General features: G+C 43.6%; 2 protein-coding genes and 8 non-coding genes across 11 annotated transcripts; 2 read left to right on the top strand and 8 right to left on the bottom strand.

Annotated features, from left to right (window-relative positions):
* Positions 1-1,563: 1,563 nt before the first annotated feature.
* Positions 1,564-23,179, bottom strand: zgc:65895 (uncharacterized protein LOC393546 homolog). Of its 2 annotated transcripts, none has more exons than XM_041966392.1 (3): positions 20,390-23,179; positions 4,994-5,045; positions 1,564-3,519 (listed from the first exon to the last, which is right to left on the bottom strand). In XM_041966392.1, exons 1-3 carry the CDS (start codon positions 22,444-22,446, stop codon positions 3,244-3,246), a joined length of 2,385 nt encoding a protein of 794 aa, XP_041822326.1. In that variant the 5' UTR covers positions 22,447-23,179; the 3' UTR covers positions 1,564-3,243. The 2 variants fall into 2 exon arrangements, with proteins under 2 accessions (XP_041822326.1, XP_041822328.1); XM_041966394.1 differs by lacking the exon at positions 20,390-23,179 and adding an exon at positions 5,435-5,751.
* Positions 23,180-26,348: 3,169 nt separating this feature from the next.
* On the bottom strand, positions 26,349-26,421 carry trnam-cau. Its single transcript has one exon. It is a non-coding gene; the product is annotated as a tRNA-Met (tRNA).
* Positions 26,422-28,160: 1,739 nt separating this feature from the next.
* On the bottom strand, positions 28,161-28,233 carry trnam-cau. Its single transcript has one exon. It is a non-coding gene; the product is annotated as a tRNA-Met (tRNA).
* A 906-nt stretch (positions 28,234-29,139) lies between these two features.
* On the bottom strand, positions 29,140-29,210 carry trnag-gcc. Its single transcript has one exon. It is a non-coding gene; the product is annotated as a tRNA-Gly (tRNA).
* A 157-nt stretch (positions 29,211-29,367) lies between these two features.
* Positions 29,368-29,439, top strand: trnad-guc. Its single transcript has one exon. It is a non-coding gene; the product is annotated as a tRNA-Asp (tRNA).
* Positions 29,440-31,683: 2,244 nt separating this feature from the next.
* trnag-gcc lies at positions 31,684-31,754 on the bottom strand. Its single transcript has one exon. It is a non-coding gene; the product is annotated as a tRNA-Gly (tRNA).
* Positions 31,755-35,323: 3,569 nt separating this feature from the next.
* Positions 35,324-35,396, bottom strand: trnak-cuu. Its single transcript has one exon. It is a non-coding gene; the product is annotated as a tRNA-Lys (tRNA).
* Positions 35,397-35,869: 473 nt separating this feature from the next.
* Positions 35,870-35,942, bottom strand: trnam-cau. The gene has a single exon. It is a non-coding gene; the product is annotated as a tRNA-Met (tRNA).
* A 4,202-nt stretch (positions 35,943-40,144) lies between these two features.
* On the bottom strand, positions 40,145-57,369 carry LOC121627229 (N-chimaerin). The gene is made up of 15 exons (XM_041966014.1): positions 57,301-57,369; positions 56,869-56,969; positions 54,036-54,074; positions 53,835-53,890; positions 50,871-50,902; positions 50,564-50,677; positions 48,840-48,966; positions 48,264-48,425; positions 44,399-44,476; positions 43,556-43,640; positions 42,857-43,030; positions 41,844-41,921; positions 41,526-41,663; positions 41,138-41,243; positions 40,145-41,000 (listed from the first exon to the last, which is right to left on the bottom strand). The coding sequence occupies exons 2-15, from the start codon at positions 56,885-56,887 to the stop codon at positions 40,829-40,831; spliced, it is 1,380 nt and encodes a 459-aa protein (XP_041821948.1). The 5' UTR covers positions 56,888-56,969; positions 57,301-57,369; the 3' UTR covers positions 40,145-40,828.
* Positions 57,370-57,698: 329 nt separating this feature from the next.
* trnai-aau lies at positions 57,699-57,772 on the top strand. Its single transcript has one exon. It is a non-coding gene; the product is annotated as a tRNA-Ile (tRNA).
* The last annotated feature ends 1,318 nt before the right edge of the window (positions 57,773-59,090 follow it).

Here is a 59,090-nt window from a genome sequence, read left to right as displayed (position 1 = left end):
CTCCTGTTGTCTTTCTTCACGGTTGACTGGGTCTCTCTCTTCTTATTTTTATTAATTTTTTTTCATTTCCTACATCATGTTTTGTAACATACAAATGCACTGATGCAAAGACCTGCTTGCTGCCATGCACCAACCTCCTCTCAAAAATCAATAAAAACACTCCCCAAAAAACGTGTTTAAACATTCCTGCATGTACGCTGGAATAAATAATAGTGAAACCGTACTAAATGTTATTCCTGCACGCTGTTGTATGAGAACATCTTTACACACTAAGTGGAATATGACGGTTAGAATATTCAGTTTTTGCTGAAACTGTTTTAGAAACGTATTGATTCAACTTTATGATCTTTTTGGGGGCTTTTGATTTATTTAATATTTAGTCCACTAACTGATACAAACTTTAATGTAAGTAGGTTTTATTTGTATTAAACTGTATTGGTTTTAGCATACTGAATATCCTGGCATGCTGTTTTTGTTTAATATTATATTATAGCATGAGTTATGCAAGATGGCCTTGCTGATATGAATAAAATTATGGGTTTGTATAAATATAGTGTACAGACTGTCAGTTTTGTACATGTTGGGAGGAGATTATGAAAATAATTTCAAGTAATCCTATCATGTTTTTTTTTACATTAATACTATGGAGACATCAAAGCAGAACTATACATCCATAAGGGATTAACATGCAGAGACACTGTGTGTGTGTGTGTGTTTGCATGCATGAGCTAAAACATACTTTACTTTCCTCACATCCAAACATGATGTGTATTTTCTTGTTTTCCCTTATAAAGCACTTTTTAAGAGGGAGCTACATTACATACCCTTTACTGTCCTCACAGGAATATAATGAGGATTTTCTTTACACCTGCATCTGTAATATAAACAAACAACACAGAGGCATTAGAAAGCTGTGGAAATGTGTAAATAAATTGAAGGCGGTTTAAACCCACCAAACACACGTCTAACTGACACGTTCAGACGCTGAACGCACATACTTGCGCAGCCTGAACACATTTCCAGCTCCCACAATCCTCACGTATCGTCGTATGAAATCAATGCGCGCGTCCGCCTGCGCGCCCTCGCTGGAGGCGTGCGGGTCCACGTGAGGCAGCGGTGGGCGGAGCGACCACGGCATGGCTTCAAGGGGGCTCGGTCGTATGGAACCAATGACAAGTCACATATAGATAAATATTTACATGGCGGTCCGCCACTGCGCATGCGTAATGAGATGCCGAGTGCGGATCCTGCTTGTAACTGGGAGAAGGCTATTAGCTGGAACATGTTGAGTGAAGACCACCTGTAACTGTAGAACTGATTCACTTTTTGTCAACCTGCACTTTCACATTGATTTTATGATTTAAATCCAGTTTAAAGGGTTTTAGAGCCAGAAAATGTATGAATATTTTTGACTAAAATGTAACTTTGAGCTGCATATTTCTTCAGAATGCACCCGTCGTATTTGAAGAGCCCTGTCAAGATCAAGTGGGTCAGATTCAACCAGTCACACTCAAACCTCAACACTGTTTAAAAAGAAAACTGAGCAGTCCACATTTTGCTTTTTTGTTTTCATGTTTATTTGAGGTGCAACTGTCTAGTGCAATTGTAACGTCACATTTGTGATGGGCTGAGGAACATGCACAGAACATCGACATACTTGTGCTAGGCACTGTCCTTTTTTTTTTTTTTTGCCAAGTGTCTCATTATCGTGTTCAGCGCTCCAGTTGCACTATGAGCAACTCAAACACTTGGCTGTACAAAAAGACAAAGAAATGAAAAGACAAAAAAACAAAAACACCATCGCCATCCATTACAAAACTACACACGTCTCCAAACGGTAAGAGTCCAGATAATTTGAGCGAGTGAGTTAAGCGACGGCAGAGGAAAGTTCACGTACAGTACAAGGCCGTGTGTCACTGCAGGAGAGACAGCATCTTAGTGTGGAGGTAAATAATCCTCTTCTGTTCCCACCCTGAGTAATGACATCACAGGTAGTTCAAAACCTGGCAAAACCATAGATATATATATGCATGTATATGTATATATATAAATATATATACACACGTATTGAATAAAACAACTAAAAAAGCTCTTATATATGTATCTATGGTTAGAAACCAGGCACTTGGCAGAGTTTAATTGGAAATATTTAATCTGTACAAAGTTCACTACCTAGAAACAGTCATGTCCTACTTATTTGCCTCTCCATTAATTATTTTTACAGATCACTAGGACATTAATTACACCAACAAGAGCAAAAACATAAACAGACAAAAACAAATCCTAACCCCTCCCTAAAAAAGCCTTGATTCCCTGCATAAATGTTTAATGCTCCATCCGAGACGGGGGAGAGTGCGTTCAGGGTGGGATCCCGGTGGCGTGAACCTCAGGGAAGAACACACAGTCCTCAAAGTGAACAATGAGGCGCAGCTGATATATATTTCATAATTCTTACTAACCCAGGCCCTCAACCCAGAACAGCAAGGCTCTCGACGTCTTCACAAACTGTGAGGATGAGAAAAAAAGTGAGCTGGACTCTTTGACTCCCATTCCAGATGGGTCATACGAATCTGTACAGTTCGTCCATTGTCAGCATCGTCTGGAAAAAGTGCACGGACCACAGCACTAAAAAAAACAAACATAAAACAAGACGCTGAGTAAGAAATCTGCGTGATGCAGGTGGACAGTGCCAGGTTGAGGCGGGGGTGGGGCGAGACGATGGCACGCTTTCCACAGGTCACACTGTGAGGGACTCGACGGCACTGACAAGAGCATGCGACGTGTTCCCCTGATTGGGCGGGCCCGGAGTTAGCTCCTCCCCCCCCGGGTGGCCCTGAACAATGGTGGCGGAGGTGGCTGTAAGGATCGACAGTCACTTCCTGTAAGCCCTGTCCTTCCCCTCATCATCATCATCATGATGATTACCACGACAACGACGATTGTCTGAAGCAGGTCATAAAAGTAGGAGACAAAGCGGGGACGGACACACACACACACAAACACATTCACTCACTCTCACACTCACACACACACAGTGGTGCAACTCCAAAGTCTTTCAGTTAAATTAAATGTGCAACAAAAGAAAGTTGTTTTTCGTCCTCCGGTTAGCTTGAAGTGTGCGCTCTTTGAGACGGTGGCATAGAGTCAGTTCACAGTATGGCAAGACTCCATCCTCATCCTCATCCTCCTCCTTCCATCCCCCCACCCCTCATCCTCAGGGTCCTCCAGCGTGCATCTTCTGTGTTACGCAGACGTGCCGGAGCTCTGTGTGGAGGGGAGGACTTGTGTCGTCCCGGCCGGGACTGGGACCGGGACCGGAGGCTGAGCGGTGGTGGTCGGGGAGCCGCCGGTCTGGACCTGCGCCTGGAACTGAGCCATCTGCTCGGGGCTGGCCAGGTTCTTGAGCAGGTTGTTCTCCTGCTCCAGCTGAGTGTTGCGCTCGATCAGCTCTTTGATCTGCTCCTTCAGCACCTCCACCTCCTCACGCACAGCGTACATCAGGTGACTCTTCACCAGGTCCTGAGGACGGAGGGGGAGAGAGAGGGAGAGACGGTTAGCTGAGAGTTCAGATTCCTTCTTGCATGTTTCTCCTGTGAGGACGACGTCTTGTTTAAACCACATTTACTCTGTTCCAGACTCCTCATTACACAAAAAAAATGACCACACACGTCCATTTGGTTATTTTTAAAGTTGAATCACGCTGGAACTGAAACAATTTAGGAACAAAACAATTAGTCCAACAATTATTTTGCAAATGTTTTGATAATCAATTGATTTGTTTGTCATTTTTCAAATATTTGCTGGTTGCAGCTTCTCGAATGTGACGACAAATTACTTTTTTCTCATTGAAATCATTATAAATGAAGTATTTTTGCACTGCTACTCTGACAAATCAAGTAATTTGTGGCTCTGAGAAAAGGAGACGGGCATTTGACATTCTGAAGGCTAAAACAAATTATTATTTAAGAGCTGCATTAGTCTGATTCACATGAACTTCACGACTTCCCAAACCTCCCTTGTTTAACTTCGTTCTTATTCTCATATAATGCATTTTGGTTCATCCATGTTTATATTTACTCTATAATAAACCCAGGTATTGAGTCAGGAAATACTGACTCAAACATGTGAGTGACTCAAAAGCATGCAGTTCAGGGGGAAAAGGAGACACAGCAGAGCAAAGGCTGATTCTGCATGGTAAATCATTTGCAGGGCACAGGGATTCCTCAGAGGAAGGTCAAACAGCTTCATAGTGCATCCCCATGCTGATGCCTGAGCGGTGCGCTGTGGCAGCAGACTGAAGAGGGATTTGCGCCTAATAATCTGAGCATCCCTTCCTCTATGGACCCGCCCCTCCTTCTTCTCCTCCTCCTCCTCCCTGCCCCGGTAAGCAGAGAGGGAACAAAATGTTCCTGCACCGGGGTGGGAGGAGCCTATCACCAGCCGAGTTATTTATACCGAGCCGTGGGGAGGCTGCTGCTTGCCTAGCAACACGGGACAGAGAGGGGGAGAAGGCGAGGGACTATGTATATGCATGAGAAAGAGAGAGAGAGAGGGGGGGGGGGGGGATAGCGTGTGAACCTTAGCCTGGCCCACATCAAGTTGCCAACAAGCCGGAGGTCATCTGTCCAAATCGTGACAGAGCAGGAAGCTCCTGCTGCCTCTCATTCAGACAGCAGCAGGCGCAAATATGCGGGACATGATGATTCAATCCTGCTGAAAGGCACGTCCAGAAGCGCCATCATGCTTTTTATTCATGCATTGCGCTGTCTGTGTGTGCGAGAGTCCCTCTGAATACACACATTATGTTACTAACAGCATTGAACACACGGCCAAATGAGCGCATCGCGGGCTGATGGAACCACAGGAGCCCCTCACGGTGCTTGGGTTACATAACACTGGAGGCAGCGCATGCATGTAAGGCATGAGACGGGCCTATTTACAAACACTGTGCGTGTGGTGTGACTGCGTTATAGAGCATAAAAGGCACGCTTACCATAGCTTGTTCAATCTTGTTGTCAATGGCCACAACACTTGCACCCGAGGAGCTGAAAGACAAAGAAAGAAAGGTGATTAGTTGGTTGGTGGTAACAGCCTACATGATGCAACATTGGCTGGGTGCTGCAGGGTGGATTTGAGGCGGCATCGGGGCTGTTTTTCGTGGCAGAAACGTGACTGACATTTCAGGTTTTATGCAGCCGAAGCAAACACAAAGAAGCCTGAGGTAGAAAACGCTGCAGCTGTCATCAAAGATAACAGCCTGAATCCACATTAGCGATGTCTGCAACAAAGCAAATGGAGGTCGAGAGAGGAGGCTCTGACTTTGATGGCGGAGAATCAATGAGGCAGCATTTCCAGCTTTCTAGCCTCGTTATAATCAGCCGCACATCGCGTTCAACAAGCGGCCGATAACACGCAGAAAGCCTGCGGACATTACCTATTGTCAACCCGGACCGATGCGCTCTCCTTCCCGAGCACAGAGGACAGAAACGATATCGAGAAATTCCTCAGTTGACAAACGCCAAGATCCATCGCCACTGTGTAACATTGGGAATTCATGCTATCCCGTCCATTAAACCCCCAAAAGGCGATTCCCTGGCTGTACAAACTGGAAATCCAGCGGTATAAAAGTAGAAAAACAGCGCATTATTGAGGGCAGGACGTTGGGTCTGCTCTCCGGGCGCCCGCAGCGCTCGCAGCCGGGACAGAGCACACAAAGACTGAAGCGGCGGGCTGCAGCTCCGCAAACCGCGGCTCGCTCTCTGGATAATGCATGCAGGCAAACAGCGCCAGCACCGGCGTGATTGGCTGAGGAGGGAGCTCATTAGCATAATGTATGCGAGGGGGAAGGCGCGGCGGCGTGCCTGATTGGCGGAGAGATCGCTCGTGTTCATAATTCATTCAGCAGCTCTCTACCTGCTGCACCGTCCTCTATAAAAAGGCCGTATCCAACCAAAACTACACATCACGGAACGAAAGAGCTTTTTCTTATCGAGCTAGACAGCAGTTTGTGCTTTTAACCGGCTGTCGCGCCTTGTCCGCTCATAATGCGCTGCCTTGCCGAGTTTCAGACTCAAATGTGAGCTGCAGTTAATGGGAAAACTTTGGTTGGCTCTCATGTAAAACAATGTCTCCACCTGTCGGTTACACACCGTGTATTAAGGAGGTCACACACGTACACGGACGCTCGCACACACAGGCTCCATGTAATCTGAGTAAACATAATGGATCACAAGCTGACCCAGCGCTAAAAGCTGACCCGAGCACTGTCCAGATGTCACTTTAGAGTAAATAAACACAGATACTGGGATACTGGGAGTGTTGGGAATAGAAGAAAGGGGTCAGATGGCAGAAACAGTGGAAGATGAGCTCATTTGTTCTCTTTTCTTATCAGTTCAACAGACTGACCTGAGGACCACCCTCTGTTCTGCATGAGGCTACAACACTGACTATCTGGGAGCTGCCTCTGCAGTGTGACTCCTCAGAAGAGCTGAGACGATGAGTTGATTGACAGCAATTTAATACCCAAAATATCAAACAATAAATGCAAACACTTGCTCAGCCAGTTCAAATCATTATAAACAGACAATCTTTGGAAGCTGGGACATTTAAAGGCACGTTATTTTAATTATCTAGTCACAGTATAGCCTAGCAAGCAATCAACTAATCTACAATTCCTCAGTTATTTGACTACTTTCTCTACAAATCAGCTATGAATGATTATCTGTGAGTTGCTAAAATATTATTTTAAGCACTGGCTGAAATCATGAATTTGAGCGATATAAGATATTCAAGCGTGAGATACAAAGGATTAAACTGTGTCCCCCAGCATGAGCTAACTGACCTCGACCTGCTGCTCATTCACACTTTTCTCTAAGTTGGACTGGACGAGGTCTCTCACACACACACGCACACGCGCGCGTGCACACACACACACACACACACACACACACACACACACACACACACACACACACACACACACACACACACACACACACACACACACACACAAGGGCACCTACAATAAGGATGTCAGAGCTCCTTTCAGACACCTGTCCTGCTTTAAGCACCTCAGCTGTTTCTGGCTCCACGTTGGGAGATCAGAAACCTGTCGAAAACCCTCGACATGCTCGTAGTTTTTGTATCTGACTTCCTCCTGCTTTGTCGTTAACTATGGCTTTGTGTTCATGGGAACTTTGGATTTTTAGAGAACTGGAAAATAACGTTTGTTGCGAGTTCTCCTTTTGTTTCTTCCATAGGAGCAGCGTCATGTACACACTGTTATAGAGACCATGCTTGTAAAAATAAAATAAAAAAAAAGGTTGGAGACATAACAAACACTTTAGAAAATGGCTCAAAATGTAATGTAGTTTGTCAACTGCAGGGAAATGTGTTTGTCTATGTTGCAGACATCATGTTGGAGAGGCTTTGTTCGGTTGAACTGAAGTCTATTAGTGGCCTGATAACTGAGCAAAGGGAAGCAAATATGGGCTAAGTGGATCACTTCAGGAATTGGAACATGATGCTTATCTTTGGCTGTTGAAATTGGAGGGGGGGGGGGTTCAGCTGAAAGCTGGCGAGAGATAAAGTCACTCATCCTGGTCTGGATCTGGCCAGGAGCATGTTACAGTGAACATGAGCTAAACACGCTTTCATACACGCAGTCCAGCGGCGTAACATGCATGTGCAGGAACGAGAACACTGTGTCCACAAACACAGTTATATCCCGTGAGGGTGGCTGAGCGGGAGTTTGAACATGCTGAGGTCATGTGCCCTGATGCAGGTAGAGGCCGGCGCTAAATTCATAACCTGACATGAGGTTAGATTTGAAAACTGCAGGTGTTTAGATTCCTGGATAAATGCTTCGATAACTGCAGGAAGTACTCGCATTTTTCAACAACGTTCGATCAACTGAGCGCCACAACAACAAAAATAACAATCAGACAGATGCATCGACACAAAGCCCCCGCGGTGTCCGCCCTTGTTTAACCCCCAGCGGTCACGACCCCGCCGCGCCACCGCCGACCCCCTGACAACGTGACAACACCACAGCCATCGTTACCTCTTCAGATGCTTCTCCAGCTCCCAGAAGAGCAGCTTTAGAGCCATGGCGCTCCTGCCCTGCGCTCCTCCTGCCCCGGCCAGCCCCTTCTCTCTCATTGATGCTCTCAGGCTAAAACACACACTCCGATCAAAGCAGAGGGCCCCCCCACACCAGCCCTGACCAAAAACACCCCCAAAACAAACACAGCCACTGCACCCTCCTCCTGACCTGCAGCCTTTGGCCCCCGACTCCCTGCTCCCCTCTGCAGTGGGAGCTTCACATAGGGGAGCCTGACCAACAATGGGGACCAGGATGGAGCTGTGTAGGACAGGGCTGGGAGTGGGAGTGGGAGTGTGTGTGAGTACAATGGGAGTGTGCGATAGTGTGTTAAGTCCTCCTTGCTAAGCCTGAATCACATACAGACTCTCAGACGATTGGGTGCAAGGTGAAGCGAGATAGGAGAATGGGCTGTGATGTCACTGCATAAGGAGTCATGTCACCTCCTCCTTCTGTTGTTATATAAACTGTCAGCAGAGATTAGGGTGATCCGTCCAATAGGATGAGCTACTTTTGACCACACACCCCGTTAGCACGCTCACTGGCATCACCTCTCGCTCCTTCTTTCCTGCAACATCCACCCTGTTACGGTGATGGCACAGGAGTGGTACCTCACTCTAACCTCCTCGCATCAGTTTCTACTGAAGAATGGATGCATTGCCCTTTAATTCCCTGAAGATAATAAACATCCACCTTGTGCATCCCTCACATTTCCTCAGACTGCCCCCCACTGCAGTTAACTCAAGGAGCATGTGTATGTTGTACCATGCATGCCTTTAGTCGTCTTGTCACTCCACATCAGTGGATGCACACTGGACACACACACTCTCACAGCATGGGTCTCTACTGGAGCATGGCTCACGTGTACCTCCATGCTAGCGCAAAAAGGCTCCCACGCAGACGCGCACACAGTTCACATTACAGTCAGAACAAAGGCGAGCAAGACAAGATGGCTAGCTGGACAGTAGAGCAGACGGACAGCTGATGCAGGGCGCAAAAACTCAAAGCATCAAGACTGTATCTTGCAGTTAAAAAAAAAAAACATTGTTGGTTGTTGAGTCGAGCAACTGTAGAGAACAAAGGGAGGAGGCAACCCTGGTCAAAGGGAGTGTGCAGTTGCTGGGACCACAAAATGGCGGCGAGGGGCGCGCCGAGCGAGTTTGTTGGGGGGGGATTCAGCTCAATGCATGCAGCGACATTATTAACCTCATTAGGTGAAGGTCATTTCTTCCCTTCACTGTATGTGTCACTAATCCAAGAAACAGTCGAGGGCCCGATACAAGTGCACGGAGAGCGCAGAAGTTAGAGCGAGCAGGTAAAAATAATAAAATGCCTCTTAAAATGTAATTTTCTCCACTTGTAGTATTTATTAAAAAGCACTGTACTTGATTAGAGGCAATTATTTGATTTGCCATTTGAAAATTCAACTCTTTATAGTGTACTCTCTGTCAGTACACTGTGTTCTTGCAGGTTTAAGGTCAGTGTACGCATGCCCACTCGGAACAAAAGGCTCAAAACTCGTCCGAGGGAAGCGTTCACTCATGTGGAGACGGGTCACTTTCAGCCAATCGCTGATGGCGCAGCAGACTCGGCTGAGCCAATGGCAAGATCTTGATGTCATGACATCACAGATGGGGATGCTTTCATTCATTATCTATCTATCTAAAGCTTGTGTATGTGGCATGTGCAAAGGGCTGACCCATATATTACCTAAGCACTATGGTAAAGCTTAATGTATGTTCAGACTATACTTAGGAGGCTTAGAAACTGCCGAATGACAAATATGTGATATAGAAAAGTAGACAGAATAAGAGTGATAACTTTAATGCTAAAATAAAATCTTAATGGCCAGGCTACGGTGTTGATGTTCCACCAAGCTACCAGACATTAGTGTTTAGATAATGAGCTCTCGACCTTGCCAAACTGTGGATAAAACAATTAACAGGCAGAGCTCATTTTAATTTTCCCTTCAGCCTTTAACGACACACCAGTTCACACTGTGAACCTTCCTATAAACAGCCACTGGATACAAGCAGATCTGAACAGAAAAGGGTGATGGTGCACATCTTCGCCACACCCTGCGCAGCTCACATGAGGGCGGATGTGTAGCCTCAGAGTGGCAGCAGCTGATGTGGAGGAATACAAAGAAAAACAGATGGTGTTTGCGTTGCCCACATAGTTTGAAAAAAAAAAAAGAGAAAAACATGGAGTGAACTATATTTGAGAAAAGTGACACCTATCTTTAAATACAAGGCATAGATTCAAGCTTGAGAACTGGGTTGAAGAAATGCTAAATCCTGTTTTGTCTGAACAGTAAAACCTCAGGCAATATCTTTTAATCTGAGATAGGAGTCATTAAAAAAAAGAAAGAAAAAAACTAGGGCAGCTTAACTGAGGAGGCTTACATGTAAATACAGACAAGAAGCCTGCTTCCACACCGTAAGAGTGTATAACATTACATCTTTGTAATATATAAACACTTTCTAAATCCACACAACCAAGGAGAGTGAGAGAAAAAGAAGAGGCATGTCACAACAAGCAGAAGAGATATCTTTAAGCTCCAGTGGCCAGGCGTTCTGGAAGAGTGAAAAATCAATAAATGCGAACAGCAACCTAAATGCCTTCTTGTGTATTTGCTGTACATACACCAGGAGGCATACCCCCTCTAAAGCCACCCTCCCTTTATGCACCTTCTCTTTCACAAAAACATCCAGCTGGGTGGAAGTAATGCTTCCGCCTCACTTTATTGTGCGGCTCAAGTGAAAGCAGAGCTGGGCTCAATTGGGGATCCGTCGTTCAGGCTGCAGCGTGTGGTCCTGAAAAGGCTGCAAGTCCGCCACAACTGTAAGTTACATGAACATAGCAGAGGGCTTGACAGCAGAGAGGACGTCACAAAGCAAATACTGGAAGTGAACACAACAGCACAACGTGAAAAGTAACCTCCACAAAAACCACAACACAACTGGAAGCTGTCAGCTCATTTCAAGACAAAACAGTGCGTCAAAACGAAAATGGTTTATGTCAAACAGTGAAACATGGGGTTCACTTTTTACATCCCTCAAACAGTGTTCGCATCTAATCATTTCCATCTTTCTCTTTTTTTCACCGGTTTGTGTGCTGCTCTCAGCTTCACCCGCCTTCTTCCACATCACTTGTCCTGAAGCAGTTGGGAGAAATCAGCTTGCGTGCCTCCCATTTGCAGCCACTGTGTGTGTGTGTGTGTGTGTGTGTGTGTGTGTGTGTGTGTGTGTGTGTGTGCGCGTCGCTATGTTTGCAAACTGGCAGAATCCGGTTTCAGAGGCTTTGAGCACTGGCATTTACATGAAGGAGAACCGAGGCCGACAGCAAGATCACGCACGCATACGCACAGGAAAAAAAAAAACAAGACAAGAAAAAAAGATATTTCTGGAGATTTGTTGAAAAGCAATCAAATTTTGACCTGCAGCATGCAACCATTTTTCCATTTTAAGGTATAATTCCTGAGTAGGGGAAGCATAGCAAAGGTAGCAATAAAACTTGTTTGCAAACAGTGGCTAATCTCCCTGATCGTTGCCCAAATGCAGACAAAACAAAGAGCAGGAACGCCCCAAAACTCAAACAGCTCTCATAGCATCACAGAGCTTCAGGGCAGCGGCTCTCTGGAGCGTAAGTAAATCGGTCTCTGCCATGCACGCAATGCCTTACATAACCCGCCTCTGTGCCATATGGGCCATGAGAGACAGTAGAGGGACGGGACAGGAAGGAGCCCGAGCCCCAACATCTCTACTAGCTCAGTGACACTGCAGACGTGCCTTGTTCCTGTGATGGATGAGGTATTAACTTTCAAAGCCTGAGCACAGTCCACATATACTATGAAGGCCGGACACATTTCTGACAGAGATAAAAATAATGTACAGCCCTCTACATTTAGCAAGGAGGGTGTGATATATTAAGAATGTCAAACATACGATGTGAAGAGGAGAAGCTATGAAGCAGGCATCAACAGTTGTCTTTATCTGTAAATCTACTGATCATTTTCTGAATGAAATGTCTGAAAATAATGAAAATGCCAATCATTATTTCCGAAAAAAAGTAAAGAAACGCAGCTTATCCTCACAATTTAGCAGCTAGACTTGGGAAATGTCGAGCAATACTGCTTGAAAAGTGTCTAAAACAATGAATCGATTATTGAAAGAGATGCCAAAAAGGAAAGAAACTGGCAAGATGTGTGATCAGGTTTGAAATGGCACCAAAACCAGAGATTAAAGGATTACACAAAATTTGGCTAGTTCAGAAAAATAATTTCATGTTCTGTCATGAAATTCACACGAAACTGGGACTAAACAGCACCCGAGTCTCACTCTAAACCATGTGTTAAAATGAATATTATACAACCAAACATTACACAATCTTACACACTGACAACATTATATACATCACAGGAAGTTGTTACCAAACGCCAGTCACATGGGTCTGTTAATGTAAACGGAGTTGGGGGAGCTCACTGTCAGCACATTAACAGTGAGGATCTTCTCAGTTGAGAAACTTTGCTCGAGGCTCTCCGCGGTGTGCAGCCCTCATGCAGGGATGTGAAGGTTAAAGTTCTGAGACAAAACTAACAGAACTGGCTTCGTGCAGAACGATTATTTTCTCTCTTTACCACGAAGTCTGTTCTTTACCAGGAAACGCTGCTTTGAGCATGAGGAAATGTTTTCCATTGACAGGTAGCAGGAATGGTCAGGTTACTGCAGATGAGTTTGAAATGTTCCCTCAAAAACTTCCCTGCTGAAGTGTCCTTGAGAAGGACACAACCCCTGCTTCCTTTAAGGGCCCCTTTACTGAACTGACCAAAAGACATTCACCAAAGCATCACAAAACATTAAATTCCTTTCTTCTCTCCCAGGGCCAAGTGTGACACAGGTGTGGAGACACCGGACCACCAGCATTCACCTGTCTCAACTTTAACTTGTCAATTTCAAAAAAACAAATTAATAATTAATTTGAAAGCTTAAAAGCACAGCACAATGAAAACCAAGCTACCATTCTCTGGTCTCTCATGTCATTTCATTTATGAGAAATATTCAAAAAACAGCTATTTCTGTATCAAACAAAGAACAATTTACTACAATTTCTGCATCTCAACCATTAGTGGACCCAGGTTACACCGTTACAGTAGTCCTTCCATGAGGGCCTGCAGTGAAGCTCAGCAGGATACTTCAATTATAGGATCTGAAATATCACATTTCAGCTTTCCTCTGCGAGAACAGCCAGAGGGTGAAGTTATCTAAAAGGAAAACGACTGAGAGAAGGAACATAACAGCACAGGTGTCATAAGAGCGATCGTGGCACAACCAGTTAAAACCAGAAATGCTGCATCTCCTCCACTTTGCCATTAAAGCATCTCCTGTTAACGCCTTCCACTTCACACACATGTACACGCCATCCTGACGGGCGAGCTCATAAACATGCTTCAGCTGAGCGAAGCAGACGTGCACGGACACATATTAAGTCTCTCTGGCCTGTGACTTCCTTCAGGAATCTGCAGTTCTGCATGAAGGCACAAGGCGAGCAAACGTGACACCCGTCTACTTGGCTCTGCACCCCCCCCAAAACCCCCACCCATGCTGCCTAAAACTGAATCTGTCAGAGCCGATGATGTTCTTATCTGGCTGCATTAAGATCATCACACACATCAAGACACACGTCCAGAAATGACAGCGAAGCCTGAAAACATCGCCCCTCCGATGTTATCTCAACATATAAAACAGAGACTCCAAAACAACTTGAGGGCTGCAACTAATCATTTTCACGTTTGATTCATCTTCGGATGGTTTTCTCAAAGAATAGATTAGTAATTTGTTCTCCAAAATCTCTGAAATTATGAATGCTTGTCACAATTTCCTAAAGATGACATTTTCAAATAGCTTTTTTTTTTTTTTTTTTTTTTAAATTGCACATGACAACAAAAAGCAGGAAATCCTCACAATTGAGAAACTGGAAGAAGGAAGAAATGACTTAGATGATGAATCAGTGGCCATAGAAGACAATTCTCCACATAATAGCTGGATGTGCATCCAGAATGAAACAATTCTGTTGTATAAAAAAGCAAAAACACAATGTGGTATGATCACAAATCAATGTCACGATTGGCTCAAAAGTATGTTATCTACTGACATCTGAAAGGAAAGCTCAATTCAAATGTTTTGCCATGGGACAAATAAAAAGGGTCTCCAGAATAAACTTTTTTTGCCTAATAGTGTGACTCATTCAGACAGGCTGATTTAAACTTGACCATGGGAAAAGTGAATCAGTCCACTCCTAAAAATAAGCTCAACTACTGTGTGACAAACCCTGCCAAATATATTACACTAATAACTGTACCACTGGGACCTTGTGCAGCCAGAAACCACACTCAGTGTACATTACACACCAATTTCTGACAGTGAGAACACGAGGTCGGAGTGCTTTTACACAGAAAAGATCTAAAACAACTCATTTGCTTGTGATTCATACATCGCGTGCAGGAAGGACATTTCAACTTAGCTGCAAGGCACATTTTGTCTCAATGCTTCTCAAAGGACGTTAAGTTATATAAACAACTGTTAAACAGGCTGGGAAGATGTATTAGCCAACACTGCCACCTTGTGGGGTAACAGCAGTACGACAACGTGAGGAGGGGGAGGACTGACAGTAAAGTTAACGTCTCTGCTGAAGCATGATTCAATGTCTCATCTCGTTAACAGACAAATGACTGAACTGCCTTCAGGTGTGATTTATTGGTCTTGACATGCAGGAGATGCCGCCCAGGAAATCAGAAGCACCGCTAAACTGACTGTTTCGCAAAGCTGCTGTCCGACCAGAAGATCCACGCGGAACACGAGGAACAAGGCACTGAAACAGACACCAGCTGTATGTGCTTCAACCAGCTGCAACTGCAGATGGTATGCACAGGCAGGCAAAACCTTGACACTGGACTATCATATACTGCATGCATGGAGTGCTGAATGGAAGCTCTGTGCAAAGACAGTACATTAGAGGTACAAAGTTCATATAGGCACATCTGTTTCTTGCCTATTACAACTGCCTGCAGTGTCTGCTGCAGTCAGATTAAAAAAAAAAAAAACAAATCAGGCCAAACCCTGCAGAGAAGTCTTTAGGCTGGGAAATCGCAGAGGTTCACTTTAAATAGGTTAGAAAAACTATTAATTAAACAATGGGAAGACTAGCAGGGTTTCAGATATCAGTGGCATGAAAAGGTGCAATAGCACATTTTTAATTTTGTGGTCCTAAATAGGCTGCACATAGGCTGTTCAGTCTCTCCTGTGTTGCTTTGTGATATTATTACGCTCTATTTCTGCATTACATCAACTTGCAGCGTCATGCTTTTTGCCTAAGTGGTGAAGCAACTCTATCTTATACAGTATATTGCTATTTGTAAGGCTACAAACAGTGGTAAACATTACCATATTCATTCTGTAAAGTCCAGAATGAATTCCATACATTTACACCTTTCAAGACCTGGGTTTCCCCTGAGGTTTCCTCTTAATTTGGCTTTCATTTCACTTCATTCCTATTTCACATTGAGATCGCCACCAAAAATGTCTATACACGTTTTGTATGTTTGGTCAAAGCAACATGAGTTTGTTCAGATTGAAGCAGAAGTGGTGAGTGTAGCATGAAGTAGTAAATGTACAGATTCAGAGTCAGCATGGAAGGAGGCCTGAAGATGGCTTTTGGATTTGTATCTGATACCGAAGAAACTGTTCAGAATTAAGACTGAAATTAAGACCACATAATTTCATGCTGTGAAATTACTTCTAATACATGATATTTGTAAAGACGTACACATAAATCTACAAAATTGATTTACAAGGACTAAAAGCTCGATTGATTCATAAAAATGAAGTAAATTCTGTACAGCTTAGTTTTTTTTTTCCAAAAAAGGCCATTGATGATTCAGTTTTACATTTTAAGATAATGTGTCTTCATTCTTCTTTGTTATGTTAATCCTGTGTAAACAATGCACTCGTACACCTCACATTTGTATCTTGGGGTGTGTTCACAAACATGTTTGCTGTTAGGTATGACTCAGTGTTTCGGTTTATAAGACTCAAAGCACTGTTTTAATTTTGTTAATGCTTGAAACATTTTAAACTAATGCCAAGTTTGAAAATATAATAAAAATCTTTCTGTGGACCCTACAAGTTCCCCATTAACTATTTTTACAGCAGCTTCAAGCATTTGTCCATGACAGGTCTTAGCAGTCAGGGACTCCATCGACCTCATAAAAGCTCAATTTTGGATGACGTGTCAATCAAAAGCAGGTGTGCTAATATTAACAAAACATAAATCACAAGTCAAAGCCGGTATAACCACAACACTCAACAGGCAGCTTATTATCACTGAAACATGTGAAAGATTAACAGACTGAAGCACCTCATAAAAGCAGAGAAGCGCTCAGTCACGTACTGACATTAAACACGTAGCCAGGAAGGGTTTAAAAGGAGTCATATCTTTGAATAAGCACTAATATGTGAACCCAAATTAGAGCTGTGCCTGATCATCTACTGGTGATAGAGACCGAGGCTAGGAAGTCACAAAACGATTGTTAAAGATTTTACAAGCAGATAAGCGTTATCTAAGTATTGGAAGTACTTTTGAACCAGCTCACAATCAGAAATAAGCCAACATTCTCATAAAATTACACAGTTCATTGTCACTATAACAGTATATCGGCCTCTATGAGAACAAGGCCCTTTTAACCACCTAATGTGCTTTGCCCGGCACAACAAAGGGACTCTCTTGCATCCACCTTCGGCACACCTGTTGACTGTTACACAGGCAGTCTTTGAGTGATTAATGATTATTGTATTCGAGCTGTAAAGTCATGACTGCTTACTGATGTTTAAACTGTGCCTCAACTGCTGCCGAGCACACGTGCACTTCAATAAAACAGCCGGAAAATACTGAAAAACACCAAATGTAACAAGAGGGCTGCTGGTACAACACAGATGTGAAATGGCATGTATACGTTTTATATGACTGCACCTCCAACTTCTATGGCTCCAAAGAATGAGATCATATAAATCAATGGTGCCAGTATGGAATGCAGTTACAATGCAGACATAGTGTGACGTGCAGTCAGCTGTGAAATGCAAACTACCACTATGTTTTTAGAACGTAATTCACATATATTTGTAAAACCTGTGCAAAAGAAAGATTTTTAAGATTCTTGTGGTAAAATGTATTGACTGATGAACAGAAAATTATTATTTCTAAATTGTGCCTTCAACCAGTGCTCAATATACTGATGCATAGGTAAGTGTGGATAAGGTATACTTTTTGTTGAGGCTCATCACTAAAGCAAGCAATACTATGTGCTGCACATAGGCTGTTCAGTCTCTCCTGTGTTGCTTTGTGATATTATTACGCTCTATTTCTGCATTACATCAACTTGCAGCGTCATGCTCTTTGCCTAAGTGGTGAAGCAGCTCTATCTCATACAGTATATTGCTATTTCTAAGGCAACAAACAGTGGTAAACATTACCATATTCATTCTGTAAAGTCAGTTTTCTCTGCAGAGAGAAAGGTGTGTGACAGCAGGTGTGAAGTATATTGGAAGTGTGTGCGTTTTCCTTCTACTGTGAACTGATGCTGGCAGCAATCCAAAAGTCAAATTATACTAGCATCAACCTGCAGGCTGAAATTCCACCCGAGGAGGCACGAGGACCCGATGAAAGCCCTGATTAATATCACCGTGCTTCTGTCCAGCCCTCTCACTGACATCAGCCTCACTGACAGATATACAAATAGACAGCAAGCAGGTGAATAGAAACGAGCAGAAGCCTGCAAAACACACACACCCTCACATCCATGTTTTACCACGACAGCAGCCACGCACACAGCTGAGCCAGGTCAGGTGTTTTTAGAGCCGTGACGGCTGGGTCATGAGGTGGACTCTGACAACAGTTAGTCTGTGCTGGAATTTAGACTGAATACAGATGATTTTTGCTACAGCAATAATCCTGCACAACCTGTTGCAACTTTAAGTAACTTACAGACTGGAAAAAAATGTGCACTCACTCATTTGAACAAAGCACTTTCCTTGGGGTTAAGTTTCTCTGATGTATACATTTATGAATCTGGTACTTTAAATGTTAGAAAAAACCATCACGCTTCTGTAGTGGCCTTCTTTATTATATGTTGTCACTGTCACTACTGTCCCAGGGTTGTTCTTGGTCATTGTGAGATCTTAACAAAGGGTACTGACTCACAACCTTTTCATACACTCACGCTCACTCTCAACAGTAAATAGGGGTGCAGGTTCCTGACAGTTAGAGGAAAAACCTGTAGACTTTATCATGGCACAGGGCTAAAGAACAGACTTGTGTGCTCAGGGAAACACCTGACATGATGCACAGAGAGAAAGAGAGAGAGGGTGACAAAGGGAGATAAACAGAGAACAGGAGACAGTCAGAAAGCAGAGACAGTAAAACAGAGCCAGAGTCAGATCACAGCATGACACGACTATGATGATAAACAAAGCAGACACACATGCACAAACACACACACCAAGACTGTCTGCAGGAGAGTGGCTAATTCACGACAAGAAAACAGGCTTACAAACGGACGATAGATGGAAACACAGAAGCCACGCAGAGACCATGCACACGCAGTCATGATGGGGTGCCATGAATTGCTGACAAAAGCCTCCACACACAGTAAAAAGGCCTGCTCTGTCTGCAGCTGAACTTGACGAAGACTGTGTCAACACTGAAGGAGCAGTTCTGGCACCCTCCGTCTCTCTGTTCCTCGAGTTCAGAAACGACCTCAACAGCTGAAAATACATGAACGCTTAGCTTCAGGTCACCAATAGCCTGCCGTGCTGATAATTGAGTGAGAGAAGTACATATTCACCGGTTTGCTCAGCAACTGTTGTTTTAATCATGGAACTACTCAGAAGTCTTAGCATGTATCTGTACGTCACTGGGGGAGAAAACTCCTCAGACTCTTTGCATTTGTTGCCAACAGCTAAATAAAAGCCACAACATTCAAGAATAGATTTTGCATTTTAGTTACGGGTGCTTGGGTGAGGCTGACAGTCCTGTGTCGAACTTCCACCATACCCTGCAGGCATTATTGTTGCACTCACAACATGAATCTCCTGCTCAACGAGAACACAGGACAGTACAGTGGTAACACTAGACTGCTGCCACAACAGTGCTCTTTTCTCTGCAGCGAAAGTTATTAGATGCATGCAACACAACTCCTGATCAGGCCCTCTACAGTCTCTACAACACAGACTCTGGAAGACCACACTTACACTGCATTTCAAATACGGCATGGGAGGTTTTATCCAGGGCACTCATTCAGTTTGGACTGACCTTGTATTTTTAGAGACTACCTGCAGCTGAAATAACCACTTTTGAGCAGCAAAACGAAAAGGAACATGGGGTTGAGAAATTGTACACGTAAATAAAACACTGCAAGGTTCCCTCAGGGCAGTGCAAATCAACAGATCCAGTGTCGAATAAAAGACTCAACCTAAGGGGAGATGGGGGAAAGGGAAATGCAAATACTGAGCGAGAAAGGAAGGATGGTGTCAGGCAGTACAACAGGGAGATTGTAGCCTTGCTGATAGAAAGAGTCTTGGGCTAATAGAGGTGGATGCGTGATGGTAGGGGGGGGTCAACCAGTCCAGAGCATCTGCTGAGTCACCAGCATCCACAGTGACTCAGCAACTCCACTGCTTCTGTTCCAGCCACTGATGTTTCTACAATAACGTCGTTTTTCGCCCACTGCCTTCTGTAGGCTAACATATTGACCTCTGGGGACAGGGGGTCAGATGAATGTGACATTGGTCTGAATCAAACTCCTCATCTACAGCAAAACCAGACAGAAAACCAGTTGCAGGAGGCCGTTACAAGCACACAAGCAGAGATACAGTTACGGTTGTGGGAGGACAAAAAAAAAAAATCTTTAGCCAGACACTATAATCAGGCTGACCGTCATGTAAATCATCACTGCCAATCATGTGTGCTTGCTTCCATGATGTGACAACAGATAGATGTTTCACTGTATTTTTTGCCTTTAAAATAAACATCTGTTTCAATGTTACTGCAAAAGGAAGTAATTGTGATGAAATCTTACAATTAAAAATAACAAAATTAACCACTTGCGCTGCAGCCTCAACCACAATGTATCAAGCATAATAACTTCCACTTTTTGTTTACTGAAAATTCCCCATCAGCAAAACAAAGTTTACTTTAGAATATGCAGCTCTGACAGCACAGGCCGCCCTTCCTCACCTGTCCTCCTCTCCTTCAGCGTGCTGAGTCCTGAGGCCTGCAGCAGCAGCAGCCATGAAGGCGCTGGCCTCAGCTGACATCCCCATGTGGGCCAGTGTTCCAGCAGAACTGCTTGCCTCCGCAGCCCCCTCTCCACCTGCTGCTGCCCCCCCGAACCTGGGGAGGCCCAGCAGGCCTTGGTGCTGGAGCAGAAGCTTCTGGGCATCCTCTAGCTGGGAGGTTTTGATGGCGCTCCCTCCTCCAGGAACCTGGGTGAAGGTCGCACCCGGGGTAAGGAGGGGTTGGAGGACAGCAGTCAGAGGCATGTAAGAGGTCCCGTGGGTGTGCGCTCCTGGGACTATGGCAGTGGACGAGGGCTGGACTTGTGGCTGTGGGTGAGGTTGGGGTTGAGTTGGGAGGGTCTGTGGCTGTCCTGCAAACGTTGCCTGGGCAGGTGGGGCTACTTGACCTTGGAGAGGCAACTGTTGAGTTATGCTGACAGGTTGCTGTGCTGTGACCCCTGGAACTGGTGTCATTGAGATTCCTGTTGTAACATGCGGCAGCGGAGGTTGCACTTGGTTCTGGAAAGGTGCGGTGGGCTGAATAAAGTCTGGCTGTCGGACACTTCCTGGGGCCATAACCCCTGCAGGGAGCTGAGGTGCAGTGTAACCTCCCTGGGCTTGAGGCTGGTGGGGATCTACAGCATAGGGCAACTGCTGGGGTATTATAGAGGGAGGCTGACTTCCGCCGGCCTGTGGTGTTGCTGTAGGGAGAGCGAGAGGAGCCACTGGTTTCTGCAAGTGAGCCCCACCAACAACCTCCTGGGGTGAAACATAGGAAACTTGTGGTGGGCTCTGCATGGCTTGTGGACTAGTAAAGTCCTGGCTCGGCTGCTGATAGGGCTGCAGCGTGTGAGGTGGCTGTACAGCAGGCATGCTCTGACTGATCGCAGCGTTACCTGCCTCAGTCTCTGCAACCACCTCTGCACCTCTTGGTGCCTCAGCTGTAGTTGGCTGAGGAATCTCCTTTTCATAATACTCTGTACATGTCCATCTTCCTTTGCGGAACGGCTCAGAGTTAGTGTCTAATTTGACCACCCTAAAACGAGAGCCGGTCGCTGTCTGAGTTTGAGTGTGCTGGGTCTGAGTGTTGGGGGTGGCAGCAGACAGGACTGTTCCTCCTCCAACAGAAGCTATTTGCCCACTCATGCCAGTGTTGTCAAAACTTGCAGGCCCAGAAGGAGGAACTGTAGCAGCAGTGACAGCAGACACGTTAGAAATGTTAACACTGCCATGTTGGAGTGGTTCAGTGGCTGTCCCACCACCAATAGGGGCTAATGGTTGGTTGGTCCCACCTGCAGGTTTAGTGTTATCCAACATTGGAGGCCTCTGGGACTGGCTAGGCCCAGCTTTGGAAGCCATAGCTGGGCTGGAATTAGCCAAGGGAGAAATGGGAAGAGTTGGCAATGAGGGTTCACCTCCTCCCAAGCTATCAGAGTGATGATGGTGGGTCTGGCTGTGTTGCTGGGGATAATAATGATGATGCATGGTCCCATTCACCATAGAAGTGTGCTGCTGAGACCCCTGAGGGATGGAATGAGGGTGAAGGGGTTCGTTGGGTGACACAAGTCCAGGTGTGTCGACCCCATGGAGACTATTTAATGTCTCATCGGAAGAGCTTCTCTCCGGCACACCTGTATCCGTGGCTCTGGACACCGAAACATCCAGCATATCAGAGGAGGAGAGGTCTTCTGTGTGCGACTCGTCCATGTCATCATAGCTCTCGGTGTCATCTGCCAAACTGTTGTTGCCACTCACATTGATCTGAGCTGAGGTGACACTTGTTATCTGGAAGCCACTCTTCTTCTTCACCTGAGCGCCAGCCACTTGGGACTGGGGCTGGTGGTGCAGTCCGGGTGAAGAGGATCCAGGCTGGGACGGATTGTCGTCACCCGTGTTCACTACACTGCCACCGGCTGCGGAGGAGGCAGACGCACCGCTGCTTCCCCTCCTGTAGTGGTACGCCGTTTTCCTGCTCCCGGTGGCAGGCGGGTCTCCAGAGAAGTCCTGGTGGTGCATCGTTACCGTCAAGGAGTTACGAAAGGCCAGTAAGTGGCTGACGACTGTTTGCGCTACCGACTAGCTAACACAGATGCTAGCTAGCTGGGTCAGCTGCAGTACCGCGACACTAACGAGCCATAAGTGAGAAGTCAGATGATTTATGTCCTTTAAAAATCAAGTACAACGTTCCGGCCTGTAGTTAGACTGAAGGCGAACTTATAAGCGGTGTCCCTATTCTCAACGCAAGTATGAGTCCAACTTCAGAAAGATAAAAACACTGGATTCAATGGAGCAAATAAAATAAACAAAGAATGCGAATTTCAGCTAGTCGTCGGTTAGCTTCAAGCTCTGTTGGGTCGCCAGTAGCGATTAGCCACTCTGTTCTATCACTTTGTGTACATTTTCACTAATTCGGATTATTTTGCTGATATTAGCGTCACAATTAAGCGCGCTGACACAAGTCCAGCCCTCAACAGTTAAGGTGCACTCAGGTGGTCTTCAAAGTGAATGTGGAATCTTCTTAGCTGGCCGGTGTGTGTCGCAGGAAACCAGTCGTCGCATCCATTCCTCTCCCGGACGTCGAGTACCCTTTTTCCCGCAACAGAAATGATCCTGGCGAAAAATAAATTCCGTCTCACGTCAAAAGACAACGGTGTCCACCAAATATCCGGATTTGTAGTGATGAAAAGTGCTCGCTAAGTCCATCTCGATGTGTCTAACCGAGTCCTTGTTTGCTGTATCATTGCCAGTGAGCAGCAGAAGCAGCTAACGGGCTTCTTCTTCTTCTTGTTGTTTAACGGCGGTTGTCGTCCATGTAATTAGTGCATTACCACCACCTTCTGTTCTGGAGCGTGGCTCACAGACTGCGCATGCGCGTCTCTATCCTTATCTACGGCAGCGTTCAAGTCAACGGTTAAGTCAGAATGTACAGCTTTTTTGTACTTGGGTACGTCAGGTTGACTTTTGTCTTAAGAAACAGATTTATCCTGAAATTAATCATTCTCTCAGCTGAAGACATTTTGACGATTCTAATACCACGAAACCGAGCAATTAAAAACTATTAATCACTTGCATCAAATGGTCACTATGAAATTGAACGCAGCATTGGACTCTGGGTTGTTTATTTTTTTCTTGGACTCCCACGTCGCTATGGCGAGTTGGGTCGCTACTGCTCATTACTAAAAGTGAGCTATACAAACGAAACAATTTTTGAAGCTGCTCTCAGCGTGTATAGCTGTATATTTATCCCAATACACATGAACAATAACCATGAGTAAATTCTCCTCAGAGCAAATTGCAGTGTAGAAAGGATTCAACGTGTATTTTTCTGTATGCAAATAACCTTTTGACAGGCGGTAAAACAAGCCAATCATTGCTGACAACCTGTCATGCAAAACATGTCTGGACACAAAGATAAAGTTGAAGTTTCTCATATAGCACCAGCTTGTTCTGCTGTTGGGTATAATTCAGCCAGAGGCGAGAGGCTCTATACAAATGATTATAAATCCCCCAAAATGGATCTTGCACATCAACAACAAATTGTATTCTGATCTATGTGCCTGTTTTTGTGGCTGCCTCTGGCAAGATTCTAATGTGAAACATATAACAGCAGGAATGCAAATGAGACATGCCTGTCAGAACACTTCCAACATGTCAGCATCATGGCTATTCATAAATACATCACATGCGCCTTTAGGGGAGGGCAGGCTGTGGGAAAGTTCCACCCTGAAGTCTGATTCTAAAGGTTGCGTAATGCAGAAAGTAAACACATGAGCCATGCTTTCTGTAAACGTTCAGTCTGAATGTCAAGATTGTTCCTGCAAAGCCTTGGCATTTACTGATAGTGGGTTCAGACTGTTTTCCTTCATATGTTTCAAATTAATTCAAATGCAGAAAAAGCAAATAATCACAGGACATTTTCTTCTTGGGCAATGGTCATTTAATTCTACATGGAAAAAAATAACCAACACAATATTACAGAAAAAATATACCATTTATAACAAAAGGCATCTAACAATAGGCAAACAATTTCCATACACAAAGAAATGTCACCATAGACCACCCAGACTCCCACCAATATTGAAGATTATCTGAATTTATATGAGAAAATCTGTTTTTTCATTGTTCATACAAACAGGGTGAGGAAAAACCCAGAAAACCTATAATATAACCAATAATATAATTTAATGCAACAAATGTCTCCCGTTCAGAAGAAGATTATGTAGAAAAGTGTCCAATTTTTGCTTTGACTGTATGAGAGGTGGGTTGGTTGTAATACAGTATATGGTGAGGTGTCAGAAGTATTTCTTGAAGGTTGTAGTGCACGAGCTGCATTTGACTTGAGCAAATGTCTGGAGCCAGAAACCGTCCATGCTGAAAGGAAAATAAAACAGGTATTGTAAGGAATTCACTTTTACACATTACAAGGAGTGTGGATTTTGTTCCCCATCACTTACATTCAAGCACATAAGATAATGATCTCTTCATGTAAATGTTTAAGGTTCATACAACAACCTGAGTGCTGGAAGACAGAAATGGAACAATTCTAACCATTAACTGATGTTTTTGGCCACACAGTGGAAACAAGCTGTGAACACAACACTGACATCATCACTTTTTTAGTTGATGTAGCGAACTTGCTTTCAAACAGCTGCAATAAAGCTCTATAAAGTAATGGAGAGTATAATGTGCACTATGTATTTTAAATACAGTGTTGCATTATTTTTTAGATGTCACTTTCTGCCCTCCATGGTCACTGAAAAACTCTCTGCCTCCACTACACAAAGGGCAGAGTCAAGGTGTGTTTGAATATCCTGGGGCTACTCAGTTGGACGACTACCCAGGATGTCCCCCTTGTCTTCAGGCCACAGAGGTAGAGACTTTAGGAAAGCCTGGTGCTCAACTGAGAAGACACAGAAAATTCTTTACTTGTTTGCCCTTGGAAGAAAATAGTACAGCCATTTTCCTCAGGCTGAGATGTATTACTGTAGACACATCGATAGTCTGGTTCATGTCTCAATAGTGACTTTATTTACATTTTCTCTGAGCAACGTCTAATAAGTGAACATCAGCAGAGGCCTTATTATGGAAACAGATCCGACATTTAAAACCCACATTAATGATGTAATTTGTCAAAGAGGAGAAACACTGTCAAACCTACTGATTCTTAAAGTGACACTTCACCGGAAATCTACTTTCATTATAGGTCTCACCACCTTTAGGCTTAATAGCTAGACCAGCTCTGGATTGTTTCTTGTTTCCTTTTTCTGATCCTTTTTTTTTTTAACCGAAACTTCAGCTTGATTTTATATTGCTTACAAGGAATTACACTGGTAACAAATTTTCATACGTTAAATGATCAAAATCTTCATGAAAACTTCTCAAACTATTCCTGCAGCAAAGTTTATTTCTATCAGCATCTGTATGCTCAATAAGTTCTCAGAAGTCTATTTGTATTCTACTGGGAAAAGCAGGCAGGTTTTCAGAAAACCACTCTGAGAGCTCCAGAGAAACCAAACGAGAAAGGAGACTGAGTACATTTCAAATATTTGGAGACAAATCTGATCACGACCATGGTCCATCAGCAAGGAAATGCAACGAAAGGATGAATTCAGCTTACTAACATGCAGGCGAATATCTACCTTAAACAAAGTAAATGCCCCGTGTGAGGCTTGTACTCATGACCTTCAGATTATGAGACTGACACACCGCCTACTGCGCCTACTGCTTGTGTGACTAAAAAGTTCTTATGAGTGGTCCCTGAATGCAACGTGGGTGTAGCAGTTGCTATCACATTAATGCATCATGGTGATTGTCAAGAAAACAAAAGCACATGCAGAGCGTCAAACTTTATGCGAGATGATTAATTTCTTTGGCTTGGCACTCTGGCTGAGGGCAGTCCTATATATAAAAAGAATTCATGCCCCGTGTGAGGCTCGAACTCACGACCTTCAGATTATGAGACTGACGCGCTGCCTACTGCGCCAACAAGGCTTGGAAAATAGAAAAAATGGATGGTTTCCGAGCACTCATTTCACATTCGTCACTATTTGTCAAATCATCAGATTTGGTCCATTTATACCAGGCATCTCAAACCGGTTCCATAAAGGGCCGCGTGGCTGCAAGTTTTCATTCCAACCAAGGAGGAACACACCAGGCTGGAATCAATTAATCAGCTGATCTCAGGCTTCAGCTGATAACTAAGTGATCCCTTGATGTTGATTGGTTGGCCTGATGTGCTCCTCCTGGGTTGGAATGAAAACCTGCAGCCATGTGGCCCTTTATGGAACCGGTTTGAGATGCCTGATTTATACAATGGCCTTAGCTTGGAGTCAAGCTTGAAGTCAAGCCAGTGTACTAGTTCGATTGAGGGGACCCTCTTGCCGTGATGAAAGAGGACAAAAAAATAAGATAAACTGTATGAGCAGAACAAATGCACTTAGATAAAGTTAATGTTTTTCGGGGGAGTTTTAGTGTCCAACAAGCAGCTTTCCCAAGACCGCATTCTGACAAAGACAATGTTATGCAGGCAAGTTTTGTGGTGAGTGAGCTAATAGCTAAGAAGCTGAGGCCTCATTCAGAAGGGGAATTTGGAAAGTAGTGCCTTGTTGAAGGGAAAACCTGTCGTCAAACTCAGTGATAGTAAGCTGTCAAGTTTTGTGGTGTTTATGTAGCTGGCCTGGCCTACCACCCGTCTCACTGGGATAAATCTCTGCGTTGTGTTGTGCAAATGGATGAGACGGGGACTATAGCTGTTTTGCCACTGGAGCAGGGCTTATTTCAAACCAGCTATGTAAAAAGAAATAAAGTCAGTACAGCAACTCGTCTGGGTTTCAACATGCACACCTCTCTCCTCAGCGGAATCTCGTGCCATCTGAGCTAATGCACGTTTTTATAAATTCATATTATTCATTCAACATAACATTTGGAAATACAAATACATTTCAATATTTGTCTGATCATATACTTCAAAATCTTTGTTTATGAATTCTGGCATCAAACTTCCTTTAAAATACATTTTTACACTCAACAGTGGCAATTTTTATGACATCAATGAATGACAAACCATGAGCTCACAAACCTGTGTAAAATGAAATAAAGTCAGTACAGTCCCCGTGCTTGAGCTCTGAGAACAAAAGCGACTATATGAACTTACCTCTCCTCAGCAGAATCTCGCGCCGTCTGAGGAGAGTACCGCAAAATTACAGGGCGTGCCGTCCTTACAGGAAGTCACCAAAATAAAACAAATTTCAAAATAAAATAACAATATACGAAAAATAAATAATCCAACATGAAAACGATATGAGAAAGTGAAAATAAATACTGAGGATGGACTTTTGGTGAATTATAACTCTATTGCTTGAACACACCTGTTACATTTATACAACAAGCCACACGTCAAACATTAATTTATCACCATCAAAACAGTGCAATAATAAGTTGCCTCAGAACATTTTTCTAGTGAAGGTGAGGTCAGAAAAAGGAAGGAGCAGTATGTCCAAGGTGGACTCGGTGCAAAAGAGTTACTGATGAAAAGCCAAAGCCATCCTAAGACAAACACTCTGAGATCAATTACAACCACCACTAACATGTGCGTTGGACTTCTTCAGGCGGCACGTGACAAGGACGTCAGCAATTACCACCAATCATTCGACATCATAACATCTCTGCTTGTATCCACTGAAGACCCATGTACCAACCTGTCATGCCTGTTCCACATATGTAATAAAACATGCCCCGTGTGAGGCTCGAACTCACGACCTTCAGATTATGAGACTGACGCGCTGCCTACTGCGCCAACGAGGCCTGGGAGAAACCTGAAAAAAATGCAGTCGGAGTAGCAGGAGTCTAGTATCATGTGCTTCATGGAGCCCTTGCTCAACAAATTCATTGATAAAATAGATCAGGGGTCAGCAACCTTTACCACTTGGATCCTCTGGCCCCTCTTGTGCAGGGCGTCAGTGTTGTGGGACCGGTCCAGTTTATTGTTGAGGTGAACACCCAGGTACTTGAAACTGTCCACTGTCTCAATGTCCTCCCCCTGGATGTTCACCGGTGAGTGTGGTAGTGTCCTTCTCCTGAAGTCAACCACCATCTCCTTTGTCTTACTGATGTTCAAGCAGGTAGCTGTGCTCACCCCTGCCCCCTGCTCCCCCACACCACACCCACATGGAAGGAACAGTCTGTGTGGGTGTAGGGGGCTCTGTATGAGCAGAACAAATGCACTTAGATAAAGTTAATGTTTTTCGGGGGAGTTTTGGTGTCCAACAAGCAGCTTTCCCAAGACCGCATTCTGACAAAGACAATGTTTTGCGGTGAGTGAGCTAATAGTTAAGAAGCTGAGGCCTCATCCAGAAGGGGAATTGCTTGGAGCCCCTGCTGAACAAATTCATGGCTAAAATAGAAATGAAAAATAAGTCAAATAAGAAATAAGTAAAATACTCAGTGTCTATTTGAGTCCTTGTATTGATGACAAAACGCCAAACTTAAATTATCCACCGGCAGCCTCTTCTCTCCCACCTCCTCCACAGAGTCCAAAGGGCAGCCCAGAACAGAGCTGCCCCTCCTAATCAGCTTATTCATTCACGCTTTGGCGCCGTCCCAGGTGGCAGCCTGTAGTAGCTCTGGAGTGAGCATAATCTGCTATGCAGTGACTATGTCTCCTGGGGTTGTTGACCGTCTCTGAAATTGATTTATTTGTTAAAAGAGTTATGCATTGGCCGGGAATCGAACCCGGGCCTCCCGCGTGGCAGGCGAGAATTCTACCACTGAACCACCAATGCATTTGATGCAGTGCTAATCACCTACTCCAGCATCATACGTACTGGACGACAAAGGCAACACAGAACTTTCAGTATATGTGAAGTACAATGACTAAAAAAATCTTGAATACACAGCATCAGAACGTATGAAGTGTTACTGTTTTCTGAAGTGATCAACTCCTCGTTAGTATAGTGGTGAGTATCCCCGCCTGTCACGCGGGAGACCGGGGTTCGATTCCCCGACGGGGAGTGCACACAGCTTTTTTTTTAAGAAGAAGGGTGGCGGACTTGCACTTTATGTCAGTGAGAGGTGGTGCAACCCCGGACATGTTAGCGTGAAGGAACGTCTCTGTACCCCCAACATTGAACTGCTGGCTGTGGGAATGCGCCCATATTATTTACAGAGGAAGTTCACGTCCACCATTGCTATCGCGGACAGGCAGACATCAGGGAGCCTGGACAGAGCAAATCAGTTCAACCAGTTTTTTAACAGGTTTAGCTCACCTCCTGCCACCTCTCAGACGCCCCCTGCCTCCCACACACCCACACTGTCCCAAATGGCTCGCACCACCCCCCAGCATTCTCCTGCACAACACCTCTCCATCTGCCGCCCCTCCTCCTCCCCCTTCTCCTCCCCTTCCCCCACTGAGGACACCAGCATTAACCACCCAACGGTGACTTCAGGCCAGGTAAAGAGGCAGCTGGAAAGACTCAACCAGCGAAAGGCAGCAGGCCCTGATGGCATCACACCCAGGATCCTGAAGACCTGTGCTAGCCAGCTGTCTCCTGTACTTGAACATCTGTTCAACCTGAGCCTGAGTCAGGAGAAAGTCCCGAGGCTGTGGAAGACGTCCTGCTTGGTTCCTTCCCAAGAAGCCGAGGCCATCTGACCCAGCTGACTACAGACCAGTCGCCCTCACATCCCATGTGATGAAAGTCCTGGAGAGATTGGTCCTAGCCCAGCTGAGTCCACAGGTGAAGACATTCCTTGACCCCCTGCAGTTTGCCTATCAGCCCCATTTAGGAGTCGATGACGCTGTCATTTACCTGCTGCAACGAGCCCGTATGCATATTGATGGTGGAGGAGGCACTGTAAGAATCACATTCTTTGATTTCTCCAGTGCCTTCAACACCATTCAACCTCTGCTATTGGGTGAGAAGCTGCGGGGGATGGGTGTTAACGACGCAGTGATCTCCTGGATTACTGACTACTTGACAGGCCGGCCACAGTTTGTCCGTCTGGGCAGCGGGCTGTCTGATGTGGTGGTCAGTGATACAGGAGCTCCGCAGGGGACTGTGCTTTCTCCCTTCCTCTTCACCTTATACACCACTGACTTTAAGTACAACTCTGAGTCATGTCACTTGCAGAAGTTCTCTGATGACTCAGCTGTTGTCGGGTGTATAAGAGAGGGAGAGGAGGGGGAGTACAGGACACTGATAGACAACTTTGTCAAGTGGTCCGAGCAGAACCACCTGAGGCTGAACATCAGCAAGACCAGCGAGATGGTGATCGACTTCAGGAGGAAGAAGACGCCTTCACAGCCACTACGGATCAAAGGGGAGGTGGTGGAGGAGGTGGAGGACTACAAATACCTTGGAGTGGTGATCGACAACGGACTGGACTGGAAATCCAACACAGAGACTGTGTACAAGAAGGGGATGAGCAGACTCTACTTCCTGAGGAAACTGAGATCCTTCAACGTGTGCAGCAAAATGTTGGAGATCTTCTACCAGTCTGTGGTTGCCAGCGCCATCTTCTTTGCCGTTGTTTGTTGGGGCAGCAGCATCAGAGCCAGCGACACCAACAGACTTGATAAGATCATCAAGAAGGCTGGCTCTGTACTTGGACTCAGACTTGAGTCTTTTGAGACTGTGGTGGAGAGGAGGACGCTGAATAAACTGCTATCCATCATGGACAATGATCAGCACCCTCTCCATCACACAGTGGACAGACAGCGGAGAACCTTCTCCCACAGGCTGCTACAGCTCCGCTGTCGAAGGGACAGATACAGGAAATCTTTCCTGCCACATGCCATTACACTGTACAATAACAGCTGAAGATAATAACAATAATACAATACTTCTTACCACTACTGTTTGCTTTTGATATTTTATTATTATGTATATAATTTTTTTACTGCTTGCTATTTCGATATTTTATTATATATAGTTTGTTCTTACAGTCATGGTACACTTAATATTCACTGCCATTTGCTTTTGATATTCTTATTTTGATATTCATTTGCATTTGATATTCCTTTTGTGCAATACTTTTTACTACTGTTTACTATTTGGCTATTTTATTATTTTGTTATGTATATAATCTTTTTACTGCTCGCTATTTTTATATTTTTATTATGTATAGTTTGTTCTTTATAGTCTTATTTTCACTTATTTCACTGTGTGTAATGCTGCTGCTGCACTGCAATTTCCCAGCTTGGGATAAATAAAGTATATCTATCAAGTCGTTTTGTACAAAGTGTGAAAAGTGTACTGCATTGGCCGGGAATCGAACCCGGGCCTCCCGCGTGGCAGGCGAGAATTCTACCACTGAACCACCAATGCTTAGATGCTAAACATTTTTCTCTTAGACCCGAAAAAAAAAAAGGTTTTTGCTACAGCAAGGTCAAATGTTGGTTGACATCAACCAAGTACTACATATTACCTCAGTATTCTCAGGAGATGGAGACAACTTTGGCCCTTCCTATACAGGGCATCAGTGTTCGTGGACCAGTCCACGATCACCCAGGTGAGGTGTACACCCAGGTTTGTACTCCTCCACAATCTCACTGTGTATCAGCTTTTGGCGCCGTCCCAGGTGGCAGCCTGTCATCATCAGCTCCGGTCCGGTCGTGTTTTTAAAGTTTAGTTTATTTGTCCGTTCGTTCTTTTTTTTTTCTGTTTTTCTGATCAATCACAACCTGTTCGTTAGAGTTGTGACAATGGCTGGACTTAAGTTTGCTACCCTTCTCCGTGTTTTTCTTTTACTTTCCCTACTTTTTGTAACTGGGAACTGGGAACTGCCACGGTGGAAGCATTGTTTACTTGCGCGCCCAGCTGATTGCGCTGTGTAAACCTGTGCTGCTGCCCGGAGACAGACCTGCGGTCCTGCAGAAGTTGCGTAGAGTGAAAAGGAGGGAAAAAAGGAGAAGACACAAACCAGCAGTCACAGTGATTATAACGGGAAACGTGAGGTCTTTGGGGAATAAAACGGACGAGCTGGCAGCGCTGGTGAAGACCCAGAGGGAATACCGTGAGTGTAGCTTATTTTGCTTCAGTGAAACATGGCTGCACTCGCACATCCCGGACAGCAGCGTTGACGTCCCAGGTTACAGTTTGGTATGGGGACACAGAGACTTTTCCAAAAGTCTGAAGAAGAAAAAGGGTGGCGGACTTGCACTTTATGTCAGTGAGAGGTGGTGCAACCCGGACATGTTAGCGTGAAGGAACGTCTCTGCACCCCCGACATTGAACTGCTGGCTGTGGGAATGCGCCCGTATTATTTACAGAGGGAGTTCACGTCCACCATTGCTATCGCTGTTTACATCCCCCCGTCAGCTGATGCAGCGGTAGCTTGTGACGTCATCACCTCCACCGTCGCTAACCTACTGACTGAACACCCAGATTATTCATGGTTATTACAGGTGATTTTAATCATGCTTCACTGAACAACACCTTAAATAACTTTCATCAGTACATCGACTGCCCCACCAGAGAAACTAAAACCCTGGATCTTATTTATGCCAACACCATTGACGCATTTGACGCCCCCCCCGCAGGTCAGACCACAACTCCACAGACTGGGATGTACTCTGTGAGCCACATGGGGAGGACACTGACAACATGACCGACTGCATCACAGAGTACATCAGATTCTGTGAGGACACCACCATGCCAGCCCGGACTGTATGCTGCTTCTCCGACAACAAGCCCTGGATCACCACCGACCTGAAGGCACTTCTGAATGAGAAGAAGAGGGCTTTCAGGTCTGGAGACAGAGAGGAGCAGAGGAGAGTGCAGCACAGACTCCGAGATATGCTGAGGAAACACAAGGACGACTACAGGAGGAAGCTGGAAGCCAAAATCCAACAGAACAGTGTGAGAGATGTGTGGATGGGAATGAAGCACATCACAGGGATCAAGGGGAAGGACAGGCAGACATCAGAGAGCCTGGACAGAGCAAACCAGTTTAACCAGTTTTTTAACAGGTTTAGCTCACCTCCTGCCACCTCTCAGATGCCCCCTGCCACCCACACTGTCCCAAATGGCGAGCACCCCCCCCCAGCATTCTCCCGCACATCACCTCTCCATCTGCCCCCCCTCCTTCTCCTCCTCCTCCCCTTCCCCCACTGAGGACACCAGCACAAACCACCCAACTGTGACTTCAGGTCAGGTAAAGAGGCAGCTGGAAAGACTCAATCAGTGAAAGGCAGCAGGCCCTGATGGCATCACACCTAGGATCCTGAAGACCTGTGCTAGCCAGCTGTCTCCTGTACTGGAACATCTGTTCAACCTGAGCCTGAGTCAGGAGAAAGTCCCGAGGCTGTGGAAGACGTCCTGGTTCCAGTCCCCAAGAAGCCAAGGCCATCTGACCCAGCTGACTACAGACCAGTCGCCCTCACATCCCATGTGATGAAAGTCCTGGAGAGTCCACAGGTGAAGACATTCCTGGACCCTCTGCAGTTTGCCTATCAGCCCCCATTTAGTAGTGCTCCACCTGCTGCAACGAGCCCATATGCATCTTGATGGTTGAGGAGGCACTGTAAGGATCACATTCTTTGATTTCTCCAGTGCCTTCAACACCATTCAACCTCTGCTATTGGGTGAGAAGTTGCAGTGGATGGGTGTTAACGATGCAGTGATCTCCTGGATTACTGACTACTTGACAGGCCGGCCACAGTTTGTCCGTCTGGGCAGCGGGCTGTCTGATGTGGTGGTCAGTGATACAGGAGCTCCGCAGGGGACTGTGCTTTCTCCTTTCCTCTTCACCTTATATACCACTGACTTTAAGTACAACTCTGAGCCATGTCACCTGCAGAAGTTCTCAGTGACTCAGCTGTTGACGGGTGTATAAGAGAGGGAGAGGAGGGGAAGTACAGGACACTGATAGACAACTTTGTTGAGTGGTCCGAACAAAGCCACCTGAGGCTGAACATCAGCAAGACCAGAGAGATGGTGATCGACTTCAGGAGGAAGAAGACGCCTTCACAGCCACTATGGATCAAAGGGGAGGTGGTGGAGGAGGTGGAGGACTACAAATACCTTGGAGTGGTGATTGACAACAGACTGGAGTGGAAATCCAACACAGAGACTGTATACAAGAAGGGGATGAGCAGACTCTACTTCCTGAGGAAACTGAGATCCCTCAACGTGTGCAGCAAAATGTTGGAGATCTTCTACCAGTCTGTGGTTGCCAGCGCCATCTTCTTTGCTGTTGTATGTTGGGGCAGCAGCATCAGAGCCAGCGACACCAACAGACTTGATAAAATCATCAATAAGACTGGCTCTGTACTCGGACTCAGACTTGAGTCTTTCAGACTGTGGTGGAGAGGAGGACGCTGAATAAACTGCTATCCATCATGGACAATGATCAGCACCCTCTCCATCACACAGTGGACAGACAGCAGAGCACCTTCTCCCACAGGCTGCTACAGCTCCGCTGTCGAAGGGACAGATACAGGAAATCTTTCCTGCCACATGCCATTACACTGTACAACAACAGCTAAAAAAAATGCAATACTTCTTATCACTACTGTTTGCTACTTTGATATTTTAACAGGAAATTATGACGTCATTCTGATAAGTCAGATATCATGGCGAATAGCCCCGATAACACATATTTTTGTCAGCATGGCAGTGCCTCGCTCCCACTATGTATTGTGTCTGAAGTCCGATGTGTAGAGTGTGGAGAGGAAAGGAGAGAGCGCAGTACCCTGCGGAGCCCCGGTGCTGCAAACTGCCACATCCGACACACAGTCATGAAGCCTCACATACTGTGGTCTGTTGGTGAGCTAGTCGATTGTCCATGCAGCCAGGTGAATCTCCTCTGGCACTTTCCAGCTTCCAAAAAAACACAATCCTCACTGTGTTACCAGCGCTCTCCAGGTGGGAAAGAGAAAAAGAAAAGAATTATTCGCCCAACGTGGGGCTCGAACCCACGACCCTGAGATTAAGAGTCTCATGCTCTACCGACTGAGCTAGCCGGGCGCTGAGCAGTAGAAAAAACACAAATTATAAAAACGTCTCATCTGGCTGTCTAGGTCATTGTAGCCTTTAGGCTTACACAATATCTGCATTCGAACCAGCTCATGCTAATGCATCATCTGTCCAAGATAGTGCTATAAGCGCTAGCAAGCTAACTTGTTCTACACATGAGCTGTAGCAGTTCAGTAATTGAGAAGAAGCTAAATCACCCAATGTATTCATTTCTGATTTATCCATTTTTTGTTAAAGCATATCTATCTGTCTGTCCATCTATCTAGCCATTAGCTTGGTAGCTACTAGCAAAACCATCATCATGGATCAGTCTGCTCCTGACAATATACACTTGTATGGCATCAGTCTGCCTCTTGTAAGAGCCTATTTCATGTATGACTATGCTCAGCAGACACAGTACAGTAAGAAGGTGATTGTGCTCACCCCATTTGTTGTAAAAGATATATCCAAAATAGCAAAACATGTGCCCCGTGTGAGGCTCGAACTCACGACCTTCAGATTATGAGACTGACGCGCTGCCTACTGCGCCAACGAGGCCTGTATGCACATTTTACTCCAAGTCTTTAAATAGCTACACATATATATATATAACTACAACCACAAACACTTCTTAACAATATATCCCCTTACATCAGCAGAGATCCTCAAAAAAAAATGAGCCCTGGATGTGACCACAACAAAAGCCCCAAATGCCCTTACATTTAAAATACAGCACAACTGGCAGTCTTTTTCCCCCCTGTATCTTAAGCTGCAACAATGGCTAACGGTTACAAAAGCCAAATATAATCTATTGTAGTTTTTCTCACTGTCCACCAGAGGGGAGCAAAGTGCTGACAGCTCCCACTGGACAGCCTGTTGAATTCTGACCTAACATTACCCTACGTCTCCAGTTTCAATTTAAAAATGTACATATTTTTTCTGTGCTTGTTGACTATACTGATGTTCAAAATAGCATTTTTTTCTGGGTGTGGCAGAGGGACAACATTGATCAATTTTTCGGTACATTTACAACAGTGGTTGAAAATAACTAATCAAGCGCTGCACCTAAGCACAATTTGAGGTGCTTGTACATGAGTAATTCTACTTTCTGCTCCTTTCTACTTCTTTATCTATGCTGCTGATCTAATCATCCATCACTGATGCAATATTCACAATACAAATTCGTGACCAAATTAGCAAAGGAACAAATATGCTAGATACAAGCTAGCCATGCTTTCTATATAAGCTAGCCACCATTCATTGCAATCAAGTGTCCTGATGCGGTCAATGAACTTGCAACAACAACAACACCATTGCTGCTCAATGTTAAAATAAATCTAATAACCAAACCAAAACTTTGTATGTCAATGAATGCCAATACCCGCAATTGTAATTTAACATGAATGTCGGCTAACTGACATGTGGTTATGGTAGCAAGTGAAGTGTTGCTAACGTTAGCTCACTGGAATCTGAATTGTACTAGCTAGTATCTTATGATAAACATTATCAAAAGCTGACTCCTGTGATCCAGTAACCAATACATCTTTATGTCTTAAAATAATAATAATAAAAAAAGCTTTAATCTGCTCACAACCAGAGGCACGCACCTGTATTAACTGTGTATGACCATAGACGTCTGAAGCATCATTAGTAAACCTCAACTGAGGCTAAGAACGTAAAAAACATGACATTTTTGGCACAGCCCTACTACAAACGTGATATAATTTCCAGACACGTTTGGAGTTATGTTCAGTAGTTTAATCCTCTTCACTCCAGCTACACTTTAGCCTTTAAGATAGCTGCCTGTAAACGCCACTGATTGTTACGTCCAGCTATCTTAAACTAGCCAACTCACAACTTCGCTAAAAAACGGGCCACAAGCGGACAATGCAAAGCAAAAATATAAAGGAAAATTCCAAAACAAACCCACCCGAAATTTTGCTGTCAAGCATAGTCTCGTGTCCGCCGTTCAAATCAAAGTAAATTAGTCGGACAGATGTTAATATATAATTTATGAACAGCTAACGCTTCGGCTGCCAGTCCGCAATTAATTTCAGTCGCAACAGTTTAGCTTTTAAGCTAACTGTTAGCTGCTCGTAAACTTCACGGCCGTGATGGTCTGCATTGCCTAAACTGAGTTAGCTAAGGTAGCATACACAAATTAGCCAGTTCACACACGCCTTTACATACAAGTCACAAAAGCTGTCCGGTTAATAAACGTTGCTGTATCAAGTTCACAGTAACTCACCTAACGCCACCGGCTGCAGAAACTTCGCCGAGTTGGACGCAATTTACTCAAACTGTGCAGCGTCGCCGAAGTCTCAACTCCCAATGTCAGAGGCTGGTGAGTTTCTTCTGTGGGTCCCCTTCCTTCACCGAAAATTAGCGCAATCATGCAACATAAACTTTTTGGATAATCTACAAAATCTAACCACATAAAGAGTACTAACTACGGTGTGACGCAGTTCTCCCTTCAACTTGTCTGACAACACCTTCGGACACAGGCGCCTTCAATTAAGCAGCAGCCAATGGGAGGCAGGCAAAACATGAGCCGACATCACATGGTGTTCACGAGTTATGCGTATGTCCACCGAACAAGATAGAAAGTTGTAATCTGACCACACCATCAAAACCATTTGTTTCATTAAAAACACATTATTCCGTTACATTATTTTGAGAGATGTAATTTTCTGTGCAAAACACTGGTTCATAAAATACCATACACTGTTGCACGAGCCCAAATTGACATCTTTTCTGACTCTTCTCTGATTTTGATATTATAATGTACCTCTGCAACATTAGTATCTTTAATGCATCAATAAATGCTAGCAAGGAGGTGGGTGAATTGCATATTCTCATGTAAAGGTACACAGTCTGGGTGCAGAATCAGCTCTAAACAAAATTCAGACAAGTGCCAACTGAAAGCCATATTTAATAATTTAATTTCACCATGCATAAACCATATAGAAAATACTTTACAGCAATGACAATAAAAAAAACATGATTCCAAAGTATCACAGATCACTGAAGGCTCACAAGTCGTCATTGGGTTAGTCCGATGGTAGTTAGTACATAGTTAGGGAGGAATAAACAATGTAAAGTCAACATAACAGTTAAAATTAAGAACACACGCAAAAACCAAAACATATAATGTTAGAAAAATGCTGATGCTACTTTTATGGTACATCCACTTTGATTTACACTCAACCCAGCATGGGCGCACTTGATTTTTACAACCCTAACTCTGTGGTCTTGACATCTGGTAGGTCATCACAGAGTTGCAAAATGAAGCGCACCTGGAGAAGGTAATCAGTGACCCCCGACAGAAATGGGGGTAGAAATTAATAAAAAGGGGACTAAGTGTGTGTGTGTAAGCTGAGGTGAGGGTACATGCAGAAGGCATCCACCCTTTTCAAATGGCACTAGTTAAAAAGGAAAAATCATAGGAAAAATACACTCCTTCATATTACAGATTGGCAACATCGTCACACAATTAATACTGCTGCGTCGCATCAGAGCATGGTCAAAACATCACAGCAACCCTTTCAATATGCAACGATTAACCAGCAACTTTCTTCACATATCTGAAAGACACATCTGGGTGACATCTGATGACAATACCTTGTATTTAGGTAAAATCTCATTTGCTCAGGTTTTCGCTGTCTGAAGTGAACAGACGTAAAAGTCATAATATGGCCTCATCAGAGAGAGAAGCACCAATACCACCTTCACTGCAACAGTGATAATTAACATTTTTTTTGCTTTAATTTTTGGGAGGGGGCACGCTATTAAAATTTCAAATAATCTGGGGCTGGAGGATCCGTGCTTTGAGTATCTGAATTATGCCACTTGGGCCAATAAAGATGACAGGCCTTGAAATTTGTAGTGTGTTTCAATCTGTTGAATTGCATCCAGACAAGCGATCAAGAATATCAATTAGTATTTTGAGCAGGAACTCTGCTTGGTAACACTGCGTAATTACAATACAGCTTCATACAAACGTCAAACCAAAGCAAAGCAAAACAGTTTCACATACAGTATTTAAGTTTTCAAGTCACTCGTCACGGTTCCTCTCTTCACCATCTGCCTCTGGGGTGATGTATGTCGCTGTCCAAATGAGAACTGAAGTGAAATACTGCAGAAATGTTCTCAAATGTTCCCTTTAAATGACACAACACTGTCGTAAGGTTTTCACATTCAGAGACAAAGCAGCAGGCGAAGAAGTGAGAAAACACAGGATCGGTTTAGAGACAGTGAGAAAAAGATCTTTAACCTTTTAATTTACAGCTCCATCAGTTCCATTGTTGTACTTAATCACACTGCAGAGCTGGAGAACTAGACTAACATTTCTTTAAAAAAAAGCTGATAATGAAATGAAAAAGGGTAAGTGGGCATTGCTTCTTCTATGATAGCAACTAAAACACTACTTAGATGTTAGTGTAAGATTAAATCCCATTTCAGCCACTGGAACAGAAGAGGGAGCTGCAAAGTAAAGAGCTTTAAAAGAGGAATGAAAACACATTAGGTCCAAGTCACTTAAGTTCCATTCAGAGGAATGAGTGCGTGTTCTGGGTGAGTGATTCACTTTTTCCATTCATTCATTCATCCAGCTGTCTACTGCTGTGAAGTCAGTGCTTCTTCTTCTCCTCGTGAGGAAGATTAAAGGGATACCTTGACGCTACAGAAAACAAAATCATTTCTTCCCACCAGAATTTGAGGAAAACATCGGCCATTACATTGATGAGAAAGCAGCATTATTGCATTTTCACTGAAACCATTCATGACCACTTCGTTTTTATAGGGAGCTGATTTTTTTTTTTTTGCTGAAGAAAAATAGAAACTGCCAAGGCATCCATTTAAGAAAGAGAAGATATTAACACACAGATGGATCACACAGTGTTTCCCCCACATAGATAAAATAATGTTGTTGCAACGCTACTATGAAGTTTTCCTTACGATACAGAACATATTTCTCTTTTCTCCCAGCTCGCTAAAACAGATAATTGTTTATTTCTATTAAACAAGGCAAGAAAATTGTCATTCCAAGTATTTAGTGTTCCAGTAATTGATTCTTGTTTCGTAACTTGACACATTTTTATCTTCTGTGGAAGTTTGACAAATGTTTCACTAATGTCTTCCATTTAAAATGTAGGGAAACCACTGCATCCATCCATCTATTTGTCTCCACTATGTTTTCTTTTTTGTAATAGTTCCTTCTTTGCAAATATTTGAATCCTTCATTGTTCCTTCCATCCACTCCTCACAAAAACAGGTGGTGTACTTTTTGTCCTCTCTGGCAATGCTCCAGGTGTCTTGCATGGTTCTTCTTCATTTTCTTCCAAAAAGTCACTTTTTCTTCCGTCTTTTCACAGGAGGACAAAACATACAAGCATCTTCCCAACCTGTCTGTCCTTCCTCTCCCCAGTCCTTTCCTTCCCGTCCTCTTAGAACAACACGTCTTCGTTGGTAATGAGCGTTTCCACCACAAGTCTCTGGTATCGGATGTCGTTCAGCGCCGTCATGGCGTCCAGCTCGGGGGCCCTCATCAGCGTCGGGCCGAAGACGATGCCCAGGTTCTCGCTGGACATGAGGTTCTCCTTCTCGAGCTGGGTCACTCTGGAAGCAGAGAGGATGGACAGCATGTGTCAGCCCTTCTGACCACAAAAGCAGAAATAAATCTTGATCTAGATCTGATTTAGCTACCACAGCTAAAGGGATGGGATTCAGTGAAACCGTGAGTTTTGCGTTCAGACCTCTTGAGATGAGCCATGAGGTATCGCAGCGTCTCGCAGTGAGCTGGCGGCAGCAGCTTCAAGGCCTCGTGGAGAGACTCCAGACGTTTTTCTGTGTCTGTAATCTCTGCAACAGACAAAAATGAAGACAGAGTGAAGGAAAAGTGTTCCAGGAGCTGTAAATGCAGGCTGTCCCATGCGCTTCAGCAACACTTATTATCATCTAATAATAATTTTAAAAAAGACCTGACAAAACACATTTCACCCACATCTTTCCTGGATTTGTAGCATACGCAGGACACACTGTCCTTGTTGCCAAGTGCCTTCAAAGCTCAGCTTGGCTTCTAAACTGTTCTTCCATTCATTCTTGCATCTTATGTAAGAGGGTACAGAAAGCGTGGAGACCTACTTGCAGTCTCTATGAAGCGTGGGTAGGCATCGTATGTGATGAGGGGAATAGGCAGCTCTCTGAAGTAGAGTTTGAGGGCTCCGGTGATGATGTTGATGTCCTCATAAGCATTCGAGGAAATATCAGCCTTCTCTCCGTCTGTGGAGCAAATCAGTCGATACATCACCCAAACAAATCAACGAAACGGTAAATCTGATGGTTGCAGTGAGAGGGAGATCGAGAAAAATGAAAAAGAAACCCAGAGATTATGGTTTTATGGTAACTCCATTGATATTTCACTGATCCTAAAGAGGAAATTCTTTTGGAAAAAACACTCACCTCTGTCAAAGGCCAGCTTGACATCTTCAATCAGCTCACTGAAGCCTGATATTCTGTACAAACCCTCTGACTGAAGACCTGAGACGGGACAAGGAGAGCCACCATTCAACTGATGATTTCACTGAACTTTAAGTCTTCTTTTAAAGCTGACAGTTTTAATTAGTGGCTACACTTCTGGATAATTGATGTATAAACATATTTTATTGGAAGATGCCTAAATTCCAGCTTCTACACTTAGAACATTTGCTTATTTTCTATGTCTTACAAGACATATTTTTGGGTTTTAGACTGCTGGTTTGACAAAAGAAGACTATATTCACTAATATTGTATTACATGTTGAGACTAAAGGATTACTGAATAGAGTGAGAAAAAATGGATAATAGTCAGTGATGAAAATGATTGTTATTACAGTACTGCTGTTTACTCAAATGGCTGATTATTCTGTTGACAATGGTTTCCTCCCTGTTGTGCCAATGCAACAGCTTAAGTAAATTAAACTGAAATAAATACAGAAATAGGGAGTTAAAAAAAGACAATATAGAAACAAAGAGAGAAGGAGGCAGTGAAGAGCGATTCAGAGAAAAAAGAAAAACACTGCAACAGACAGAGTGGGGGATGAGAGGTGAATTGCTCTCCTGCTCCAGTCAGATTCAATCACGTCAAGTCAGTTTTCTTTATTGATTTCACGTATTATTTTCTCTCAGGTCTTGAATCGTCGTCAATTAAACCCTGTCTCTGGCAGCTACCCTATGACCACTCACATCCCATGGGGGAAACGTGGTAGCACCCCCACTCTCACGCGTGGGAGTTATTCTGCTTGTGTTCACCTTATTGCCATTGTGATGACAGGCAGACACACACATCTTACATACACATGCTCGCCCTGTGGGTGTTCTCTCTTTCCCTTTCTTACGGTTGCAGCAAACAACACTTGCAATCTTTTTTTTTTTTGGCAGCATTGTATCATCACTGACTCACACACACATTTACACTCTGGCCTTCTCTGGCTCACCTCTAGCCTCAAGTTCCTGAATGCACATGTCGACCACCATGGGTCTCTTGGTGTTGTGTGCTTTGACCAGCGTGGTGAGGTCGCAGCTGTACACCTTCTTGACATGCCGCAGGTCTGGCTGGCAGTCGTTCGGCACGACTTTGGAGCACTGCTTATGGACGTTCAACCCACAGTCTGACAGAGAAAAATATGAATTTGATCAGTTTTTAAAATAAGTCCACTCTTGATCTGAAAATGGCTCTTTAGCATCTGTTGTGGCTGTAATAACATAAATGTGTGCAATCAGCTTACTACACCGCTTTACCATCAAACAGCAACATCAGCATCATGTAATTTTGTCCATAAAGTTTCAATTAAATGTAGGTGTTGCAGAGGCACAGTTCATCACGCACACACAGTAATAATCACACCGACAGTGTGTTCTTTGGCACAAGATTGAGTGTTTTAGCATTTCAAAATCCATGATGCACTGCAGATGAGTCAACAGCAAAAGTGAATAACTTTAAGCCTGCTGTCCCAGTTTTGAGTCACGGTTTAAGAGGGAGGAGGCGCAACATGTTTAACACAGTGGAGGAGGTGAATAGGAGCAGATCTTGAATCTTTTTTGGATATCAGAACAAAACAAAGATGACTGATGAATACCAGCAGGCTTGAGAGAAGCATGTTGCACACTGACGTGTGTGTAAGTTTGTGTGTTACCTGCACACTTCACTCCCTGAGCGATGAGACCCCACATGAAGTTGGCACAGTACTCACACCAGTGGGGGCCTCTGAATGTATGCACCTGGTTTAAGAGACAGAGGCGCAGAAAAGGGGGGGCATTCGATGTTTAAAAGGCAGCTTTTATACATGCTTGTTTGTCACAGAATTCACGGCAAATATCAAAATCAAACAGACACAATAACAAATAGAAATAAGCATAAATTCAGTGTTGCAAAAAAATTAATATTTGCCTACACGTACACTGAGAACAAGGTGAGCAATATTCATGCAACCATGACTGGGTCAAGTAATACCTGAGCACCAGCAAGAATCTTTATTATAGACCAACAGGCACTGACAAAAGAATGATGGAGACACAATGGGAGAGCTAAAAAGACATTTATGGAGAAATTATAGTGAGAGCTGAGTTTTAATCTGTTCCTTTATTGCATAAATTCTACATAATGAAATGCTAATAACCTCACAGTCTGCTTTGTGTGTGTGTGTGTGTGGCTGTGATTGTCCATGTTTCCCCTGTGTGCTCTGTGGCTCTGACCTTTGTGCTCCTCACTAATGGCTACTTGTAATATGGAAATCTGGGGAACTAAAGCACGAAACAGAAGCTTAAAGCCTGAGATGTAAATGTGAAATGTGTGTTTCTCTGCGTGTGTACCCTAACACTCTGCTCTGCTCTCTGCTCTCTAAGGTGAATGTGAATAAGACCCCATGAGCTGAATCAGCGATTCTGGCGTCATTCACAAGACACACACACACGCGCACACACACACACACACACACACACACACACACACAGGCTGCAGAAGCAAAGGAGCGGCTCACCTTGAAGTTGTGGACCTTCTCGTACTTGGGCGCCAAGTCGCTCTCCCTCAGGGTGGCCCGCCGCACCAGCGATGTGAGCTGCGAAAGGGCAAAAGATCTGATTGGTTGCCAGAAGGTGGAAGCAGGGGAGGTGGGTTTGGAGGGGGCTGGTGCCTGGTTGAGACGGGTTCCCGAGCCCGTGCTGCGGTCTGATGGGACGCCGGAGACCGGCAGGGAGGGAGCTGAACCAGCACTGGCGTTCAAGCCGAGAGGTGCGGTAAACAAAGAGCCCTTCTGGCCCGTTTCCTTCTCGGCTCGCCTGAATGTTTGCTTTTTACCTCTTTTAACGACGTAGGACTCTCGGCTCGGCATTGTGGGACCTATAGTAATTTAACTCACACTAAAGGTTTAAATCAGACGCTGGCTCTGACACAGAAACCGGAATCCCGCTAATAAATTCAGTTAGCCAATCAGACTGCCAAGGAATACGAAACTGAAAAAAGGAAATACTAAAAAAAAAGTATAATCAATAAAAACAGGAATAAGTATAAAACAGCACAATAACTACACTCTCAAATCATTTCAGAGCTCCATCTGACAACAACATCCCAAACCGAGGAGCCAACACAGGACCAATCCTGCTGTCTTAGCACCACAAAGATCAGCCAATCACATCAGCTCTGCATACTGATGCTGGCTGCATGGTGCAATTCCAGATCACAACAAAAAAACAAAGCCAGCCAGCCAATAAAAACCTGTCTTGGGATGCAGAAAATCAAAATCTGTTTAAAAAAGTTCACTTAAAATGATTCAATAAATCTTCACTTCTTGAAACGTGTGTCCAAAACCCTTCAAATAGGATTGATGCAGCAGAATGAGCATTCCTGTCTCCCGGTCTCGTGTAGGTGAGCGCTCCAGCCCACATGGCTGTGTGTGTGTGTGTGTGTGTGTGTGTGTGTGTGTGTGTTAATCCGCTTTCCCCTCCACACACTTGCCAGCCAGAACCGGCGGAGGAGGGAGGTGACAGAGGCGGAGAGAAAGAGAGAAGAGGAGGGGGAGGCTGAGCTACGGTGCAGTAATGGATGAATTTAACAGGTCACATTGAGAGGAGAACGAGCCAATCGGAAGACAGCGATTCTTGTTGTTCGTCACCAAATCTGCCACCTCAATTGTCCCAGGAGAGAGGGAGAAAGAGGGGGAGAAAGAATGAGCTGAGAAAACAAGCTGCTATTTCATTCATTTGCTCTCACTTTTTGATCCTCTTTGCTTCCCCTTACTCCTCTTTTGTCATTTTATCTGCAACATCTATTAATGTTTCCTCTGATATTTCCCAGTCTCTCTGATAACTGCCCACTGTAAACAACAGTACTACTGTCTGGTTTAGGTGTGTGTTTCTTGCTTAGAAATAGAACAAAACCAAATGTGCTTGTCCTTATATGGCTCTGAAATTAAAAGCCCTGGTCATCCATTACCCTCCATCATATAAGTAACATGAAGTAAAAACAGTTTAAGGCAAAATTTTCACTTAAGGAGTGCACTTTTTTTGAGAGTTCTGGTTAAGTGCTGCCTCAGGCGGGAGGATGTCTGGACTTGTCTTCTTCATTTTTGGGCTGCACAAACTGTTAACAAACAAGCGGTGGGACTGCATTTAATCCTGTTACTCTGTGAGAGATTAAAAGCTTTGAGATCTGTTTTTAGATATTTTACATTCAGATACTGCGAATCTTGTTTTGTGGTAAAGTAGTGACATTTTACCATAAATACAAACAAATGTGAATTTAGCTGAGTTTTTAACACAAAATGCCATTGTTAGGAGCAGCCACATATAATCAGTAATCAGAAGCTTTCATATACAACACAGTGAATATGTATGACTGGTCATGGATATTTAATGCATGGGGATGGTGGGTTGGAGAGTGCTGAACAAAGAGCATTGAAAGGCTGGTTATGCTTAGCAAGCTCATATACGGATGGGGCTATCATCTGTGCACTTTAATCTCCTAATGTGCACATTTTTAATGAGTTTGTGGTTTTTTTGTGTGTTTTCTGTCAGATTGGTCAGACTGAAGCCTCCCTTCTACCCTCACCAGGACAATTCTTGTCACCATCCAGTGAATTCATTCTCAAAACAGGCCTTAAAAAATAAAATTTAAAAACCCCAGCTGGACCACGTCTTTATCACCCCCACAGGGGCCATAAAACTGCATTCAACCCACAATCAAAGGTGAGAAGTTGAATGAACTTATGAAATATGTATTTCTTGTGCGCTTGTCTTCCATATAGAGAGCCACCTCTGGTCTCAATGTCGCAGCCGTGCTGCTTTGTCTGCAAATCCAGCCAATTATGAAAAGCATGCACGTACACAGGCCCACCTCAATTACACACATGCAGACAGACAGACAGACAGACAGACACACACACACACACACACACACACACACACACACACACACACAGACAGTGATGTATGAGGTGCAGTGGTGGTCATGCACTGCAGGTCATACAAGGCCTCTGGAGGCTCAGTACTGCTGTAGCAGATAAACATTGCACACAATACTTTGTTATGAGCCTGTTGGTGGGTGTTTTAACTGGACTGTATTACACACACTCACACTGTGTGTGTGCGTGTATACACAAGTCTGAGGATTTTTCAGCAGTTGTACGAATGGATCTGCATCTCGTACCTCATTCTCATTCAACCACCTGCACAAAACACACAGCTGCAGAACTGAAATTTACTTTAAATGTTGCCTAGTAATTAGCATCCAAGTTAGCTCCTGCGTCATACAGAAACCTCACATGTGCCGCCTATAGGACAAGTATCCTGCCTACTAACCAAACTAACCATCTCACAGCTGAACGGAAACAAATGAGCCTGAATACTGAGTAGTTGGCTTTTGGGAGATAGAAGGTTTCTGCAGGCAAACTGCTGTTATGTAATTTTACTGCAGAGCCCTTGGCTGGAGGCCATCTCTGCTCTGCAACCATCCTCCTCCTCCTCCTTCTTTCACCATGTTCTTCCACTCTCATCCTTCCATCTTAGTACTGTACATACAGCAACTTTCCTCACCTTTACCCTTATTCTAACTCTGCAGGGTTTGTTCACAATCCATGATTTACAGGCCCTAACCTTTAGTTACAATACATGCATCTATAATTTTTCAGACTTTTTTCACTTTCTGGGGACTGTTAAGTTATTTTGCATACTGCCCACTGCATAAATCCACTAATTTTCCACTTACAAATGGCCCTCCTCTGCTCAACTGAAATACAAATTTCTAACACTTTCTATTTATGTCTTCTGGATTAAGGCACATACATTTAAAAATGAAAATCCAGCCCAAATTTATGCATCTCTCATTCCTTCTCTGGATCAATCCAATCCAAAAAACAAGGTTCACGTCAGTGCTGTTACTCATTTCTTACTCTACATTTCTGTATTTATTACTGATCTCTCTTTTGAGATATGAATGACTAATTATTCACCATTTCATAGTCTTACATTACATGCAAAGGAAATTAGAAAAACACCCAGTTTAGTATACTTGATGAATGATTCTCAGTCTAGTTCTTTTTAAGGGCAAATTCCAAACTGTGTCTTCCTATATGTCATATTATCTAGCTTGTCCTCTGTGCCAACACAACTCCATTTCTTACCCCCCAAAAAATCCCTAAGCCTTCTGGTCAGTTTGCCAAAAACACATGTTAATTGGAGAATGCTTTTGGCCTGAATACACAGCTTTTATTGCAAAAATCCAGATACTGGCAGAGAATGATGAGCTTTGAAGAAACTGATTGGCATTGGGTTTTTCAGGTATTGCCATAACAACCCCTTGCCAATGTACCAGCCAAAACCCAACATTAATGCATGCTCGCTTATCCTCACCCTCTCCTCTGCATTACGGTCTTCTTTGGCTGGAGCGGGTCCGTCCGGGGCCTCTGGGCTGAGCGGTAGGTGTTTTTTCAGGGTGGGCTCCTGGTTCAGGGTGGTGTAGCCCACATGTTCATAGATGGGGTTTATGGTCATCTTGGCGATGTACTCCGCTGCCTGAGAGAAGAGAAGGTGACCGAAAATATGACGACTGCAATGTTTCCAACTGTCCCTGGACTCAATCTCACAATCTTAAAGCACTGTTTAGTCCCCCTTAGTATTTTCCTATTGTCTGACTAAACAAATAAACACTTAATAGGGAGTGATCTTAAGAAAATTACAATGATCCTTCTTTCTTCAGGCATTATTTTTAAGGAACCCAGCCATTCAGATGATCAAGTAAACATGCGACAATCAAAGGCTAATATGCAAGTCAAGCTTTTCTTAACCTGGCAAACATGGGCTGAAAGCTGGAAGCTTTAAATGCTTCAATTCTATAAAGTAATCATCCATAATCAGCATTTAGCTTTACTGTGATTCAGTGAACTATCCACAGCTGATCAGTGGGTCTAGCTCTCTGGACGCACACACCTTTGTCTCAATGTAGAGTGTGATGAGGCCGTCTGTGACCAGGTCGTGGATGGACTCGAACCTCTTCTCTCCAACAAAGTGCTTCCCGTCATGGTAGAGACGGAAGTTTCTCGTCTGGTTCCCAAACCTAGAGGGAGTGGAGGAGGAAGCTTTAGCATTGTCTAGCGGAGGACTGGATCCTGAAAGTCAAAACCATGTGATTGTGTTGAGTAAGACGCCAAACAGGCAATAACCTTTTTAATCCATCAGTCATTATGGTTCATGCATTCAAAAACTCATCAGCTGCTTGTATTATTTAGGCACAATAGACTCTTGAAACAGTGGCTGGTTTTCGACCACAGACAGAGGACATTAGAGGCAACATTTATCAGCATCTCAGTTGGACCATTACAATCTTAGTTTAATTTATTTTTTATATAAAATTTGAGACTTAGTGGCTTTTTGCTTCAAAGAGCATGAAAAGGGAATATAGGAGGCTTCAAAGCAAAAATAAAACAAAAGAATAAAAAAGAGGCTTTATCAGACCCAACCTAAACTTACATTTTCTCTCTTTATACACAAAAATACTGCAGAGCTGCGACAGACAGACCCTGAACTGGGCCAACGTGTTATTTGCTCCTCAGTGGATCACAACGAAACCACCGCGAGATACAGGAGCACCACTAGATCATTAACCCAAAATCCAACCTTTCCTTTTCTGCAAACCCAGAGCGGAACACTAGTTTATGAAGGGGGTATTTATGGAAGGTAATTATAACCACAGGGATGAGAGAGAAACTTGTGCAGGTGGAAGAATGACATGACTATGAATAGAGCAAACTGACCCAAAACCTAATTCAAATTATGCCGTGCACCCATTTAAAAGTGTGACACCTACGCTGAGAAAATGATAGGTCATATTCAAGTAAAACTGACAACTGACATGCTATAAGCTAACCAGGCTAAGGCAAAGTGGGCAGCTCGGTGGTACTGAGGAGGCAGGATACACAAGACTAATTTGGGCATTTAAGCCAATGAGTGTTTGGTTGGTTGCCTGTTAAGGGAGCTATGTTGGACAGCTTCCACAGACCATCACTCCCTCACACTCTGACCCCTCCCTGTGAGGAAAGGCTCTGTGGAAGACAGCACGTGGAGCCATGTGAGTTTAGATCTGAGCGCCTCTGAGCAGCTTATAGCTCAACTGCTGCCTTTAAACCCTCACACCTCACAGCACCTGGGCTGTGAACGCACGGACGGAAATGCTCAGCATTCACACAGCGATCACAGCTTCTCTTGTCTTTTCTTGTCACACAAATAAGTGCAGACAGAGAAGAAGTTGGCGGAGGTCAACCAAGTACGTACAAGGTCTCAGGGGACTGACAGGAAGTAGAGAAGCAGAACGCATGCAGCATGGGCATTTCTCCAAGATAATTTTTACATAATAATTTCATTGCTTATTCCTCCAAGGACCCAGAAATATTAAATGTTTCATACAACAAAAAGAACACATTAAGTGTCTCAAAACATAATTCATGAAAACAAAATTGGCCTGGGCTTGAATCGTTGTTTTTCTCCAGACTGATTGGACTCTTGGACTATCTGCGGTGGATCAATTTCTCAAACATGTACTGAAGTCCGTGGTCCAGTACTTAAGCTTACGCATCCACTGGCACCACTGAGCTCACATTTGTTCCTGATTGTCTGAATCTCCCTTAAATCAGCTAAATGCACGGACACAAGCGTACCGTAGAGCCAGTGTGTATGTTCCCGGCTGCCTCTGACTCTCTCTGATGAGGTAGCTGCCTTCGGCCTGACTCAGTAACTGGTCGGCCTCTTCTCTGGAGATCATCCCGTGGTACCTGGATATAAAATCAGCAAAAGGTCAAGATTTCTCAGACAAGAAAAGCTAATTAGTTGTTTAAATTGAGTCTTCATGACACTGGCATGAAGGCTGGACATGACAACGAGGTAGATGGATTCCAAATCACTGTTGGAGATGAACTGATGGAATGTGCCTCATATAAATCACTGATAAAGAGAAGGCTGACTTACTCTCTTCCATAGTATTTAGGTCGGTTGTCCACCTGCAGCAAAAGAAAAATATCGAGTCTGTAAAACACTTACAAGGTCGAGGCTGTTGATGATGTAGGGCAGAAGACTGACGCTCAGTAACACTTGGAACTACAGAGTGAATGTAGAAATGGGATTTCCATGCAAGCTTAAATGTTTACCCGACTAAGCGGGACAGCGGATCACTCCTCACAAAAAACAATAAGAACATAGTGTAATGCCACCGGCTCCAAACTGTACGCACAGTGTGTTCTTGCTGAGGCTCTTTGTCACATTTTTGGTGAGTGAGCGCAAGTTTGTGAGTGTGCGGGCGCAGAGAATATTGCACGAGTCAGATATAAAGCTGAGCGTTCTGTTGTTCTCAACAAAACTGCTGCCGAGCCAATAAATCAACAATGATCCAACGAGCGGTGCTGAATGTTAATTTTCACGCTCTGTTGTTTCTGCATGTATAAAAGACACAGGAAGAGAGCAAAGTCAGGGACATGTCCACTCCAATGTAGAGAGACTGGAGTAGATTTAATGGACTTAACAGTCCATATACAGACTGTATATTATATATAGCAAAAACCAAACTCCTGCCAGTTCTTTCACTCTTCAATATGGTGAACAGTAGCATCAACTAAAACCCTACAATGTATAAAATAACACAACATAGTCAAGTTGGTCAAAGAGTCAAAACTTAGGCTGACAGAGAGCCAATCATGATGGCGGATGTACAGAGAGGTGGTACATTAGCCCTCCCTTATCAGCCATGCACCTCTGGACACTGCCCAAAACTGCTCTGAGGCCTGTCTGTAAGCCATGCATGGAGCGGACAGACTAATACCCATTACTAATGCTCAATAGACATCCTTGACTGCACATTATAGAGCCTGAGCTGGAGGGAATTAGCTGTTTGGAAGAGAAACACATCTATTTTGCATAAACAGTGCATTTTGAATTAAATGATGAAATAAATTGGTACAGAGTGAAATGTGTACCTGGCAGAGCCTGGGATCAAACACATGGAACAATTATGTAAACACTGCCTGTAGGCTTTTGAACATCCTGCATTAGACACCTGTAGCAGAATATTTATTTGTTCTGCAACGACTACTGCCATTTTCAGTTTGTTTTTACCAACTGGTTTAAAAAAGCATGAATTCAGAACTCCACAGAGAGCTTCCCACTGAACAGCTCATCAGTTACAAAGATTTCAGTTATTGGTGGATCACTCCAAGACACTCAACATTCAGTGGGAGGAAAATGCCAGGTCGTAACAGAGAAAAAGCTGACATAATTCAGAATTATGGACAAACTGAAACTAGAAATAACTCCTTTGAGATGCTTTGCCCCTTGAAGAGTAAGTTGATATTTCAGTTTATTAAGGTTATTTCCAAATAAATCCCCACATTCTTAATTTCAACAACAGAATAAACAAATACATGAAAGGAATGGAGCTGCAATAACTAGTTGATGGACAGAAAATGTATCTAAACTACTTTGTTAATGAAATAATTGTGATTCTTTAGGCAAAAATGTCAGATATTTGCTGGTCTTTGCTGCTTTTCTTCATCATTTATGACAGTAAATGAATGCGTTTTGGGCTGTTGGTTGGACAGAAGAAATAATGTTCAGATGTCACTATGAGGTCTGAGAAATTGTAATAAGCTTTTTACACAATTTTTTTTTGACATTTTATAGACAATTAATTGTGAAAATAATTGTTAGTTGCAGCCCCTCAAAATAATAAAAAATGCCTGTACAAGGCAAGGAGCCCGGTGACGTCTTGACATTTGGTCCAAACCCCAAATATCTTCAATTTACAAAGATATCAAACAGACTAAAGCAGCAAAAGTTTACATATAATCAGAGGATGTTGTTATTTGATGGGTAACCTCTAGTCGATAAATCAACTTATTCAAACACAGTCTTTAATAATTATTCTTTTCTGATTCTTTTTTTTAATTCTTTGTAAATGAGTGCATTAGGTTACTCAAAAAAGTTTTTTACTCATCATAATAATGTAAGCTGGGGTCTTCCAGCCAAAGGACAGTCTCAGCTCATTAATGTCACCCTGACATGCCACAAATTAAAAAGTACCAGCTGCAGATAAGTGCATCATTAAATCACATATGGCTGAACTCCCAGCAGACAACATGGGGCTGCCGGTCGTAGGAGGGGGGCTCAACCACCCTGCCTGTCTGCCAGCCTGCTGATTTTAACTGGGTCATGACTGACTACCTGACCAGACCAGGGCATCAAAGCCAACAGCTGTTCATTTAGCATCACACACACATCCTAACATCCGTCTACCAGGCCCGAAGAGGACTGTCTTTTCCAGATTAACAAACAGACGCACAATCCCCCATTTTTTAATCCCACTTGGATTCCCACAGACCTTGCTATCCCCCCACACACAGACACACATCTGGTGTCTGCCTCCCCTGTGGGCAGAGGTGCCAGTGCGTGGCATCTGGTGAACATCAGCAACGTGTCACATCACCTGGAGGAGCCTCTACTTATCTATATCAACGACATTTATAGCACATAAAGATGCTCAAATTCATTCATATATATATATATATATATATATATATATATATTTATTAATTTTTTTTTTTTCAGGCTTCATCATCTCCTCCTTAATTTAATGGTGATGCATGTTCTACAATGACCATGGTTTAATCAAGCTGACTGTGCAGTGCATTTGCTTAAAACCTAACGTCCGTCTTTACAACCATGTGCAGTCTCTCTGGGACAATTTAAAATCGATCAATATTGATTTTTCTGCCTGCTCAATGATGCAGAGTAGGCCATTAATGCCTCATGTCTATATGGTTGATTTATTTATGCTAACTCACTGTAATACTACATGGATTAAAACTGGATTTCAAGAATAAGATGAGACATGACAGACTGATTGAAGAGTGGCTGGTTAACTATTAGGAAGTGTGTTCTCACCTCACAGGTGCAGGTGAGTCTGCGTGGGTGAGGTGCCTCCTGCTGGAGCTGGTACACTGTGGCAGAAAACACACAGCAAACCATTAGCAGAACACGCTTTGCCACCATGAATAAACAGACAAAGACAAAGACAAAAACAAGAAAAAAATGCATTATATTTCCAAGAAGATAAAAGTTTAAGAATATTCCATAAATACTTACAGTAAGACTTCCACACGGGTGGCCTGTATTCATCATGATCTGAGGACAGAAAAGGTAACTGTCTTCAACAGCTGCAAAGTTACTCAAATTTAACTTGCTGTGCTATAGTGCCCCCAAGTGGACAAGCATGGTAATGACTAGTGCTTAATTTATCCGCCTGTTCAACACTCAATGCCTCAATATGAACAACCAAGCAGAAAAGATCAGGATTCTATCATGCCCTTTCATCCCCTTTCTTATTTCAAATCAATGAAAGAACACAGACTATTAGAGAATGCAGGGGGAGCTGATAATACCAACAAGAACTGACATTTTAAATTCAATCCAACATGCTCACTGCTGGTTTCATGGAAGAGAAGCTGGTGCTGGGTAAAAGCACCAGGATTTTTGAGCAGTGACATAATCATCACAGCTGAACACTGAAATTGCTTTGTGGAATTTTGCAGTTTTACAAGCGCGATGCCAAATAAATCAGCAAGCAGCTAAACTGACTTTAGGTGTTCAGCTCCTTTATTTTCTTTAGTTTCTGTACAATTACCCTGGGATTCAAGAGTGATGATGTGTTTTTCCATGACAGAAACTTCAGAAAGAATAAATGGTGACTTCATAAATAAATAAGGAGCAGTCGACCAAATTAATCTGTTTTACAAACTATCGGTATCAGTGGAATTTGGCTCCGATAGTGGTCAATAGCTGCGCAGCCTCCACTAAAATAAGGGAAAATATGAGCTAAAAAAATGAAAAATCTCTCCCACTTCCATTTTTAGGGGAGCTCCTTCATTTGATTGTGTCTTCATCTGTCTACAGCGAATGTCTCATACTACTGGATGCATCAACCAACTATTTTTTGTGCACATTCATGACTGTTTGCTCAAGGACTTCTCATATTCACAATCACTGAAAAACTTTGTTTTATACCACCATTGATTGCTGTATTCACCATTTTACGCCATGCGTCACGACACAGCAAAAGGCATTTCCAGTAGTTAGCTCGGCTAAAAACAAGGCTATCTACTCTGTTGCAGGTCACATATGGGCCATTGTCATATCAGCTGAATTTTCTATCTTCTAGCTTTTTCCTGCTCCAAACTTTAAAACCCACTATCAGTCAACCTCTACTGTGAAGCGTATTAAGCTGTGAAAGATTAATTTACACTGCTTTGCAGAAATGTACTGTAAATGAGCTTTATCTATGATGTTTATCTTCCTTACTCTCAGACAAGCTTTTGCTGTCACCCCCCTCAGGCGACACATCTAAAATTAATTGCAGACGAGACCAGCATTAGAGCAGCGTTTTCTCGTTGCTCGTTCGGCTGCTGCAGACCATAAACAACACCGACATTAATATCAGAGTAATTGTGACTACATTAGATGCTGAGAACAATCTTCAGTGCAGAGCACTGAACTAGAGTTTGGCTGAACTCTGCAGTAGCTACTGAACATATTCACTGAAAATCCTATGATCCTATGCTCTGATTACTGTGACATTCTTGCAGGTTCAAACTCTGTACAGTGTGTGTACATTTATTCATTGACTCATTGTGGCTCACAGCAGTCAAAATTCACAGCAGTGGTGCAGAAATTCATTTACTTTACCAAGAGCCTTTGCTAACTCTGGAATCAGCCAAAAAGAATAACTTTGTTTCAGAACTAAACTTGCTCCACCAGTACATGGAAATGGACCACTTTTGATGATGGAAATTAACATGCATCTTAAGACTCTGCTGTCCTTTGGCCCGCATCTTGCAAATTCAGGCATATGCTGTGTTCCAGCTTCTCTGCATGGGTAAAACTAACAGCCTGTTTCCTGTCTCTGTGTACTCTGAGTTCACTCTACAAGCCTTATCTATTCAACACTTGTCGTCCTGGTATCCTGTCTTCAAAATAACTTCAAATCCTCCCTGGGCAAATGTCTCGCCCTCTTTCTCAAGGCAACAGTCACATTTACAAGAAACCAGACAAAACATATAGACTGCTGGCAACTCACAGCGTCTGTAACAGGGGTGGAAAGAAATAAAATCCAGTGCTTTTACTGAAGTGCTTTGAGAACAATTGTGATGCACTGGTGCTTAAGTTGAGTGTTTCTATTTTTGTGAGGATTCCTACTGTTACCTCAATTCATTTCAAAATGAAATATTGTGGGGGTTTTTCTCCGCCACAGCTCTTCTGACAGCTGGAATTTCTATCTTGGCAAAAGTATATTACAAGCAAACTTTAACTATCACAACTAAAAGTGTTATTATGTAGCAGACCCTGTCAGTCTTTTTATTGTTATATATTAGGTAATGCGTGCATACAGTGTAAGCTGCACTTTCTATGTTGTAACAGATCACAGTAAAGCTGATTTAACTGCTTTATACACAGTTGAATCGTTTAATCTTAAAAAATGAATAATATTTCTTCAACTAACCATATGATTTGCATGTAAATCTTGAATCTGCAAAGTAACCAGTAATTGTGAAATAAATGCATTGGAGTAAGAAGTTTAATATTAGCCACAAACATGTAGTGGAGAAGGATAAAGTAGCACAAAATGGTAAAACTTAAGTACCCAAGAGCTTCAAAATTGGATTTAAGCACAATATTTGAATGAAGGAACTTATAATTACGCTCTGTGGCTGCTGGACACGTTTTTTTGGCCTCTACCAATTTTTCCTGATACATGAATACATGAGAGAGACTTGATGGTAGTAAAATTACGGTTGGCCACATTGGTCAGTGGGCGATGCATCAATGTACCAGACACGACCAAGCAAAATAAATAAACACAAACACCATTAGTACACTCAGAAAAAGGCACAAAGGCCGGAATCCGAGGCGTGATGCTGCTTACCAAAGACATTTAGGGCCATCTTGATTCTGTGATATGATGAAGATAAACAATTAACCAGCAGATCCAAATTTCCAGCAAAACGGATCCACTTAGTTTAAATCCTGAAAGAGAACACGCAAAGAGGAGTGAGGTGAAAGTATTCAACCGCTGACTGTGCTGAGGTACCGTGGCTGAAGTGAAAACAGCTGACTAACGATAAACAATAAATGATGAAGCTCAGTCATAAGAGAGCTAACGTTAGCGGATTCGGTCAGCGTTACTTTGGTTGGTGGGCTGGACCAGGGATAAAACGCAACTGGCTGATGTTTTTTACATTAAGCATAAACGAAAACATTTATTTTGTAACACAATGAAAGTGCACCGAAGACGGCTTGAAACAATACGGAATTACACACTGGTTTATTAATCTAACGGTTAGCGAATAATACTCACATTCGCATCCATTCTACATTGTGGTCGCCATCTTGCTGGGTCACGTGAGCCGTCTCGCCCTCTCTCCAGGGTAACTATGGCAACGGACCTTGCTGATTCTCTTGGACGCATGAAAGACGTCGTCATTCCCGATGTGAAGTTTGGTTTTTGGGATGCTATAGTTAACTTACGTTGTGTTGCAATGTTTTATAGATATCGGTGATACACAAAATAAGCAAAGGGTTTTTTTTTTCTCATAGTGAACTAAGCAAGTTAAAGGGCAGTTATTTAGCTCGCAAGCCGGGCGTGTTCACTCGGGCCGCTCATCGACCTTAACATGAGAATAACGTAACCATCTCAAAATTTGTGAAACGGATTGATTCAGGTATTTAAAATGATGTCTGAATCAGTAAGCTCATGGCCGGTTAGCTCAGTTGGTTAGAGCGTGGTGCTAATAACGCCAAGGTCGCGGGTTCGATCCCCGTACGGGCCAATATCACTTTTCACTGTGTCACTCGACCCGTGAGGCAGTGCTGATGAAGCTAAAAGGCAGGAATAAACGTATTGGCTTAACTGAATAAATTACAGAATGTGTTTACAACATATATAGTACATCATCACACAACATGTGAAAGATATGGACGGATACAACTGATTTAATACACCGTGAAGTACTTTATTCTGTAATAAGGCAACATATTCTATGAACATGTAATATTGCATGTAAAATCGTAATCTACAAAGTTACGAGTAGCTGTCAAAAAAGTTGAATTAGTGTCCATCCACATTTACATGCGTAAATGTACTCAGTTATGATTCACCACTGCCGGCTGCTACTGCTGCTACTGTAAAGTTTCAGCGGCTTTAATGAACCTTGCCCGACAAGAATAAACCTCTGACAGGAATCTCTGGTGGCGTTCTGGGGCTTTAACCACCGTGTGGCGGTAACGTTATGATATTACATACAGAACGCTGCCTGAATTCTGAGCTAACGGTGGCTAAAGGATGCTGACGGAGGTTCCGTGTTACCTTCTGTCACACGGTTCACTATGGACAGTCACAAAGGTAAATACTTCAACGTACAACTCTACTTTTGTGTCTGAGTGTTGTCTTTTGTTCAAGAATATGTACCTTTCCACCGTCAGAAAACAGCTTGGGCGGAAGTGCGTCTTCTTCGTGTTGGGCTAAAACGGAGCGGCTTTGACTTGCTGCCCCCTACAGGCTGTATGTAATAGATAAGCAAATAGTATTGGAAATTGTGCAAATAGGTCAATGTAAAAAAGAATTTAAAAATTAAAAAAGCTATGTACAATGAATCTAAGAAAAAATGGAAAAAGTGTCTTGCTCAGCAATAATATAACTCTGCCAAAGAGTATAAAAAATAACTTCTAGTGCAAGAGGAGTGGATTATAGATGTTTACAATCACAGAGGAGGTAGATGTGGTTGATAAAGTGACACTGATTCCAGGTATTGGTAGACACAGAGGTTATTGCACAGAATAATTGTACAGTAGAGTTGTACAGTCTGACAGAAGTGACAATGGGGACACTAACGGGGCAGACGACTGTCGTTGACACCCAACGGTTGCACCCTACCCCGCTTTAATGGGGGATCGTTTGCCTCACAATAGAGTGATACCATCCTTGGTTTTGGGGGCTGGCCTCACTCAGAGGATAAATACTTGAACCTAACACCATTTCATTGGACTCTTGCTTTCCTATCTAGTATGGTGCGCATGAACTGATGAAGCCTGCTCGGATGAGAGGCGAAAAGTCTTCTAAGACAAACTGACGAGGTCCAGTTGCGAACG

Source organism: Chelmon rostratus, chromosome 24, assembly GCF_017976325.1.
Source record: "Chelmon rostratus isolate fCheRos1 chromosome 24, fCheRos1.pri, whole genome shotgun sequence".
Lineage (NCBI taxonomy): Eukaryota > Metazoa > Chordata > Actinopteri > Chaetodontiformes > Chaetodontidae > Chelmon > Chelmon rostratus.
This window is presented reverse-complemented; position numbering and strand designations above follow the sequence as displayed.

Coding starts and splice junctions, on each gene's coding strand:
- LOC121627229 (XM_041966014.1), bottom strand. Junction 50,903..53,834: donor GACTCACCTGCACCTGTGAG/GTGAGAACACAC, acceptor CTTTTGCTGCAG/GTGGACAACCGACCTAAATA. Junction 41,244..41,525: donor ACGCTTCATAGAGACTGCAA/GTAGGTCTCCAC, acceptor TGTCTGTTGCAG/AGATTACAGACACAGAAAAA.
- zgc:65895 (XM_041966392.1), bottom strand. CDS start 22,446: ATGCACCACCAGGACTTCTCTGGAGACCCGCCTGCCACCGGGAGCAGG. Junction 5,046..20,389: donor GCTGAAGGAGAGGAGGACAG/GTGAGGAAGGGC, acceptor TTTGTCTTTCAG/CTCCTCGGGTGCAAGTGTTG. Junction 3,520..4,993: donor ACAAGATTGAACAAGCTATG/GTAAGCGTGCCT, acceptor CTCCGTCCTCAG/GACCTGGTGAAGAGTCACCT.